Source organism: Anastrepha ludens, chromosome 4, assembly GCF_028408465.1.
Source record: "Anastrepha ludens isolate Willacy chromosome 4, idAnaLude1.1, whole genome shotgun sequence".
NCBI lineage: Eukaryota > Metazoa > Arthropoda > Insecta > Diptera > Tephritidae > Anastrepha > Anastrepha ludens.
In genome coordinates this window covers 10,183,920-10,247,375 of record NC_071500.1, presented here as the reverse complement: position 1 = coordinate 10,247,375, position 63,456 = coordinate 10,183,920, and the positions used below count along the sequence as shown (strand labels likewise).

General features: G+C 37.8%; 3 protein-coding genes across 4 annotated transcripts; 2 read left to right on the top strand and 1 right to left on the bottom strand.

Annotated features, from left to right (window-relative positions):
• The first annotated feature begins 7,126 nt into the window (after nt 1-7,126).
• Nucleotides 7,127-33,407, top strand: LOC128860410 (uncharacterized). 2 transcript variants are annotated; one of them, XM_054097935.1, is made up of 9 exons: nt 7,127-7,548; nt 19,445-19,550; nt 19,742-19,879; nt 19,943-20,130; nt 20,449-20,871; nt 24,114-24,346; nt 24,416-24,671; nt 31,113-31,247; nt 31,317-33,407. In XM_054097935.1, exons 1-9 carry the CDS (start codon nt 7,472-7,474, stop codon nt 31,546-31,548), a joined length of 1,788 nt encoding a protein of 595 aa, XP_053953910.1. In that variant the 5' UTR covers nt 7,127-7,471; the 3' UTR covers nt 31,549-33,407. The 2 variants fall into 2 exon arrangements, with proteins under 2 accessions (XP_053953910.1, XP_053953911.1); XM_054097936.1 differs by lacking the exon at nt 20,449-20,871 and having other exon boundaries at nt 7,128-7,548.
• A 4,525-nt stretch (nt 33,408-37,932) lies between these two features.
• Nucleotides 37,933-38,892, bottom strand: LOC128860150 (multifunctional methyltransferase subunit TRM112-like protein). Its single transcript, XM_054097433.1, has 3 exons — nt 38,706-38,892; nt 38,531-38,632; nt 37,933-38,470 (listed from the first exon to the last, which is right to left on the bottom strand). Exons 1-3 carry the CDS (start codon nt 38,781-38,783, stop codon nt 38,279-38,281), a joined length of 372 nt encoding a protein of 123 aa, XP_053953408.1. The 5' UTR covers nt 38,784-38,892; the 3' UTR covers nt 37,933-38,278.
• A 3,106-nt stretch (nt 38,893-41,998) lies between these two features.
• On the top strand, nt 41,999-46,046 carry LOC128861073 (integrin-linked protein kinase). Its single transcript, XM_054098961.1, has 6 exons — nt 41,999-42,288; nt 43,633-43,798; nt 43,868-44,269; nt 44,345-44,488; nt 44,607-44,774; nt 44,846-46,046. Exons 1-6 carry the CDS (start codon nt 42,200-42,202, stop codon nt 45,221-45,223), a joined length of 1,347 nt encoding a protein of 448 aa, XP_053954936.1. The 5' UTR covers nt 41,999-42,199; the 3' UTR covers nt 45,224-46,046.
• Nucleotides 46,047-63,456: the final 17,410 nt, after the last annotated feature.

The following is a 63,456-nucleotide window of genomic DNA, read 5'->3' as shown; positions in this document are numbered from 1 at the left end:
CCGGAATTGTAAAAAAAAAAATATTCATGGCTTTTGCATAATGATAATGCACCTCCTCCTCATCTTTGCTTGTGAGAGATTATTTGACCAAAATAACAGTGTTGTATCATGCCTCAGCTACCGCATTCACCAGATTTGGCTATCTGCGACTTTTTCCTGTTCCCAAGATTGAAGGGACTCATGAAAGGACGGCGTTTGGCGACGATTGAGGAGATAAAAACCGAATCGCTGAGAGAGCTCAAGGACATACCAAAAAGTGCATTTCAGAACTGCTTCTAGAACTGGCAAAAACGCTGGCACAAGCGTTATTATATCTGAGGAGGTCTACTTTGAAGGAGATAAAATAGAAATTGATGAATAAATAAATATTTTTTGAGAAAAACTAAAATTCATCATATATTTTGAACATACCTCGCATATGGATCAACAAGGTCCGAACGAAAACGTCGAATAAAAGCAAGTATGGAATATAAATTTGACATCTAGTAATTTTAATGTCTTGGAAAAGAGGCTTTAGAGTCAAATACCACACCAAGATCAATAATTTCACTCCTCCTATTTGTGGTGAGCGTCTTGAGGTTTTTTTTTTCAGAAATAGAGAGACGTGCAGTGTATGCCGCCTCCGAACAGCAAACGATTAAAGGGTGGTTAAGTTTCAAGGGCCGGTGTTGATTTTGAATAAAATACAACTTTTTAAGAAATTATTGTCATATCTCTTTATTACCATACCAATATTGGCTCAATTACGTATGGAACAAAATATCGGCCAAATGGCCGCCACGGCCTCGGTGGCACACCTCCATCCGATGGTCCAAATTTTCGATGACGCTGAGGCATAATTGAGGTTCTATGCCGTTAATGTGCTGAATTATCTCATCCTTTGGCTCTTCAATTGTTGCTGACTTATCGACGTACACCTTTTTTGTCAAATAACCCCAAAGAAAGAAGTCCAACGGTGTCGTTGACGTTTAGGTGTGGTTCACATTCAACATCGGCCCTTGAAATTTAACCACCCTTTATTATAACCTCCAAACGGCAGATGGTTCTTTTGTGACAAACTTTTTCATCGCAGAAATACTCTCGGAGGCATGTCTTTGCCTGCCGAGGGAAAGGTGTTTCATGCCCACAGCGAGTTTTCTCAATCTGGGCAGTACCAACTGATACGAGTAGTCACACCTAAACAAAATTAATTAAAATTTGTTTTCTGCGCTAGTTACAGAAATACCTTCATGAAGATGAATTAACTATCCGTTTGAAATTGGGGATGTTTCGTTAGAAAATCTCAAATCTTGCTTCAGTTATTCATTGCGCGTACGGCCGGACGGATGGACGAAAACAAAAGTTTTGCTGGGTGCTTGTGGTTTTTTATCAGATCTCAATTGTTTTCAAAATTTTGCATGACAAAGTCAATTCATTGCATATGCGTTGAGCGTTGCCTCATTCCTATTCTTACATTGAATTGCTTTGCTAATTAGTGAAAAAAGTATATTTTGCATTTTCAATACCAACAACACATTTACTAAGTCCATTTAGATATCGCAATTCAGTATCGCTATTTTCAGGGCGAAGATCAAATTAACCAATCGGCAACACGCTTTACGCTTCTCAACAAAATTTCAACACTTCAATGTATCCCAAACAATCTCACATTTACTCGTAAACTTGAAGCGACGCAAAGCATAAGCGCTTGCTGAATTATTTACTAAGTATTTTTACTTGTTTATGGGTAAGTAAGAATGATAAATACTCGTATGTACGTTGTGAGAAATTCGAAAAAACTTGTTTCTATTGACAAAAAATACAAAAGTGACTGAGTCGAAGCCTCGGCCTGTCGAAAATTGCTAATGGATGATAAACAAACACTGTAATGGAATTTTCGCTCTCTCGAATTATTCAATTGCTCGAACATCCAGCAAACTTGATTGCTATGACGCCATTTCATATGTCATATTATTGTGGGCGAACTCACATGGCCACCACTTGATTATTTAGAAATAAATTTATTTTGGAATATGTAATTGAATAATTGCCACAGATGAGAGGGATAAGTATACAGTTCCGAGTATTTATATCCGGTCACCTCGAAAATCATGATTTTTAATATCTAAGTTTTTAACGATTGCTCAACACAAACTTAAGTAATTTAGAAACTTTTTTATAATACGCTTCCAATATATTTATATTGTTTATACTCGTATTTGATGTTTTATTCTTTAGAAAAGTAATCACAATATGTAGAATGGGGGAATCATAAGGCATTTTAAAAGTAATATTAGGTGCGCAACTAAGTTCCCGCTGTTTGTCAATAGATACCGCCAGCAGTGTGTGCTAGTCGATTCTAACATAACCTAAAGGTCATAAACAAACTGCTTCGACACATTAGTGATTTTTTTTTTGGTATCATATACTTTTGGTTTTGTGAAAATGTCTGATTTTGTGCCGAATAATCGTCATTTGCGGGAAGTGTTGATTTTCCTCTTTCATTCGAAATAAAAAACGGCGACTGAAGCGCATCGAGAGCTACAAAAAGTTTATGGAGATGCTGCTTTAAGTGAAACAACGCACCAAAATTGGTTCCGTCGCTTTAAAGACGGTGATTTTAATGTTGACGACCGTCCGCGTGAAGGAAGGCCAAAAACCTTCGAAGACGCTGAATTGGAGGCATTGCTCAATGAGGATCCGTGTCAAATGCAAGAAGAGCTTGCTTTAATATTAGTAGTTACCTGCCAATCCATTTCCAAGCGGTTGTATGCTTTGGGAATGATTAAGAACCAGGGGACTTGGGTTCCTTATCAGTTAAAACCAAAGGATATTGAACGTCGTTGACGTTTTTTCGCCTGTGAACAACTGCTCCACTGGCAAAAAAGGAAGGGTTTTCTTCATCGCATTCTGACGGGTGATGAAAAATGGATTCATTCTAGCAATCCAAAGAAAAGAAAGTCATGGGGACTGCCCGGTTATGCTTCTACGTCTTCGCCTCGGCCGAATATTCACGCTGCGAAGGATACATAAGGGACTAAGTTGGTGTTTTTAACACTCTTTTATTAGCTTGGGTTGTATGTATGTATGTAACGGAATCTTTGAGCTTTATTTTCACTGGCTTATAAAAATCGGATCGACTTGGAATTTTGCACACCTATCAAGGACCGATGACAATGCAATAATTTGATAAAAGTTTTCCATTATCCTTATTAGGATTGCCAGGATTAATATTTTCTTTTTTTACCTGTGGGCAAAAAGTAAGGGGAATTTGGTTGTAAAATGAAAAATCTTTATTTATTCTTGTAAATCAGTTTCTCAGGCTCCCTCCACGAAATAAGTTCTTCATCCCGATTACTTCTTTATCACGGCCGATAACTGCATAGCTTTAGACTCACAGTCGATAAGAAAGAAATTAAATATAACACGAATATATCGAATCATTTATTCACTGACTGCAATGATAATAATAATTTTCATTCATAATGGGATGTTTGATATAGTAAATATTACAATCATTTTATTGGCAACTACCTATGTACAGAAGGTTATGAAAGTGAAGCAAAATGCATCCCACGCTTTTAACTCTAATTTGAATTATTCTATTTGTATCTTAATTTTTGTTATAATTCTGTTCTGAGGTAGTTGACTATGACTGATCGTTCGATTTGCTATTACTTCATTATAGGTCCCTTTGTCATTAAAATTTATTTTCTACTTTTTAGTTCGATTAGCAATAACAGCGTGTTTTTTAGTTTTTTTAAACTATTTTTTATTTTCTACTTTTTAGTTCGATTAGCAATAACAGCGTGTTTTTTAGTTTTTTTAAACTATTTTTTATTTTCTACTTTTTAGTTCGATTAGCAATAACAGCGTGTTTTTTAGTTTTTTTAAACTATTTTTATTTTCTACTTTTTAGTTCGATTAGCAATAACAGCGTGTTTTTTAGTTTTTTTAAACTATTTTTTATTTTCTACTTTTTAGTTCGATTAGCAAAAAAGCGTGTTTTTTAGTTTTTTTTTTTAAACTATTTTTTATTGGAACGTGAATTACCACACGCCATAGCTCAAAACGTTTAGTTGGTAGACTTTCGCATTCCAAAATTATAGGCTGTGACTACAACCATAGCCTACTTCTTTTTCGTGGAGGAGGAAAGTATCGAAAGCCTTTCTTGTCCGAACGGTTGCTCCTCCCGGAACTTTGCCGTTAAGTAATACGTCAGGAGCGTCCATAGCCTACTTAGAAAATGTAGTACCTTGGATGGTCTTCTGTTCCAGAACTTGCAAGGAGACCATAGTTGTTTTTTAAGGTGTATGCCTTTTACATAGTTCGTAGGCAATCATATAAGATTTGTTTAGGCATTTCATAAGCTAACCCCGAAACCTTCGACAAATATTATCTTACAAAGTTCTCCGGATAAGTACTAGAAATCGCGAGAGACCATCCAAAAACGAGTCATGAATGAATACAACCATCGTCTCATTTGTCGATTACCTGTCCGGACCACAGTATGCGCAGCTGTACATACATCCAAACGGTGGCAGCAATTAAGCTTAATATGAATTTCGTATATGTATGTATGTATATACATGTCAGCATGTGTATGTATATATGTATGTATGCGAATGCAAATGTACGAGGGTGGTTCAATATGTACCCGTGTTTGATGAGAGAGGGCGTTCCTGAGGGAAGTTAGTGTTGGCATCGTGTGCTGGTATCTATCAAACGACGGCAAAACAGATTTCAGACTTATTGATGGGTTAGTTTGGATTTGGCAGCTATTCGAGTAAGATGTGTTTCGTGATTTTCGCTAAGATGGAAAAAGAGCAGCATCGTTCGGTATTTCGCTTCTTTTTTTTTTTGGAAGAGGGAAAAATGCGAGCAGATAAAAGCAAAGTTGGATGCTGTCTATGGCGATGCTTCGGCATCTATGACCACAGTTAGATATTGGTTCAACGAATTTAAACGTGGCGAACATCCATTTTTTATGAGGAGCGACCGGGATGCCCGGCAGACGTGGGTACCGAGGAAATCATTCAAAAACTACACGACATGAGTACTACTCGGCAAATATCACGCAATTTTTTTTCTGATTGAAACAAAATAAATGTACATGCTTAAGATTTAATCTCAAGCGTAATCGTAGTATGATTAAGATCATTCACTAATTCGTTCGAAAGAAAATAATTTCATTCATACTTCGACGTTATACATTACTACTGTCAAACCACCATATTTGTTTTATACCAAATAGCTCAATTTAATCTGAATTTGCGGTACAGTGTAGCCCGTCGGTTGTTTTCGCGCCACTATGAGCCGAACGCCCTATCACTCAGGCTGACGTTTGACAATTCCGGACTTTAAAGAACATGACGGAAAATCATTTGCTCCATTTCTAATACGCGTACCGATTGAACCGCTGAATGCCTTCATCAGCACGCCTATTGATCTCAATTGCCCAAGTATACGTGATGATTTAGAGAAAATATGCTGCAGTACATGCGGTATTTACTTCGCATCTATCACAAGAGCTGCAGAGCACAGGCGAGCAGCTCACATTGCACCAGCTAAGCAAGCGCGTATGTTCCGCAAAGTGCGACCCTCACGGATTGTCACAAGACGAGCTAATGAGTTACTGTGCGCAAGCGTCAACGGCTTAGAGTGGCTAGATTAGAACGAAGTTGAAGGAGCACATGATTTTACTGAAAATCATATGGACATGTTGGTCCCAATAGTCTCTCTTGAAACCGCGCATGATTCTCCATGGACTGAATTAGAGTAGATATTCTTTTTTTAATCCCAGTAGTTACGATTTAAGTCTTCTATTGTTAAATTTTTATTGCACTTATAACTCTCAGCAATATTGATTACTAGTCTTAACTAGTCGTAAATAAAAGCACGAAGCAAATTTTTTTTCTTTTTACAATAACAATCCAACGCGTTTACACAAGAAACCCACATTTTGAAAAATCTCACGTGAGATTGGGGGATGGGGAAGGGGGTTGAATAAAATCTCACGACATCTCACCAGGGGGGGAGGGAGGGTTCAGAAAATTGAAAAAAACACCTCACGTAATTTATGGACGTCCCCTTTCTGTATTCAACAGATCTGGCTCCTTGAGACTTTGCCGAGACTTGTTCCCTAACATGAAAAAATGGCTCGCAGGAAAAAAATTTAGTTCAAACGAGAAAGTCCTTGCCGAGACACAGGCGTATTTTGGAGAGTTCGACAAATCCAAGTTTTTGGAGGGCTTGAAAAAAGGCCGGAGCGTTGGGAGAAGCATATCTTTTTAAAAGGGGACTATGTTGAAAAATAAAAAAAAATGTTTGAGAAAATGGTCTCTTCATTTCTAATACGGGTACTTATTGAACCACCCTCGTATATATGTAAATAAACATTATTTCAACGAAATCGTCATTTAAGCTCATCACGTATGACAATCATTAGTTAAGCGTATCGCCATGTGCATATTTAATGCAGATATGTTTGAGTGCATGTGTGCCTGTCTATTTATTTGGACAGCCGCAAAATTCAATAAAACCTCAATGCCTTATATTGGGAGTGTTCATTCATTTTCTGACTCTCCAAACCATGGATGTAACTCAATTATTTAAATGTTTATTTTTTTGTCCATCAAATACCGGCAACGTACAAACTACACAAACAATGCGAGTGTGCTTTTGGTGTGCACCGAAACGCGCTTTGTATGCGTTGAACTTGCGAACTGGCAAGCGGCCGGTGCCAGTCACCTCTGAATAAGTGAAGAAGGAATCAAAACAAAAGAAAAGAAAATCATGTGTTTACACACCGCTGCAAGGCGTGGAGCCAAGAAACTATGAAGTTGTATAGGAAATTATTCGCAGTTTGTTTTTATATGCACATTCGTATTTACACTCGTAGCGCAACGGCGAACAATGAATTCAACAAGCATGCCACCCCCCAGCTCAAATCCATTCATCCACTCCCAACCTTCTCATCCATCCACTGGTATTTTGCAGCGCGCATATCGCGCATCCCACAAGCATTCGAAGATTAAAAAGTTCGAATTTCGAAGAACACTCGCTCCACGAAACCATTGCCATTAGCTGTGCGTATCCAACAAGCACTGGACACTGCGTTTTCAAAGCATCAGCAAACACAACAGCTAGTGTAGAAGTCAGTACGTGACCGCAACTCGAAGTGAGAAGTAGTGGAAAAGTGAGAAACGCATCGCAAATACAGCTCAATGTAAAATCAGTGTTTGTGTGTGTGTTTGCATGTGAGCGCTTTTGCAACCCCAAAAACGCGCATAAAACCACTTTTGGCTCCGCTTGGTATACACAGGCTAAAATACGGGCTGACTTGGAATTCGTTGGGCAGACAAAGCAGACTTTAATTTGCAAGAAATGTATTTTAAAGCAAGCAAACACACATAACGGGCCAGACAAGTGTAAATAGGAAGTGAATATAAGGAAAAATATTTTACAAATTCTGAAAAGTATCCGCACAAAAATGGCAGATGCTAGAGGACAATATCAGAAATTGCCACCCGGTTGGGATTGTAAATATGATCAAGCAACAGGAAACTGGTAAGTAATATTGTTCTGCGTAATATCGTTAACTAAAAGTAGGTATGTATGCGTTGATGTGCGTAGTTTTACGACGAAAGTAGGTATATTTCAAATTGGGCGTGCGAAATATCTGTATATGCATTTAAACGAAATTACACTAGCAGACTAGACGGCTTGTCAGCTTGTCGGCGACAGTTACGCCAAGAATTCCGCTGCACGCGTAAGTGGGGTTTCTGTGTGGAGACTTTCAAAATGGCTGCCACAGAAATATGGCGGTGTAATTGAAACTAGTGCAATTAAAATATTTGTTAGCATACTTTTGGGTGCGTGCTACAAGTAAGCACAGCGCTAAGAAAATGTAAATAGAAAACGTGCAATTGAGGGAATTTCTAGCCGTAAAAAATGGGTCGGCACTTGAGCTCACACTTATGCAGGCATCGCCTTTTATATGTATGTGAAGACGAGATGTATGTAAATATGTAATGAAAATTTATATAGTACACACAAAACATGCAGTTGGCTATGTGCACTGCTATTTAAAAGCGAAAACCGCAGTTATGCAAATAAAACATTTCAAGATTATGCAAATCCTTTGAAAAATGTGTAGAATTGTAGAAAAATGCAAAAGTCAAGCTTACTAATTAAGCAGGTATGTAGGTATGTAGGTGCATATCTCTGCATATCTTTATGAATGCTACTGATGGTGCTACCAATAATCCAATAGACACCCTGCAGGAATAGCCGCAATGCGCGAATGCAGTGAATTTAGAGCACCATGACTTTTCGCGTTCACTTGTTCGTTTTCTTTTGCATATAAGACCCAGAAAAATTTATGTATCTATGTCTCTCGGATTTGCGACAGAGAACGTTGGTTCGAATCTCGGTGAAAGACCAAAATGCAGGAAACGTTTTTTCTAATAGCGGTCGCCCCTTGGCAGGCAATGGCAAACCTCCGAGTGTATTTCTGCCGTGAAAAAGCTCCTCATAAAAATATCTGCCGTTCGGAATCGGCTTGAAACTGTAGGTCCCTCCATTTGTGGAACAACATCAAGACGCACACCACAAATAGGAGGAGGAGCTCGGCCAAACACCCAAAAAAGGTGTACGCGCCAATTATATATGTATATATATAATACGAGGGGTGCCTTTTATATGTCGGGATTAGAGAACAAAAACAAATTTTAATCATCGAAAATCACTTTATTGTTTTTCAAAATATTCTCCATGAAGATCTATACACTTTTGCATGCGTTTGAACCAATTGTCATTCATCATCATAGACGTGTTTCGAAGCCCCGCGATCGTATTTTTTGAGCATTTCCTTCGACCAATCGACACGAGCCTTTTTTTTAGCGATTGACAAATTGTGTGGGATCCAACGCGAACAAATTTTTTGACAGTCAAATGTTTATGCAATATTGAATGTATGTTGGTCCCACAAATGCCTAAGATTGTCTCGGAACAACAACTGATTTTGGACGACCTTCACGAAATTCGTCTTGGAGTGAACTACGACCACGATTGAATTAACCATACCATCGATAAACACTGGTCCTTGATGGAGCTTCATCGCCAAAAAATGAATTAAGTCCATCCAGCAATGTTGCTGAGTTAATCCATGTCGAAAGTTGTAAAAAATAATCGCACGAAAATGTTCACGATTTAATTCCATTTTTGGACCGAGATGAATCTTTTAAGTTACTGTAAACAACACAAATAGTGCTGATATTTCAAAACGTTCTGAGTACGTAAAAGCCAGAAAATGTCAAACTTTGCGATACAGCTGTCAGTTGCCAGATTGCAACACCAGGGTTGCCAATCCCGACATATAAAAGGCACCCCTCGTATATATATGCCTTAGAAAGTGTCCACTGCAACAGTTCGGAACTAATACTAAATTTGACGGATTAGTCGCTGTTCTGAGCCCTTTTCTATAATACCAAACTACTATTAAACTCATCGTATTATATCACCATTCTATTGCCATCGATATTTAACTGCAGTTAACTCTTAACCAGAGTAATTTTAAGAAGTTCTCTGATAGTTCTCCGAACTTCGAACTGAACTTTTTATCCGCAAATTAGAGTTAAAGGGTCGAGCTAGGGCAATGTTACCAAATAGGCAGGATTGGATCCAGGGGAAAATCTGCACCGAAGCTTGCATCTCTGTCTTCACATACGGTACCAAGATGATGAAATCGGGAGTCGAAGCAGAGGGTTCTCTAAATCAGCCAATATATCTACATCCTTTAAACTGCCGAATACTGCTAGTGTTTTTTAAGCAGAAGTCATTGCGCTTAGGAAACGCGGGACCGAGGGAGATATTAACATTTTCTCCGATAGTCAAGCCCGTGCAGAATGAAACTAGTAACCTCCTGTAAGGAGGAGCTCAAATCTCTTAGGTGTGCAGGTAGCATGTCTCTCATCCTTGTTCCAGGACATAGGAACATAGAGGGAAATGAAATTGCTGATGAGCTTCCCAGGAAGGGGACTGAATTCGCCTCAGAGACTTCCTACCCGGGCATCGGCATCCCCCTGACAGTTGTTAAAAGGGAACTGCACAAATTATTTCTCAGGAAAGCGCAGAAAAGATGGAGGTCCATTTCTTCCTGTGCTATTTCGGAAACGCTTTGATCCCAGTACAATATACGGAGGACTCAGAATGTCCTTTAGACTCCTCGCCATTCAATTCCCAAACTCGTAACTCTGTTTACCGGTTACTGAATGATCGGCACTCACGCGAAAAAGCTAGGGTTACCATTTAATCCTCATTGCAGAAGCTGTGGGGAGGAGACTGTTGAGCACTTTCTCTGTAAATGTCTGGGTTTGTCAGCTAGACAATTAAATTCACTGGGTGCTGCTTTCTTCGACAGCCTGGTGCAGTGCACCAACCTAAATCTCATCAATCTTCTGCATTACATCAACAGCTCTGCCTGGCTGGAGATATCTGCCTGTTGGAGGTCTCCTAATGGTTTCAAAACGGTGCTTTAGTGCTACTTGAAGAGTGCCAGACTGGCACTTCAACCATTTCACTTACCTACTTGGTAGTAGCTATAGGCTGTAAGAAATAATTGTTATTGTATTTGTTTGCATGACGGCCAAAGTCCGATTGAAATACGCGAACAAAAGTGAAAATGGATAGGCCATACAATCTGTAAACCTGCGACTGACATCAGCAGAACGTCCCTAGACTAGAATCCGTAGGGATCTCGTCGAAGGGGACGGCCGAAAGGAACTTGGAGACGAAGCCTCTATGACGAATTTACGACATCTGATGGCTCGCTCACTTAGCCGCAGGTAAAGTCAAAAGCTGCAAATCGAACCCAATAGAGTTTATTTGTATCGGAACTTTGCACCTCCAGTCGGGCGATAGCAAATAATAATTATAATTTGTGGAAGCGCTGCCCTGCAGGTACATTTCAACGAGCCTACACACAATGGCCATGCAATGTTTGCCTGGTAGTGTAATTCTATTTTCTGGAAACATCTCTCATTAACGTGCACGCATTCGTATACATATACAAGTACAGTGTTCCCCAGATATGACGGTGATGTAATAAATTTTAAACGTATTGGTTGATCAGTAGAAAGAGTCTGAATGCCTTACTCAGAGTCCACAGTAGAATTTACTTTACTTTACTTGCGGAAATCTCATTCAGATTATCATCATCGAAAGGCCAAATACCAGTTGCCATGTTTGTGAGTCGGAAGAAGTTGATGTTTTTTTTTCTTGACCTGCTAATCAGGTCCTGTGTTCTTGGTTTGCTTGAGTGTATCTATATTTGTCAAGCGATCTTCCAAATTCATCGCCTTGATTGGCGCGATAACCGCTTACGCGGTTTTGTCCAAGTTTAACAAAGCGCACCAGTCATTCGTTTCTAGTCCTAACCGGCGCCAGTTGCACATACCAAGGGAAGCCAAGTCCTTCTCCACCTGATCTTTTTAACACAGAGGAGCTCTTCCTCTTTCCCTGCTACCACCAACTGGTACCGCATCGAAAACTTTACGAGCCGGAGCTTTTGTATACATTGAGCCAACGAAGCCGTTGGAACTTTATTCGCGATATGTTTATGTAGTCGTAAAGCTCATACAGCTCATTGTTCCATCGCCTACGATACTCGCCGTCACCAACATGCAAAGGTCCAATACTATTCCGCAGCATCTTTCTCTCAAACCCTCCGTGGACGTCTCATCGAATATTGTCATCGTCTAAGCTTCTGCGCCATACTTTAGAACGGGCATGATGAGAGCCTTGTAGAGTGTTAATTTTATTCGTCGAGAGAGGACTTTACTACTTAGAACTTCCCCATTAGTATTACATTTTATTTACCCTAAGTAACTTTCTTCCAAAACCAGTTTTTAAATACTCCGAGTTCTTTGTTTCTTATAGCGATTTCGGTCAAAGCGAGTAGGATCTTTAAAATACCACTTCTTTGAAGATCTCGACAATCTAGGTACCGTCGCATTGGGTTAGCTAGATTACGCAAAACATCAGGATGGTTTAAAAATTAGTAACCGTGATTTGGGACTCTTTCCTGGGCGCTTCAATGGATTGTGACCAAATAACTCCAAAGTCTAATCGCCCGAGTTTTTCAAATTCAGCGCATATATTTTTATGTTTTAGGAGAAAAAATCTTCAAAGTTGAACAACATTAAAAATTTCGGAGAAATGCCAAGTTTTCAGATAACAATCACTGTTAAAAAAATATTAATAATTGATGGTTCGGGCTCACAATAGTCTTCGAACTTGGATCCTCCGAATGGCAGTCCCGCACAAATGCACTTTGGACGACTTGATGGAATTACTAAATAGGTATACTTATACTTATAAATACATAAAAGCTGGCAAAACCTCACAACATGTGAACTCAGCAGACAGACATGGCCGAACTGGAACAGCGGTCGACCGAAGATATTGCTAAGATTTAACAGAGAATCTACCTATAAGAAAAATGATAGGTGTATTAACTGGTCATTATTTAATAGGCAGCCACACTAGAAGGTTAGGACTCCCGTACTTCGATTTCTGTAGAAGCTGTCTTAATACAGAAGAAGAGGAAACAGTCAGACACCTTTTAGGTATGTGAGTGTGAAAGCCTAGCTATGAGAAGGCTGCGCGCTCTTGATACAGCATTTCTAACCGATGTAGCGGACATAGCCCATCTAAAACTAACGAAGTTCTGCTCGTTTATTAAAGCTACCGGAGTACCACGTAGAGTAAGGATAAGCTCCAGTGGTATCACAATGGACCTGCGAAAGGTCTAAGTGTGTCTCTATGACAACCACCCCGCCTACCTACCTATAAATATATATAAAAACCCAGCTTAGGAAGAATTGGTGGTCGTGGTACGGAACAGAAAGCGGGAAGTGGGTGAGTAGTGTACTCTTTTTAAGAGGTTATTTTTTTAAGTTTGATATCTTTTCGAGGAATTTACCAAATTTTTGTAACATTTAGTTGTTGTTGTTGTAGCAGTATACTTAACCCTGTCAGTGTAGCGTAGCTTACCGGTCGTCTTCGTCTAGCTCATCTAAAAGTAGGCCCAGGAAACTTGCTGTTTCCACAGGTTGGGTCCAGAAGAAGAGGGGTGTTAGATGAGTAGGTTTTAAAGGGCATGTGAAAAGGTGATTAGTGTCGTGCGGGTTTCTTTCACGTGTCAGACATATGTTTAGCATGTCGGGGTCAATTCTGGATAGGTGGGAGTTTAACTTGCTCCAGTATCCAAAACGTAATTGTGCCAGTGTTACGCGAGTCTCACGGGGAAGCTGGAGTTCTTCATCTGCTGTAGGTGCTGGTTGGACTCCGATTACGGCATTCGGTGGTTGGGAGCTTAAGAAGGTGGTGATGGTCTCCCGATTAATGTCGTTTATTATCTGTCTAAACACTGTTTAGTCCAGTAAATGCCTATTAGTTTTGTCCTGGATCTCGTCGGCGTAACTGAGGCGGTGTCTCCTGACGTGCCTGGGAGGCGGCTCTGGTTCAAACAAGTGTCTGCAAGGGAAAACCTGCGGTAGGACCCTAGCAGAAATTGTTTGCTGAACAGTTTGTTGTGCTCCTTCACAGGGAGCATCTGTGCCTCATTATATAGGTGTTGTAGCGGGGACATAAGGAGGCGTCACGTTGCTGTCCGAATAGCTCTGTCTAGTGCATCGTATCTTTGAACCTTTCATCGCCTACTCTTCGTCGACTACTCCTTAAAGAGTCTTGCTCTTGGGAGTTCGGCGCTGATGCCTTTTGCGGGTCTGGTAGCGCAATGTGTTGAGGTTAACTAACATTTAACAAATTTATTAAGCTTTGCGGCTCTAAGGATTCTTGAGAATAGTCTTGCTCATAAGCCTTGTGAGAGTTATGTGCTAGGCGAGTGAAATGGATGGGAAAAAGCGAAACTTGTTGCATACTTGCAGGCGATTAACGTTTAACCATTATATATATATATATATATATATATATATATATATATAATAATAATTAATTTTGAATTCCGCATCCTTATTTTTTTCTTAGGAAAAAGTCCGAGTACAAATTGTAAAAATTATATCAAATTGCACAAAAAGCTTCCGAAATTAGAAGCCAGAAAAAAAAGAAAAATAGACTCATTCGTTGAGCTTTAGGGAACACTGTATGTGCGAATGTATGTTTTAAAATTTATTTAATGAGATGAAATATACTTTCGCATGTATCACACGTGCACACATACGCATTCACATATGTGCTCATTTGTATATTCACATGACTTTAGCTTCAATCGACAACGGAAAAATGTCAAGTGACTTACTCCCTGTCATCGCTGCTCAGTCGCAATCCTTGAAATTTTTCCTGTAAACCTACAACTGACTACACTTCATAGATAAGTGGTACTTTATCGCGTGTCACAATTTAAATAATAAAAAATGTTAATGAATTCAAATGCATTCGCCGCAAGAAAAATGTGCCACAAAGGTCTTTAACTTCTGTCGTGCAAAAAATTACACCGAACGGGCTAAATTGCTGTTTAACTCAAGGGCTTTGACTTTTCGCCGGCATAAGTACATACATATGTTTGTCTGTATTTATTTATATTAGTATGAATATATAGTATGTATGTATGTGTAAATGCTAAGTGCGCATGTAGTGAAAGGCATTTAAATCTATGTGGCGCGAATGTGGTTTTTGGGCAGAGATGCTACAAAGCTTGCCAAACGATTTATTATGCACTACAATTATATATACATACATACATACATACATACATATATACATACATACATACATATATACATGCATACATACATATATACATGCATACATACATACTTAATGCATGCACATCTATTAAACCCTAAATTTATTTAGTTATTCTTAGTAAACCAAGAAACGCATGATTTCTTACACTTTCTGGCATTAGACGCCAATATGAAACCAAATTTTCTCTGTCATGCAATAAAACGAGTTCAATGAAGAACTTATTGAGTTTGGTTTTCTTTAGTTTATGGCCTTTCTTCTTCGCACTCAATTTCAGTTAGATTTCATTACTGACGCTTGCTGAACTTGTGAGAGTAAAAGTTATATAATTGGCGCGTACACCGTTTTTGGGTCTTTGACCGAGCTCCTCCTCCTATTTGTGGTGTGCGTCTTGATGTTATTCCACAAATGGAGGGACCTACAGTTTCAAGCCGACTCCGAACGGCAGACATTTTTATGAGGAGTTTTTTTATGGTAGAAATACACCCGGATGTTTACTATTGTCTGCCGAGGGGCGATCGCTATTAGAAAAAACTTTTTCTGCATTTTGGTCTTTCGCCGAGATTCGAACCTACGTTCTCTCTGTGAATTTCGAATGCTAGTCACGCAGTAAAGTCCTCTCTCGAGGAACAAAACTAACACTCTACAAGACTCTCATCATGCCCGTCCTAACGTATGGCGCAGAAGCATGGACGATGACAACATCCGATGAAGCGACGCTTGGAGTGTTCGAGAGAAAGATTCTGCGTAAGATTTTTGGACCTTTGCACGTTGGCAATGGCGAATATCGTAGACGATGGAACGATGAGCTGTATGAGCTTTACGACGACATAGACATAGCGCAGCGAATAAAGATCCAGCGGCTTCGTTGGCTGGGTCATGTCGTCCGAATGGATACAAACGCTCCGGCTTTGAAAGTATTCGATGCGGTACCAGCTGGTGGTAGCAGAGGAAGAGGAAGGCCTCCTCTGCGTTGGAAAGATCAGGTGGAGAAGTACTTGGCTTCACTTGGTGTGTCCAATTGGCGCCGGTTAGCACGAGAGAGAAACGACTGGCGCGCTTTGTTAATCTCGGCCAAAATCGCGTAAGCGGTTATCGCGCCAATTAAGAAGAAGAAGAAGTCACGCACCAATCCATTCGGCTACGGTGGCCGTAGAAATGATCTCAACAAATTGTACCGCCTCATCTGCGTTGGTATAACAGGAGCAATGAAAACATACCCAACTGACGCATTAGGTGTGGCACTTTTGCATACCATCGCTTCCCATCTTAATTGAAAAAAAGCATGTTGAGCTCCTGAAAGCAAAAAAGCAACTCCGACCTAAAAAGTGAAGATATGAAAGAACATCTAAAGCTCTTAGAAGACTTCCGACATACTCCTATTTTTTTTGGGATGGATGCATTATCTCCCACATCCATTCTCTTCAGGAACTTCCAAGTCTCATTAATGAACGTACGGCCTGGAAAAATATTTCTATCACCTTCAAACTCGTATCCCAGATATGGCACACGGATGGAAAGAAATTAAATGATGGTAAAACAAGGGCAGGAATCAATGAGCCTAAATTCAAAAAATTAATTCCAATGGATATCCACACAACAATCTTCCAGGCAGAAATACATGGTGAAGACCAAAATGAACAAGGCTGAGCTAAAATAGAAACGGGAGCTTCGTTCTGATAACTTCGATTGTATTTATTCAAAATAGTCCCCTCTGGCCTCGATACACTGTTTTGCGCGATCTAAAAGCTTTTCGAAAAAGTGTTTCAGGTCATTGATCGGAATCCGGAATCACCTTCAGGATGTCGGTACAAGCCTTTTGGATGGCCTCTACGGACGCAAAACGTTTTCCTTTCATAGCCAAATGCAATTTTCCGAATAGGTAGAAGTAACAGGGAGCCATATGAGGAGAATAGGGTGAGTGATTGATGGTTAAAATGCGATTTCTAGTCAAAAAATCAGTTACAAGAGTGGATCAATGCAATAAGCACGAGCTTCCTCCTTTGCGGTATTCAGGGCGAATTCGACGAAAGCGATGCAACAAACGCTTCAAAACGCCAAGATAGAAAATTGCATTGACGGTTTGGTCCGTTGGCACGAACCCCTTGTGGAAAATTTCCTTGGAATCGTAAAAACAAATGAGCATCGATTTGATTTTTGACTTCTCCCAACGCTATTTTTTTGGGTGGTGGCTCATCTGGGTACTTCCATTAGGCACTTTGACGCTTAGTTTCAGGTTCATGTTGGAAACACCACGTTTCATCACCAGTTACAGTGTTGTAAAGAAAGCTTCCGTCTTTTTTCGCCTCTTTAATGAGGTCTTTCGAATGTTGAATTCTGAGCAATTTTTGGTGCTCAGTTAACTTATGCGGAATGAAACGTGCACAGACCTGTTGAGTAAGCCCAAATGATCAGTTAAAATGCGATAAATCGATGTTTTGGAGATATTCAACTCCGATTCCATGAGTTTCAACGATGATTTCCGTTCATTTTTAATAAATTTACGAACGATTTCAATGGAGCTTTCGGTGATTACTGATTTTGGGCGGCCCGTATGTTCATTGTCATTTATGTCCTCACAACCGTCTTGAAACGTGTAAATCACTCATGAACTCTGGCACGAGATAGATCATCGCCATACACTTTTTTCATCTATTCAAATGTTTCGGTAATTTTCGGTTTTACCGATTTTAAAACAAAATTTGATTAGCTGGGAGCTTTTTGCTCTTTGTTCGAAACTCATTTTTGTACCGATGACACAAACATACTGACACTTTAGACGCAATAACATCGCTTTCGCTGAACCGAATGCCCCCAAGCAAGTCAGCGAGGGATGTAACTTCCAACGCACTAACTCATTAAAAAGATGGCGCCATCAAAAATGTTTTTATGACGCCAGTCTTGTTTATTTTGGACTTCACCTTGTATGTTAGTTAATGAAATAATTTTGAATTCAAATTCAGTAAAAAGCTATGGTAACTTGCATAATAAATAAAATAATGCTTTAGCATGTCAAAATATTTTCTTGACAAACTGTATATTCCTCAACTTCATTCTGCTCAATTTTTCTTAAAATGGAAAAAAAATCATAGCTTAACTTTCCTCCTATGAAATAAAGTAACTTGCAACTGTGAAGTGCTTTAACAATTTTTACTGAATATGCAAAATCCGTATCCAAAATCGTATACAAAATCCATAGTTTCACATTTATTCACTTGAGAACCGGCGACTTGGTCAGCGCACCATTGACTGCTCAGGTCTATTCTGCCAAATAACTTTCAATGTTCCCAATAGAGTACTTCGCTCTTGTAATCTATTCTGTGTTGAAGTTCTCAGATCTAATTACCTAAATTTCGCGCCTCTTACAAGAGGTCTTGCAGAGTTTAATCGGCTTTCTAGAAGTCTTTATCTTGATTTTGCAATGCCAAGGCAACTGTTCCCGTCACTTATTGAGTCTTACTTTTTTTTGTCTAATAAACTATTTAATTTTATTTCTTAAGTTTTTGCTGTATGCCGAATGGTAGTCACGCACAAATGCACTTTGGATGACTTCATGTATACTTCAGTATACTTAACCCTGTCAGTGTAGTGTAGCTTACCGGTCGTCTTCGTCTAGCTCATCTAAAAGTAGGCCCAGGAAACTTGCTGTTTCCACAGGTTGGGTCCAGAAGGAGAGGACAGATGAGTGGGTTTGATGGGGCATGTGAAAAGGTGGTTAGTGTCGTGCGGGGTGTCTTCACATGCTGGACATATGTTTGGTATGGGGGGTCAATTCTGGATAGGTCGAAGTTTCACCTGCTCCAGTATCCAGAACGTAACCTGTAAATTTAGTCAATAAAGTTGTTACTGACCGCCTTAATCGAATGGGTTGGTGCATGAATACCATTCGGGAGTGCGTAGGTTCGAATGTCCGCGCATGAAACAGCAAATAATAGAAAAAGTTGTTTCTTATAGCAGTCGACCATCGGTAGGCAATAGCAAACGACCGAGTGTATTTCTGCCATGAAAAAGCTGCTCATAAAACCATTTACCGCTCGGGGTCGGCTTAAAATTGTAGGTCCCTTCATTTGTGGAACAACAAGAAGATGCACACCATAAATAGGTTATTTTTATTTTACGTAGCTATCTTTGACTGGAATAAAGAAAGAAAATAAAGAACGAAATTCGAGCGCCGAACTTAAAATAAACCACTCCATTTTCCTTTGAAAAGTTTTTTTAACACCAAATTGTTTTTGTAACTTACGTTTGGCAACTCTGCCTGTTGAGCTTACACACACACACAGGCATGTATATACGTAGTTTTCAAAGTTTGTACGTTTGTACACAAATACAGATGCGTCCGCAACTTTGCTTTCATAAACACATACAAGCACACAAAACAATTTTCCAAGGCAACGCAATGTCCTTGTCCTTTTACGTGAATCTCTTCCGCTATATGAATGTATGTACGTGCGGATGAGTATAGAAAGCCTTCAACTTTTGATGTGCGTAGAGTCGATATCAAGGAGAGGAATATGCCAGTTCTAGGCCAGTTGTAGGCCAGTTCTAGGCCACTTCCATTGCCGAATGCATGCAGCCGTATAATATAATACATACACACACAGTGATTTAATTGCCCATAATAGTTGTTGTTATGCACAAGAAGTAGAGGCATTTTTATTTGTACTTAATTGTTGTTAATTTTCTATCTCCGCAGTTACTACGTAAATTATTTTACCAAGGCAATGCAGTTGGAGGATCCGCGTGCGCGTTACAAACAGTTGCAGAATGAGCGCTGCTCCACCGAATCCATAGCAATGCAGGTAAATTATGTGATGTTATGTGCATGCGTATGCAAATATGTGTGCAAGTGCATATACATACGAGTGCATATCCTTATGAGTGGGCACTTTTATAACGAGTTTGCTTCTCTCCTATTCATTTGCTTGATTTTGCATTTCGCCTTTTCGCCGCCTCCTGTTCACCCTGTGTATGCGCGCATTTGTTTGTACAGCCAGTGCATGGCTCACCCTATCATGTGTATCCAAGCAACAATTTGCCAGCAATGCGTGCTTTTCAGGCCGGCCCTGGCACCAACACAAGTTTGCATAATATGTCCTCCAGTCCTTTGCTGTCTTCGCGTGGAAATTTGGTGAGTGCCACTTATCGTTTACTACTCTTGCGCGTATTTATGGACATTTTTTTCACATTACAGGAGATATCACCGCTGCCATTGCCGCGCTCATTATTGACGCAGACGCCGCGCTTAAGTAATATGTCACGTCGTTCAACCATACAGGAGACTTCCTTTACAAATCCCATTGACACGGATGCGGTTGTAAATAAAATACAAAACATGTTTCCCACCGCTAGCGAGGATCATATACGGCTGTTACTTAAAAAGTAAGTGCCCCGATTCGACTTGAAAGTGCACTCAAAACTTTTGAAAATGTCTTCCATTGTACTAATCACAAGAAATCTTTCGCTTTTACACGCTTACCGTCCCGTTTGCAAATCAAATGTGTTATTAACCAAACCAACAAATACTTTTAACATTTAACTACTCAAACACACAATACACACATACACACATACATTCATCCTTACATATTTATTCATTAAAAATCTAACACCGCCAACTAACCTCCATTTGTGTTGTTGTAACACTTACAAATACACTTACACACTTTCATATACTACACTCGACCATGTGACGCACAGGTATTACAATCGCGAGGCAGTCGTCATAAGCGCTTTGCAAGTGGAGAAGCATCCGGTCACCATGCCTGGCCCCTATGTAACACCGCCGGCCCAACGCCATCTATACCATAGCAATTCAGCTTTTCATATGACACCACCAGCGCGCCGCCTGGATAAGGGCATGTCTTCACGAAATGTTGCACATTTTGGCGGTGTAAATGGTAGTGTCACTGCTGCTAGTTGCACCACGCGCACAGGTACTCCCACTCCGGGCGGACGTTTTGGTAGTGTCACGAGCGTACATGGTGGCGTTGGTGGCGGTGGAGGGGGAGGTTATATGGCTGCAGCTGCTGCAGCGGCTATGCCGTTCCATCAGGGTTCACCGCGATTCGAACAGTGGCGTAGTTCACCAAAACCGCATTCGTCACCGAAAATGAAATTGAGGTCCGGCAATGAATTTATTTATATACTATGCTTGTACATATGTGCTATATACTTATACATACATACATATGTATAACACAAGGTTTTGCTTTTGAATGTGTTTTTGGGTTTTGTGCTTAACGTTTTTTTGTTGTGCTTATTCATTGGTTTTTATTTTGTTCAATACCTGTAGTAATAGCGGCCAATGCTTACCTTAAAGGTCTTTCAAAATACGCGCCTAGATGTTATTTTGAAATAAAATATGTAAAAATTTAGATTCTTTCAGGTTTCACTATTTTTATTCAAAACACGTCTTTGAACAATTTTATGTAAAAAATCACATCATTTAAATGCCCACTATGAGTACATCTGCCGATTAAATCCGCCAAACAGTCGAACAACCGATTCATGAATGCCCGATTGCTGCTGAGAACGTCGAGATATCGATGTTGAGCGTTGTTCAGCTACACTTCGCGCTACAGGCAGGAATATTCTCAACAGAACGTCCAGTTATTGGTCTGCCAGTCCTTTTTCTATGCTGACTCATTCGAAGGATTATCTTCACCCAAAAAATCACGAATTTTGCGATATGTTGCTTTTAAGGGGTTATATACAGTTAGAAGGCCGAATTTTCCAGAATTTTTTCTGAGAAAACTTTTAAATTTATTGATCTAAAAGCTTGTACACATATTATTTTATCTTTTAACTGTATTTTTGAGACTTAGTTTTAGTAAAAATATTTATTTGCAAAGGAGCTACAGCTGATCTCCGGGAGTTCCTCTCAAAAGAGAAGTTTTGCGGTGACCACTAAATCTCTAAACTGGTTCCTCTGAAATGAAAAAAACCAAATAGATTTCGTTAAAGTAATGTTAAATCTAGCAATTAATCGAAGGAATAAGCAAAATATATTTTGTTGACAAAATGGCGGTTTCTCAAAAACAAAAAGGATTTTTGACCAAAATTGTTTAATAATAAAAATTATGTTTTAATAAATTGTTTATAAAAAAATTGGATCGGTGCGAAAAAATCTTCGAATACTAAAAATATATATTGAAGAAGCTCTTGTTAAAATTTGAGACTAATCGGTTTAGCCGTTTTCGAGTAATGTTGGTCACCGACTTTGAAAACACCATTTTGAGAAAAACGCGTTTAAAGCTCCGACCTTGTACAGGGTGGGCCAAATAAGACCTACTAATGTTAAACACAAATAACTTTTGCAATAATCATTTATTTTGGTTAATAGTTTTTATACATTGAATATATTTTATGGAAATTGTGTATAAAATATTACATCAGACAAATGTCCACCATTTTTCTCGATCAAAGATTGGCTCTTTTTAACGCGTTTTCCATTACAGCACATAGTGTTGCTGCCTGAAGGCTCAGTATCTCGTTTCGAATATTTTGCTTCAGCTGTCTAATAGTCTCTGGTTTATTAAGATGCACTTTGTCTTTTAAATATCGCCATAAAATGAATTCGGGCGCAGTCAAATCTGGCGAACGAGGTGGCCAAGGGAAATCTGAATTTTGGAAATCAGACGTTCGCCAAGAATTTCACGCAGCAGGTCCATAGTTTGCCTAGCAGTATGCGCAGTTGCCCCATCTTATTGAAACCACCAATTAGGATACTGCTCCGTATGTTCTCAATGTTCTGTAAGAAGCTCCTGAAATCGATTCCGGCGTTTCGTCCTCATTTTCGAAGAAATATGGACCGATAACTCTAGTGGCCATAACACACCGCACCAAACAGTACATTTAGATGGGTGCAACTGATGTTGGTGTGTTGTCCTTGGATTTTCAGAGCCCCACAATCTACAGTTTTGTTTGTTGACATAACCATTTAAACGGAAATGCGCTTCATCCGACATCAAAACATTTAATTTTAAAACAATTTAAAAAATCAATTTGTGTGGCTAATTGTGTAAGAATAGAAAAACTCGATAATTTTAACGCATTGCGTTGTACTGTAGGGATCCATAATAAATTTCCAACAATTCAATTATAACCTACAAAAAGAGAAAAATAAATATGTCAAAAACTAAAAAAGTTATTTGTGCTTAACATTAGTAGGTCTTATTTGGCCCACCCTGTATTTTCAAGCGCTCTGAAATGCCTTTTCCAATTTGCGTGTAACTTCGAAAATATTCACCAGGAACCATCTTAAATTTTCTGTGTGTATTCTTAAATATATGTAGATTAAGAAAATAAAATAAAAAATTCGATTGTTTAAAAATTCTAGCTGTATATAACCCCTTAAAGATCCACAATTTTTTAATAAGTTTCAATAATTTTAACGTGTTTTAACGTTCTACATCTGTCTACTTGACAATTAATGAAAGATGACATTAAAAAAGTTACCCTCTAGGAATTATTCACTACCGACATCTAGACGTCTTGAAAGACCACTATGACCAAAAAAAATAAACCCCTATATTTTTTTATTTTATATTCTTTTTTTATTTACCCGTATCGCCAGCGCTTTGAATATATTCCTTGAATTTGCATAGGATAAAATGCACGATTCCGTAAATTTGGTAGAAATTTAAGCAATTTGATATTATTTAATTATTATTAATTTGATATTATTAAAATGTACCGAATTTTCTCTTTGTTGACGTGCATTGTTAACACCCTGTAACTCGCAACTGAATGGAACAAACAAAAAAAAAGAAAGAAAATAATTTTTTTAGTGTGAAATGTCACCCTGACAACGAGCATAAACTTTAATTTGTTTGATTGATACTTTACGAGATATCGATCACTACAGCCATCTACCGATAAAATAATAGGTTTCTTTTTCCCCAAAGGGGGTTCATACACTTTTTATATATTCGATAAAATATATGATTAATTAACGATTCTTTTGATTTAAAATAAAAAAATGCCCAAATAAAAATTAGGCCAACTTAGCTTGATATGTAGCGAAAAGGTTATATTTTGACGATATGATTTTTACCCTAAACAATTTTAGTTCATATTATTTTCTGTTTCATTTAGAGCACATTTATACATAAGCAATTAAATTTAGTATTTAATTAATAATTTTAGCATAACATGTCTTTGGCGCCCTAACTTCATAAAATATTATTTTAGTTTTAGCACAGTAATTTTTTCAATTAATACTTTCTTTTTTTCTTCAATTGATTAGTAGTATTGTTTATCGAAACTTCCTAGATGTTACAAAAAAAAATCCTTCAAATTTTTGCATACATTTCTGCTAACTCAGCCCATATCAAAATAGTTTACTCCCTCCCATTCCACAGATACATGAAAACCATTTTCCCCAAAGCCGATGAAATGGTACTGCTAGACATACTAGCCAGCTCCGATAACAATGTACAAACCGCATCTGAGAAACTTATTTCTATGGGTTATACCAAACGTGATTTTATACCACCAAAAACCACACATCGCTTCGATGCGGCTAAGAAACCCGGCAATGAGACAATCATACCGTTACGCCCGAAGGAGTACACGACCGAGGAAAAGGCAACTAGTGAGTATTTAAGCTGTTTACACACAAACTCGAAATTATTTAATTAAAAACAATAACATTTGATTGCAGTACACGCCCAGCTGAAGGAGAAATATCCACAGATCGCTGAACGCATAATCCTCATGGCATTAGAGTCGGTCAACTATGCTGAAGATCGTGCCGTGCAAATTCTCCATATTGTGCAGGAAGAGGATGAGTTGCAGGCCAAGAAACATTCTGCTGAGGCCGCTGCGTTTACTACTGCTGACGCAGCAGGAGAACCTGAGCTGGTTTTAGGCACGAGTGAGATGCGTGCATTGGTTGATGACGGCGTAGCTGAGGATGGGTGAGTTTGATTTGCATTGTGTGCATTGGTGAGTGTTAATGTGAAGGCAACATTTGGTTTAAAGCCTTTATTTTTTCTTAATTTGTTAATATATTCGGAGTGCGCAAAAGTGTTTCACCCATTGCCTCCTCTCATCTTTCACAATCAATTTCCTGATGTGTCTGTTTTCTTTTCTTGATGAAATTTAAAATTGGATTTCTTGTAATAATGTGAAAATTTATACAAAAAAAAAAAATCCGATTGAAAACTGTTTATTAAAAATGTACAAATTTTGAATATGCGCCAGATTAGTGCTTATTTCTTAATTTTTAGCTATTGAAATTCGCAAATAAAAAGTATAGGTAATATTTTCTTATGCCAAGATTTACGTACATTATAGATTTTGGAAAGTGAAAAAGTTTTAAAAAAGTTTGAAAAAAATGCTTTTTAGGAAAAAAAACTCTTTTTTTAATTTACAAAAAATATAATAAAAATATAATATAAATAAGTACAATTAAGCCTGGACAAGTCAACGGCAATAGCAAAACCAAAACTAAAATTATTTCCCTATCGGGTTAGCAAAAAAAAATTATTCTTTTGATGTTTTTTCTTAATTTAGTATAAATATAATACGTTGGTCTACAGCAATAACAAAACAAAAAAAAATCGTTGTCCATCGTTTTAACAAAAAACAGAATTATTCTTCTGAAAAAAAAAAAAAATATTCTTTTGATTTTTTTTTTCTTAATTTAGTATAACAAAACAAAAAAATTTTTTGTTTATCGGTTTAGCGAAAAAAAAAAATATTTTTTTTGATTTTAATGAAAAAATTTTTTTATTTTTTTTTTACTTTTCTTTATTTAGTATAAATATAATATAAATAAGTATAATTAAGCGTGGACAAGTCAACAGCAATAGCAAAACAAAAAAATTATTTGTTTGTCGGTTTAGCGAAAAAAAATTATTTTTTTGATTTTTTTGAAAAAAAAAATTTTTTCTTTGATTTTATTTTTCTTAATTTAGTATAAATATAATAAAAATAAGTACAACTAAGAGTTGACAAGTCAACCGCAATAATAAAACAAAAAAAATTATTTGTTTGTCGGTTTAGCGAAAAAAAATAGTTTTTTTGATTCAAAAACAAAAAAATTTTTTTTTTGATTTGATTTTTTTGATTTGTTTTAAATTTAGTATAAATATAATATAAATAAGTGCAATTAAGCGTGGACGAGTCAACAGCAATAGCAAAACAAAAAAAAATTATTTATTTGTCGGTGTAGCGAAAAAAAATATTTTTTTTGATCTTTTGAAAAAAAAAAATTAATATTATTTCTCTTAATTTAGTATAAATATAATACGTTGACCAGCCAACAGCAATAACAAAACCAAAAAAAATTCGTTGTCTATCGTTTTAACAAAAAAAAAAATATTCTTCTGAAAAAAAAGAAAAAAATATTCTTTTGATTTTTTTTCTTAGTTTAGTATAAATATAATAAAAATAAGTGCAATTAAGAGTTGACAAATCAACCGCAATAATAAAACAAAAAAAAATTATTTGTTTATCGGTTTAGCGAAAAAAAAAAATATTTTTAATTTTTTTGAAAAAAATTTTTCTTGATTTTTTTTCTTAACTTAGTATAAATATAATAAAAATAAGTGCAATTAGGAGTTGACACGTCAACCGCAATAATAAAACAAAAAAAAATTATTTGTTTGTCGGTTTAGCGAAAAAAAAATATTTTTTTTGATTTTTTTGAAAAAAAATTTTTTTTATATTTTTCTTTCTTAACTTAGTATAAATATAATATAATTAAGTTCAATTCAGCGTGGACGAGCCAACAGCAATAGCAAAACAAAAAAAAATATATTTCTTTGTCGGTTTACGAAAAAAAATAAATTTTTTTTTATAAAAAAAAACAATTTTTTTTATTTCACTTTTTTAATTTAGTAATAAATATAATGTAAATAAGTACAATTAAGCGTTGACAAGTCAATAAGAACAAAAAATAATTAATCTTTCGTTACGCTCGCACAATGTGAGTACCAAAGAGTGATCTTCCAACTCTTTGTTGCGTGACTAATCGCTGTTACTGGAAATTAAAAAGATTTCTAGGCTTACATTAATTAGCATCAAACGGCAAAAAATTTATTCACTTTCCAATATTTTTAGTTTTAAAAATTATATCTTATTTTATTTGACCTGCGTCTTCACTTTTTCGCTTCCAAGTATTGTTTTTTTTTTTTTTTTGTTATATTTTTTTTGTGTTACTTCAATTAATATCTACCTTATTTGCGCTAATAACCCCGCAATTGTTCTTCCTATCTCAAAAATTCTAAACTTCATAAGCAGCATCATCACTGTTGTCCTCAAAACACCATTAAACAACTACAACGAGGACATCAAAAATCGTCATAGTGCTTGCGCAAAAGATATCCCACAAACAGCCATATCATCAACAACATCACCATTAACTTCATCATCAACAACGTCATCGCCATCGTCATCGTCATCATCACCACCATCAACATCAGTACCGCAAACTTCACTTACATCCAGTACCTTGAAATCCTCTACAAAAATCAATTCAGCCCGAAACATGCGCAAAAAAATTGCGTTTCCTTCCATAAATCTCACCACGCCCACTGCGGCCTCCACTCAGGTTATACTTTCCAATTCACCCATTTGCAATGAACGCAGCGCGCAAGAACAGGCCCCGGCAAGCGATACTGTTGATGCAGACACAGCTTCCAAATCGGCTCCTTCCATGTCACCGTCCAAAGCACTCAAAGAGCTTCACATATCACACGATTTCTCATCAGCATCGTCATCTGTGCCATCATCGTTGACGCCAAGCTCTGGAAAATATCAAGCAATAACCACAAAGAGTATTCTGTCACGTAGCAATCGGTATGCCACTGACATCCAAGGATATCTGCATGGCAAACCATGTTGCACCGCAACCTCAACCTCAACCACAGCCACAGCCTCCGCCTTCACCTCGAAAACTTCAGCTTCTATTTTGGAAAACTTGAAATTGACGCGCTTACGCGAAAAACACGACTCACTAAAGTACGCTGAGCTTAAGTGTGAAGTGCTTGCAGAGAAGATTGCATTTTTTTAAATAATTTTTTTTGCACCTAACTTTTTAATATTAATTTTTTTGTTTGTGTGTAATCCCGATTTTGATATGGTATGACTTTTACATGTCTGTCCTTTGGTTATGTACAGAAATATTGAATTTTGCATTTTTAGTGCATAGTCGTTTGTGTGAAATCTTGATTGAGTTTTAAGTTGCTTAATTTTTTTATTATCATATATATATATATATATATATATATATATATTAGTGTCTTACTGTAGATTGAATTATAAGGATTTATTGAAATATTCGTATGAGGTAAAAATATTTGTTTAATTTCAATTCATTACTTATTTTTGAGTTACAATTAGGTAGGTGCAGTATTTGAGCTTGAAAAGTGTTTTTAAAAATTTGGTACATCTACTTCTTTCCTACACCTTTCCTACAATTGAAAAACACACAAAATTAAAGTACTTTTTATGCTCAATCGACATCTGTATGTTTGTATGTATGTAAGTATTTATAACGATATCCATTCAGTTATGGATATTTCCAGATTCTTTAATATATATTATTATATAGGGCATAGGAATAAGTTTCCGCCCTTTCTCAGCCAAAGTTACGAATTATTTTAACAATTAACTAAAAAATGATATTATGTGAAGTATGTGCCATTGGAAGCTACAACTTTCCTCCATCTTTCAGACAGCATACGAAAAATTCGACTTCTTTTGACTTGATCCATTCATTGAGCCAGTTTGCGATGCTCTCGTAAGAAGTGAACCGCTCTCCAATAAGGGCTGACTGCCTTGATCGGAACAGATGGTAATCCGAAGCTGTAATGTCAGGGGAATACGGCGGCTTGGGCAAGATTTCCCCATTCAGTCCCTCTAAATATTTCTGTACCGATTTAGCAACCTATGGCCTGGCGTTGTCATACAGCAAAATCAGTTTGCCATGTCTACCGTCCCATTCTGCCTTTTGGCCGCTTTTTTTCAGAGCTCGTTTCAAACGCATTAACTGCAGTCGGTAACAATCGCCAGTGATGGTATCAAATGGTTTAAGGAGTTCATAATAGATGGCACCCTTCTGACCCCACCAGATGCACAACCTAACCTTTAAAGCATGCATTTTTTTTTCGCTGTCTATGGGCCTGGTTCACATGGTAGGCTCCAACACTTTCGACGCTTAGGGTTTTTATAATAGATTCATTTTTCATCGCCAGTGACGATGCAATGCAGAAAACCTTTTCTTTTCTGCCGTTCAAGAAGCATCTCACACGTCACCAAACGTCTCCCGATATCCCAGTGGAACCCAGTTACCTACTTTCTGAATCATTCCCAGCGCATGCAAACGTTTACCGACAGTTGATCTGTCGGGGTTCGACATGAGTCTTCATCCAATAATTGTTGTAGTTGAGTATCTTCGAATGTTGCACCCATCGCCTCTGCATTGCGTGCGTTGATGTCAGTCAGAAACACCAAGAGCGGTCAGGTCGTCATGGACTTGGTCTTTCCAACGTAGTTGAGAACCTCTTTTTTTTGCGAGTTGCACCAGCGCATTTCGAAAAGAGCACCTTCTTTGCTGAAGCGTTATTGGCCATTCGCTCAACGTGACCTAGTCAGCGCAGCCGCTGAATTTTGATGCGTTTCACTACGTCGATGTCGGCGTACAGCTCGTGGTTCCATCTTATTTGACATGCATCATTCAAGCAAATCGAATCATAGATCTTACGAAGAGATTTTCTCTCGAAACCTCCTAATAACCGTCCATGTTTGTCAATGTCCAGAACTTAGCACCATACAGTAAGACCAGGAGGATGAGTGACTAATAGAGCTTTTTTTCGTACATTGAGAGAGACCTCTGCTTTTCAATGCTGGATCCTAGATAGACAATGTCCTTGACTACGCTGAACTCGTAATGAACTCAATCGCAACGTGCTGTCCAATACCCGCAAACTTTTTGGTTGTTGACACAAGGTACTTTGTCTCGCCCTCGTTTAAAGCCAACAAAGTGGATATCATCAGCGTAAGCGAGCAGCATAAGACTTTTATAGAAAATAGTGCCGGAGATGTCGATATTGGCGACGCGCGAATAATTTTTTCCATTATGAAATTGAAAAAGTCGCATGATAAGAGATAACCCCGCTTCGTTTCAAATGGCGCAGAAAGTTCTTTGCCAATTCTCACTGCGATGGTGGTCCTTCAAAGCCGGATTCAGCCAAATTAAGACATGGCGACATTCAAACGATCCCTAATCGTGCTGTCGCAGGCAGCTTTATAATCGATGAAAAGGCTCTTTTCCAGGATTTGGCGTAATGTGAAAATCTGGTCGATGGTAAATTTACCAGGCCTGAAACCACACTTATAAGGTCCAATCAGTTTGTTGACGTGAGGCTTAAGCCTTTTCCAACATACACTTGATAGGACCTTATATGCGTTACTGAGAAGACTTTTCGCATGGTAATTGGCGCAGTTTGTGGCCTCATCTTTCTTGTGGGTTGAATTGAGCACGTAGGGAGATGCCAGCCGCTGGGCAAGCTTTCATCCAATGCTTTATGTACGAGTACTTGCATACTTTTCGTTAGCTCATCACCTCCGGCCTTGAACAGCTCTGCCGGCAGGCCAACTACAACCGCAGCTTTGTTGTTCTCAAGCCGGGCAATAGGTCTTAAGACCGACCTCGTCATGGTCAGGCGGTAGAACGTCGACACTGTCATCAAATGAAACTGCACTACTCGGGTCAATTTCGCCATTCGTGGAGGTGTTCACGTCATCACCATTTAGTAGCTTTGAAAAGCTTTCGTAGATTTAAAGAATTTGTTGCTCCAAGTTGGAATGCGGATTGAAGAAGCTTTTACAAATTTAATAGTGCTTACATTTGAAAAAGAGGCATGGAAATTTTAATTATATTTATACATTTCAGTTTCTTTAAACCACACTTGTATAAACATACATACATACATACGCGATTATTAATTAGTACGAAGTTTGCTCAGAAAGTATTTGTAGTTTTTAAATCACTTTCGTAATTCCAAATTAAATATTCTATAACTTTCTTTGTTGCATAACTTTTATAGACTTATAGAATTTACTTGCATGCTTTCATTCTTTCTTTCTTCCTGAATCCACTCATCTACTCGTTAATCATTGACTCGTATTTGTCTATATGTGTTGCATCTGTATGTGTTTATTCACACGCGTATCGAGCAGATTTTGTAATTCACTTCCGCGTGAATTTCAGTTCAATTGTCTGAAAATTTCCACGAAACTCACTCGGAAGGGAATTGCAGATCAACTTTTAAGTTTTTTTTCTATTCATCGGCAACTACTTTATAATATAAAAAATTATTGTTTACTCTCTAATTTTCATACAAAAATAGAGCTTTGCAACAAGCTTCCGCCGATGATGGGGCCAATTTCAAGCAGCGTCAGGAGTTTAAGTCGATTATAGGACGTATTGCCACAACCGGACATTGCGCAGATTTGGCCAAAGGCGCGGATGAGAGTTTATTGCTGTGAGTTACGCACTAAATTTGCCTTTTTTTTTAATTTTCAAATTGTTCACTTCTTTTTCACACAATCAGCGCTGACTATGTGACTTGGAATGGTGCTAATCCAGACATGCCGCAGGGCAACAATCAAAGGCAGTTGGTGCATGGTCCAGATGTCGGCAAGTTGAATGAGTGCAAGTATAAGGCGGTTGGACGTAATACGGAGCTTTGCAAAGGTGCACAAAAGGGTTTGGCTAAAGGCAGCATCTACGCACAACTCGCTGCAACTGGCAATACGAATACAGCGAACATTAAATGCAATTAGAAGGGCATGAGAAAGCCACGCACTCGAATAGCGAAGCAAGGATAAGGATATTTATTATATGTATGTCTCTGATAACACCCTACAAGACAGTGCTAAGCACTTTCGACAAAAATTCCAACACATTTACAAGTATTTTATTAGTCTCTAATGCATGCGCATTATCAGAATTGCCATTCTGCTACACATTTACATTTATACAATATTTTTTAATGGGGAAATCAAATATTTCATTTGATATTCCTTTCCCCTTGTCGGCGTGAATTCTATCTCTTTTACCAATAGCAATTTCATATAAGTGAAAAAAAGAGGTTGTCTGTAAAGTCGGTTTACTGACGATAGTTTAACGTGACAACGTCATAAGAAAATACTGATGGAATGGTTGCATTTTTCAAAAGAAAATTTTAATTTTATTCAAGACACATTACACACGAAACCCCCCTTTCATTTCCTACTTTTCCTATCATCGTCCTATTCTCAACAGAGAAATGGTTCATTACCATGCGCACAGGAAGAAGGCATATGCAAATACAAATATGTGAATTTATATACATACGCGCGTATACATACATATACATACATATATATGCTCACTCAAGTAGGAGAGCGCCAGATGTCGAACGTTGCCGAATGCGGGGGCCGATTGTGCTCTTTGTCGTTCATTCCACGCTTTCGCTTGCAGTTCAAGCAAGGTAACGGCGATTGAGCAAGATAACGACACATTTTTTCGTGCGTGCAGCCGGCTAAATCGAATTATAAGACGTTATCACGTCAAAAAATATCGACTGTACTTTAAATGGCAAGGCAACTCATTTGTATGCTTATAATATGGCTGCTCTGAAAAAAGTACTAGTGTGAAATTTGGCTATGCTTGTTGTATGGTCGCCATAGCCGAATGCTTGGCTAACAATTGAAAATGCGTGAGTTCGAAACACCGAATTGAAATGTAAGAGTTTTCTAATGAATACAAAAAAATATTGATTTTATATATTTCTAAATAAAACATTTTATGATAACGAAAATGAAGAGTTTTTGTCATCAGTGCTGATTACTTTTTGATAACGAAAATAAGAAGTTTGATTATTCGTGCTGAGAAGCTTGTGATGACAACAATGAGGAGTTTAGTTGTCAACAGTTATTACGTTGTAAGAATAAAAATGATTAGTTGTCTTGCCTTTTAGAGCATAGTAGATATATTTCTCACTTATAAGAAATTGCTATTGGTAAATGAGAGGTAGAGGGGAACTTTCCCATGGCTAGAACGAAAATGTGTAGTTTAATGAGGACAGTGATGATTATATGTAATATGAGTGCTTATATGATAGTCAGCTGTCTTGTAGGACACTTACTTGTTTACTTCTACTGTTTAATTGTGGTTGTGTGCCAAATGTAGTTAAAACATTGTACGAATATTTACATGCGCACGGCGTAAATATACCTACATGCGTGCATATGTATAATTTTTATTATTTTGAAATGTGTTGTATGTATTGTAACTTATTAAGTGTGAGTTGCGCTTTTCGTCCACAAAGTAGTAGTTATACCCTCTTTTATTAATTCTAAATATATTGTGTGTAGTAATACAAATAGTTTTAAACCAAAATTAAACATCCAACAGTCTCTCTAAGCACCAATAAACACAAAAATGATGACACGTCAAATGTAATTTTTAACTAAACATTCAAAGCATAGAAATAACGCGTAAACGCATTAAAATTATTAAAAAAAACGTTTGTGAAATATTTTGAAAGATGTTGTAATTGAAATTTGTAGCTCTTTAGCACTTACGATGTACACATTAAGAGAATCCAAATGGTGTATATTTTTTCGAATAAAATGGTATTTTTAATAAGGACCTGGAATGCATTGATGTGTTACTTTATCCATTTGTTTTATTATATGGACAAACGTTTTGAAATTGTATTTCTACCCAGCAGCTGGTCCCATGTCATTTCCACAACAGTCCAGGGTATATGTTCCCTGAACGATCGAGATGTATAAGGTCAAATTATTAGATTTTGTCGGTCATGTATCCAAAAGCACTTGCAAAGTAGGGGAAAGTGATAGGGCAAAATGACATTCCATTTTGAGGGGAAGCTGCAAGTTTTTATTGTACAAATTTTTACTTGTAAGAATTTGCAAGTGAGAAAAACAGCTGATCGCATGGTAAAAATAAACACGAATTAAAATTTCCGAATTGCAATTGCTAATGGAATATTTTTTATCTGACAACGTTGATGAAATGGAATCAATTATTGTGGACAAAATGAAATCATATGATTCGGAAGCTCGTTATTTTGTATTTTATTTCCTTTATTTTTTTTTTATTTAATGCGAGGCAGCTCAAGTAATGTTTATGATTTTTCTTACCAACAATTTAATCAGCTGCTTTTAAAACTTGCGAATTGTTACTGGTTTTGCGAGCATGTACTTTTTTTGATATTTTTCTCTATGAAAGAGAAATTAAGTTACTCGATAATTTTTACATGAACAAAAAATCTATAAATATCCAAGGACAGTCTTCTTCTTCTTAATTTGCTCTTTACGCAAATTTGGCTGAGTTTAACAAAGCGCGCCAGTCGTTTCTTTCTCATGCTAACCGGCGCCAGTTGGACACACCAAGTGAAGTCAAGTCCTTCTCCACCTAATCTTTCCAGCGCAAAGGTGGTCTTCCTTTTCCTTATAATACTTTCCGAGCCGGAGCGTTTGTATCCATTGAGCCAACGAGACCGCTGAATCTTTATTCGCTGCGCTATGTCTATGTCGGTGTAAAGCTCATACAGCTTATCGTTCCATCGCCTGCGATATTCGCCGTTGCCAACGAGCAAAGGTCCGAACATCTTCCGCAGAATCTTTCTCTCCAACACTGCAAGCGTCGCTTTATCGGATATTGTCATCGTCCACGCTTCTGCGCTATACGTTAGGACGGGCATGATGAGAGTCTTGTAGAGTGTTAGTTTTGTTCGTCGAGAGAGGACTTTACTACTCATTTGCCTACTTAGTCCAAAGTAGCACTTCTTGGCAAGAGAGATTCTACGTTGGATTTCAAGGCTGACATTGTTATCGGTGTTTATGCTGGTTCCTAATAAACGAAGTCTTTTAAAACCTCGAAATTATAACTGTATACAGTGACGTGGGTGCCGATACGCGAGTACGCCGACTGTTTGTTTGATGACAGGAGGTACTTCATATTGTCCTCGTTTACCACCAGACCCATTCGCTTTGCCTCTTTATCCAGTTTGGAGAAACATGATGTCAATATCATCAGCATACGCCAACAATTGTACGCTTTTAAAAAAAATGTACCTGAGCGATTAAGTTCGGCGGCTCGTAAGAGGCTCTCCAACATCAGGGTAAAGAAGTCACACGACAGCTGATCACCCTGTCTGAAACCTCGTTTGGTATCAAACGGCTCGGAGAGGTCCTTCCCAATTCTGACGGCGCTGCTGGTGTTGAGCAACGTCATCTTGCAAAGCCGTATTAGTTTTGTGGGGATACCAAATTCAGACATCGCGGCATACAAGTAACACCTTTCTGTACTGTCGAATGCAGCTTTGAAATCGATGAAAAGATGGTGTGTGTCGATTCTCCTTTCATGGGTCTTTTCCAAGATTTGGCGTATTGTGAATATTTGGTCGATGGTAGACTTTCCAGGTCTAAAGCCACACTGATAAGGTCCAATCAGTTGGTTGACGGAGGGCTTCAGCCTTTCACACAATACGCTCGCTAGGACCTTATAGGCGATATTTAGCAGACTAATCCCGCGGTAATTGGCACAGATTGCAGGATCGCCCTTCTTATGGATTGGGCAGAGCACACTAAAATTCCAATCGGTAGGCATGCTTCCATCCGACCATATTTTGGGGATACCAAATTCAGACATCGCGGCATACAAGTAACACCTTTCTGTACTGTCGAATGCAGCTTTGAAATCGACGAAAAGATGGTGTGTGTCGATTCTCCTTTCATGGGTCTTTTCCAAGATTTGGCGTATTGGGAATATTTGGTCGATGGTAGACTTTCCAGGTCTAAAGCCACACTGATAAGGTCCAATCAGTTGGTTGACGGAGGGCTTCAGCCTTTCACACAATACGCTCGCTAGGACCTTATAGGCGATATTTAGAAGACTAATCCCGCGGTAATTGGCACATATGGCAGAATCACCCTCCTTATGGATTGGGCAGAGCACACTTAAATTCCGATCAGCAGGCATGCTTTCATCCGACCATATTTTGCATAGAAGCTGATGCATGCACCTTACCAGCTCCTCGCCATGTTTGAATAGCTCAGCCGGCAGTCCGTCGGCGCCCGCGGCTTTGTTGTTCTTTAGCCGCGTTATCGCTATTCTCACCTCGTCATGGTCGGGCAGCGGAACGACAATTCGGTCGTCAACGATTGGAGTATCGTGATCCTCACATTCTCTGTGACATGCGCAGCTGTCACTGTTTAACAGGTTCGAGAAGTGTTCCCTTCATAATTTAAGATTGCTCTGGATGTCAGTCACCAGTTTTCCGTCTTTGTTCTTACAGGAAAACGACCCGGTCTTATAAACTTTTGTAAGCCGCCGAACTTTCTGGTAGAATTTTCGGTCGTTGTTCCTGTTGGCCAGCATCTCAAGATCCTCGCACTCACGTATTTCGGCCTCTCGTTTCTTCTTTCGTATAATACGTCTCTCTTCCTTTCTGGGCTCTCGATAGCGATCCCACATGGCTCGCGTTGCGCCCGATCGCAGCGTGGCTCTATAGGCAGCATCTTTCATGACATTCCTCGTTGTACCAACTGTGTTTTCGGGCTCGCCGGAATCCGATTTCTTCTTCGGCGGCGGTACGTAGGGAACGAGAAATGTTGCTCCATTGCTCGTGCATGCCGGTTTGTTGGGCAGTACTCTTTGAGAGCAGGAGTGAGAGTCGAGTGGCGAATCTTCGGGTTGTCTGTTGCGATTGCAGCGTTTTGATGTCGAACATTCTTGGCGTAGGTAGATGTACGTTTTTTGCTGCACAGAGGCGTATGCGCAGTTTGGCTGCAACAAGGGAGTGATCCGAGTCGATGTTGGGTCCTCGGATCGTACGTACATCTAATACACTAGAAGCGTGTCTTCCATCTATCACAACATGATCGATCTGGTTTCGTGTTTTTCGATCAGGAGACAGCCAGGTGGCTTGGTATATCTTCTTATGCTGGAATCTGGTGCTGCAGACTACCATGTTTCGGGCCCCGGCGAAGTCGATCAGCCTCTGTCCGTTACCGGATGTTTCGTTGAGGAGGGTGAATTTTCCGACTGTGGGACAAAATTCCCTCCTTGCCCATCCAGGCGTTGAAGTCGCCAAGCACGATTTTTATGTCGTGGTTGGGGCAGCGCTCATAGGAACGCTCCAAGCGCTCATAGAAGGAATCTTTGGTCGCATCGTCCTTCTCTTCCGTCGGGGAAGAGACATATAAGACATAAATTGAATGTCTGCTCTGCCCAAATATGTATGTATGTATGTACAGTCAGCCTAATGAAAATGGATCGGCAAAATTCAAACTTAGAGTTCAATAATAAAAATTTGTTTAAAGATATTTGAAGAAATCGGAGACATTCCTAAAGAAATGGGTGCAGCGGTATACTGAAGCCAAAAATGTTGACGATTTCCTTGGAAGTAGAGAAAAAAAAACCTCTTCAAAGTATGATCACCAGATCATTGATTCGTTTGTGACAAAGCCGCACTTATCATTGCGTGCAGCTGAAGCAGTTTTCAGGAAAGACACAATTCGGGGACGTTTGCCTGCAGAGCACATTGGAAAAAGCGCTGCTCTCGTTATCACAAATTAGAAAAAGACTTGCATGGGCTAAGGCAAATTCAGAAGGGAATCGGGCGAACGAAATATTAACGGATGAATCTAGCCTTATGGCGAATTGTTGCATACGTCGCTCCTGGTGTACTGCTGATAATCGCCAACTTCAACGAACTGTTAAGCATCCAGTTAAGGTTCATGCTTGAGGCTGCTTCTTCGTAAAAGGATTCGCCCGTTTATTTGTGTTTACCGTCAATTTGAATGCAGTTTTGATGAATAAAATTTACCAAAAAGCATTGGCGTCAGCTGGATAGATGTTTGCTAGCCAAATTATCGGTTGTAGTTGGCAGGTAAAGTACTTATACAAAAATAACAAATGGCAGGTTCTTCTTTTGAATGCCATGATTGCAGTATTTCTTTTTCAACCCCACCACTTTAATACGTTCCGAACTATTTCTCCTGCTTTACTGGGCTATATTTTGCTTAAGAAGAAGGGGTAAACTGTTTTTAAATTTAAAAGTATTTGGAATGATGTGTATTGTCTCGGTTTCAGAAACATGGAAATTTGCATTAACTATACTTTGCGTTATGATAAATAGGAAGTCAATCATATCTTTTTTCACGAGCCACAGTTTTGACCAGTCATTTATATTTTTTTTTTAAATTTGACTTAAAGGAAAAAAACTACTCTTTGACCGACAAGTCTGCGTACTGAAAATGAGCATCATTGTTACCTGGCACACTTCGTATCATTACATGTCATTACACTGTGTTTTTAACAAGCCACATTTCTGGCCAATCATTGAAATCTATGATTTTTTGTGACAGCATTTTACTACCATACCTACAAAAAAGCCAAATAATAGACTATTATAAGCATCAAAACTTGCTTTGATTTAGAAATTCTAAAAAATAACTTAATATGTACATTTGCGTATTACTAGCATTTAAGTATGTCTTAAACTTCATCTTCATTTAGCAGCATGTTCGGTATGCCATCCGTAATGGGGAAAACACGTCCCGTTTCAGGACATTCCAACTGCCCTTCTAGCACATCGATTTCTAGCAACAAATGATGCAGTTTTTTTAATAATTCTTCATCTTCAGCTATGTTTGCTGGTTGCTTCGGGGGAATGTCACTTAATTCAAGCTAATAAAAAAAAAAAGCATATAAATGTGTGCATTTGCGATAGGTAAGCAAACAACTTACTATTTCCGCAGCTAAACGTATTCCCAGCCAGTCAAGTCGGGGTAGTAAACGTCCTATGAATGTTGGATTGAATTCACTTTCAACAATATCCTTTTTAACTATCTGTTGGCATGAAATTAGTAACGAAAATTATTAATCATTGCATAAATAAAAGAAGTGAATCATTTTTGCTTACCGTCAATTTTAATGGATATCCATCCTTTACTCCTTTTATCGCCTTGGATGTTAAGAAGTTGTAGGTACTGAGTCTCATGTTGATACTTTAATCCAAAATTCGTTCCAACAAATTATTAGAAAGAAAACAAATTCGTCTTTACCACGTTCTTAAACAAATGGTTTCATAGTGCTGCCATGTCCTCAAAAATTGAGGAATATTTGTTTGAAAATGTATTGCTCACTAAACACAGCTAATACAGGGTTGCACTTGGTGCAGAGGACAATGTGCACAATTTGCCATGTTAAAGTACGTTCACATATGCAGTGATTACCAATAAATCCACAAAATTAATCTACCCGTTTACATATGGCAGATTACCTACAAAATTCCCATCAGCTGTCAATACTGTTGTGAAAGGTTTTCCTTCATACAAACTATTTTAATGCAATATTTCGGTGTTTTTAGATTGTTTAATTATTATTAACGATATGGAGAAAAGACAAGGAGAAGGAATAGCTAATGTATTTGCGCATTTGGCTGCTAATAACAAACAGTTGGAAGAAATCCATAAATGAGGTTTACTGAGGTTTCAAAAAATTATGGCAGGAATACGCATTCGAAACTCGATATCACATTTTATAATAAGTAATATAAGGACACAGTTATGATTTCGAGGTTGTAAAGGACTTCCTACACTTAGGAACCAGCATTAGCACCGATAACCATGTTAGCCTTGAAATTCAACGTAGAATCTCTCTTGCCAACAAGTGCTACTTTGGACTAAGTAGGCAACTGAGCAGTAAAGTCCTCTCTCGACGAACAAAACTAACACTCTACGAAACTCTCATCATGCCCGTCCTAACGCATGGCGCAGAAGCGTGGACGATGACAACATCCGATGAAGCGGCGCTTGGAGTGTTTGAGAGAAAGATTCTGCGGAAGATTTTTGGACCTTTGCACGTTGGCAACGGCGAATATCGCAGGCGATGGAACGATGAGCTGTATGAGCTTTACGACGACATAGACATAGCGCAGCGAATAAAGATCCAGCGGCTACGTTGGCTGGGTCATGTCGTCAAATGGTTACAAACGCTCCGGCTCTGAAAGTATTCGATGCGATACCAGCTGGTGGTAGTAGAGGAAGAGGAAGGCCTCCTCTGCGTTGGAAAGATCAGGTGGAGAAGTACTTGGCTTCACTTGGTATGTTCAATTGGCGCCGGTTAGCACGAGAAAGAAACGACTGGCGCGCTTTGTTAAACTCGGCCAAAATCGCGTAAACGGTTATCGCGCCAATTAAGAAGAAGAACACAAATTTTGTTAGAAATTTGTCTGCAAACCAATTTTCTTTGCCGGCATTTTATTTAGTTTTTAATTTGACGTTTTTCTTTACACGCGTAAAAATAATGATCTATTACACAGAAAACATAGGGTTGTATGTCAAAAAGTAAGGTTATTACCTAGGATTATTTTATAATCTCAGATTTTGGAAGATAAATTTTGTATGGGAAACCTCAGTTTTTAATTACGGATTGCGAGTTAAGCACGGAAAAGTAGATCACCTACATATATATATTGAATGTATTATTAGGCGAGTTTTCATAAGAAGTTAGGTGTAGTCAGTGGCCCGAAAAAAATTACCATTTTCAATAATTTTTTTTTATTAGTCAATTGCTTTATTTTACATTTTCAAAAACATAGCATTAATACATTACGATTCGACTTGACTTTAGCACAATTTCAAAAAAAAAAAAATCAATAATTGTAGAAGTTATCGTTGTTTGTGTGGAGTCCTTTTCTCCAGAAGTCCCTTGCGATGTCATCACAAGTCCTTGGAGACACATACACTTAACTCAACTCAGCTCCAGCCTAGGTAAATTGAGCTAGCTGTGTTGGTATGAGGTACTGTGATGTGGTAGTGTAGTGCATACCTAGTACTCTTAAGAAAGTAATACTCTTTTTTGACAGATGTGAGTGTCACTTGTCATAAAAGTATTTACAGCTACTTTGCTAGTTTGTGACCCCACATCTACACCTTCTATAGATTTTGTTAAAATATAAATGTCAGATGGACACTCTATATATCATGAGCGAAATTATTTATTACTATGGAAATATTAATTTTACAATTGATTTTTAAAATGTGATTTTGAATATATGTTTAAGTTTCGTGTTTACGTTCTCTTCCAGTTAGAATAATCAAGTAACTTGCCAGCAGCTAATTTTCTAGGAGTGTGAAATGTTTCACTCTCAGAGAGCAAAGCGTGTGAAAAGTAGTATTGAATTGTTTATATTTTTTACTACAGACTTTGAAGAATTCAACTTTTTATTTATACATTGCATAAGCAATGTCATAAAAAAGCTCCTCAAAAAAATATCTGCCGTTCGGAGTCGGCTTGAAACTGCAGGACCCTCCATTTGTGGAACAAAGCCAAGACGCACACCATAAATAGGAGGAGGAGCTTGGCCAAACACCCAAAAAGGGTCTACGCGCCAATTATTTATATATATAAGCACATACTTGTATACAGTTGTTTTTCTTACTGAAAATATTTACAAATTTTTACAAATAAAAATGCATTATTTAAAATCTTGCGACTTTCCTCCAATCAACTGTCAGTTTGCTCTCTCAATTTCCGCTTTGTAAATTTTAGCGAACGAGAACACTGACAAAAATAGTTTCCGCTCACACTCACCAACGTGAACGGACGCTCATACTCGTATCAGCTGTTACGATGAAACTAATGAGAGCTCCATGTAAATGAAAAATTGCCACCCTTCCGTTCCGTAGTATCGTAGATTTTATCGTAGGGTTTTGGATAGATCCGTAGAATCGTGTCAGCTGGTTGCTCTCTCGCCCCACAGTATAGCCAAACAGTACATTTCGAAATCGTTTACAAAATATAGTTAGAAAAATTTTAGTTTTTATTAAAATAACTTAAAAACAGTGTGGAATAATGTTAATTATAGATAAATGAACTATTTGCATTTGGTAGTCTTTGGCTTTGGTTTATTAAACAATGAAAATTATAACTGATACCACGGATGTGTGTGAAAGTATGTCAGAAAAAATATCAATGGCAACATTGTGTCAATAGAACCAAACACAAATACGCACAAACCTATGTATTGTGTAAATATTATATGTCATGTTGTCTAAACGAAAGCAGTTGTTTTCTATGGGCTCAAGTTTTGTGTATCTTACGGGCAACAGACAGGCCTACGATAACGTCGGTGAGCGTGGGCCCCATTATCGTGTACTTGAACAGAACTATTGTTAATCAACACTTCTTAGCAGATACTCAAACCATCAATAATAACAGAGCACACAACACAATTGACAGTTTCTTGCTGAAGAAATTTTTCGAGTTCTGCATTCAATCTGCTGATTTTCTTTTGGAATTTACTGCAAAATTAATGTTTTAGCTTAAATTTAATATCAAATTAGCATTTTGTGCAGTTAAATTACGCAATACACTCGAAATTTAGTTGCTTAAGTCAGAAAAAGCACGAATATGGAGGATATATTTCATTGGTGCCGTGAGGGAAACTCGATACAAGTGCGCCTTTGGCTGGAAGATACGGGCAATGATATGAATTTAGGGTAAGAAAACAATTACGGGTTAAAAATGTCGTAAGTGGTTGTACAATTACCTTCACAAAGAGTCCATCATTTGTGCATTTGGCGTGCGTAGTACAAGGGTGTGTACGAAATTATGAGTGACGTCATTGTGAATTCTTAATTGCTTTGAAAATTTGTATCAGCATTTGCATATGAAACAGCACAACTACATAAATAATAATCTGATAGAAACAAGAGCAACAAGTCAGATGCAGGGACAGATCGATGTTCAAATGTGATTTAATATATCGCAACTGATCAATGTGTTGGTAATTTTTTAAAAATGAATATATTTCTAAAAAAACTCTAGGTGAGTTAGTGAGGGCAGCATTAATTGTAAATTCCTGAAATTTTCGCATATTCTTTTCTCATTTGACAGTTCGGCCTGCAAATTTATTTTGCACGGTATTACAAACGTTTAGAAAAACATTTGTAATAATAGAATTTTAATAAAATTCGTAGTATTATTGAGTAAAAATAGCTTTAATTCAAATCTTGAATTAATAAGGAGTGTTTATAAATGAATGTTGTTACTTTTCTGTGCTTCTATTTAAGTAAAATATGCGTCTGTAATAGGACATTTTGAAGCTTATGCAAAAATGAAGCATTTTTAACGATAAATATTTATATTAAATCTTAATGGTAGTTTATAAAAAGTACGATAAATCAAAAGGTTTATATAGTGACTACATTTGTGTGTGCCATAATTCGATCCACGCACTTAGACATTATTGGAAAATTTAAAGTGGTAGCAATAGAAAGCGAACCCATTTATGTTTATAAAAATAATAAATAAGAATTGGATTTTACAGTGATTATTTAATACTCGTAGTTGAGTAATTTTATTTTGTAATGTAAAAACATTAGCTTGCCATAGTTGTTGTAGCAGTATAAAAATTCCTCTTAAATGTTTGGGGAATGCTGCTAACGACAGTCTTTGGCCGAATATAAATCCGCGTCGTTCCGGTTACGTAGAACCGATCGTCGTGGAAACGATTTGTTTGTGGAGCTGATTAGCAGCGTATAGAACTGCCTTGCAACACTGAATATTTGCTCACTAACGACACTCGATGGAGAAGTAGAAGATATTTAAATGCAATACAAAAAAAAAAAATATTTTGGTTCTGATACCAGTATTGAAAAAATGTATCAAAAACTAAACATAGATACAATTTTTGATAAAAAACAAAAATGCAAAAATCTTCTGCCAAAGTTTGGCTTTTTTTGGTCACGCTGAATTGAAATTTTGTATATCAACATGGCCGAAGTCGAAGCTCGGTCGTTCTCTGGTAATATTGATTAAAAAGCTATGCTCTTCTTTTCTAGTGACGATCATGGCTTTAGCCCTCTGCACTGGTGTGCCAAAGAAGGTCACACAAAATTGGTGGAAACTCTAATACAACGTGGTGCGCGCGTTAATGCTACCAACATGGGTGACGATATTCCTCTACATCTAGCCGCTGCTCATGGCCATCGCGATATAGTCCAACTGGTGAGTTTTGCGTGCATGCACATGAGCTACATCAGCAAAATTACAATCGCATTATTTTTCACCGTTTAGCTAATACGTGAGCGATCGGATGTGAATGCTGTCAATGAACATGGCAATACACCACTCCACTATGCCTGCTTTTGGGGTTACGATTTGATTTGTGAGGATTTGGTGAATGCCGGAGCTATAGTCTCCATCGCCAACAAGGACAACGATACACCATTGGATAAAGCAAAGCCTGGTTTGTCAAAGCGTCTGCATGATTTGGCAGAACGCAACGGTCATGACATCAAGAAAATAAGCTTTAAAGAGCAAAGTTGGTTGGGCACCAAGACCCGGTCACGCGATGCCACACTCTCCCGCTTTAAGGGCATAAATTTGGGCGAACTAGATTTGCAATCGAAAATAGCTGTAACACCATCCGGCGAGACATGGCGTGGGCGTTGGCAAAAGAATGATGTTATTGCAAAGGTGTGTGTGTGTGTGGCAGTTCGTGTGCATTAATCTAAACTTTATTTGATGTAAGATATTTGGTTTTCATATTAGATTCTAGCGGTGCGTCATTGTACAGCGCGCATATCGCGTGATTTTAACGAGGAGTTTCCGAAATTACGTATCTTCTCACATCCGAATATATTGCCAATAATTGGGGCTTGCAATCAGCCGCCAAATCTAATTACAATTAGCCAAGTAAGTGAAGTAGTGCTGAATTATTCAAATCACTACCAAATGCATATTTGCTGTTGCGAAGTAATGGAAAATTTAAAAATCTTTTATTTTCTCAATTGTATTCAACAAACTTGCGCAGTTTATGACCCGTGGCTCGCTCTTTAATTTGCTGCACCGCGCCACTGGTATTGTTGTGGATACAGCGCAAGCAGTGCGTTGCGCCTTGGACATAGCGCGCGGTATGGCATATCTGCATTCGTTGGAACGCATTATTCCCACATATCATCTAAACAGTCACCACGTCATGGTAAGTCACTTGCTTTGTTATATATAAGTTGCAATTTTTGTTTTTTACGCCAATTTAATTTTCCAACACAGATCGATGATGACCTTACAGCACGTATTAATATGGGCGATGCGAAATTTTCGTTCCAAGAGAAAGGACGCATTTATCAGCCGGCTTGGATGTCGCCCGAGGCATTGCAACGTAAGCCGTCCGATCGGAATTGGGAAGCGTGTGATATGTGGAGTTTTGCAATCATTTTATGGGAATTAACTACACGTGAAGTGCCTTTTGCCGAATGGTCGCCCATGGAATGTGGCATGAAGATTGCCCTGGAAGGTCTGCGTGTTAAAATACCACCCGGCACTTCGTCGCATATGGCTAAGCTGATTACAATTTGCATGAATGAGGATGCCGGGAAGCGACCGAAATTCGATATGGTTATACCGATTTTGGATAAGATGAAACGTTAATGAGAATTGCGTTGAACTGCCTTTGAAAGAACTAGCGCTGCACAATTTTGCCTTAATGCAGCAAACAAAAAAAAAAATATTAACGCACGTTTTTCTACAATATAAATGCCAAGCTAATTTTTTAAGTGCTGAAAGAATATTTTTCCATGCAGTAAAGGTATATCGATTTTTGAATACTCGGCATGTAGTCCTCTTTGAAAACCACGAAAGTGCCTAAAATCATCGGAATTTTATATTAACGAAAAAATTAATTTAACATTTACTATAACTGCGTATACAAATAACTAATATAATCGCACAAAGGATATTTAATAACTCACAAGAATTTTTAGTAATTTACGTATATACAAATACGTATGGAAATGCTCTATATGTACACAATAAGTATTTTTGATAAGCTTAGCCAACGCGTAAATGTGGCGTTGCAAGTTTAGGTCGTTTAAATAAAATCCCATTGTTTCAACTGTTCAACTTCACTGTCCACTACCCACCTACTTAAGATTAACAAGTTTGTTTTATGAATGCTAACATATGATACTAATGTGCTATTTCTAACGGCAAATTTAATAACTTTTTAAAAATAATTAACTTCGAGGTATTTAGTCGGTGCTCTGTAACTATTTTTACTACCACAGTTGTATTTCGTTAAACTGAACTATTTTAAATACTTTTTAATGTTGTGCTCCTCTGTTTTATTTGTAGGTATTTATCTTGACAAACATGTTTTTTTTTAATATCGATGTTATATTTTTGATATTTTTTATACATTAATTTTATATATTACGTAATAGCGAAAATAACAAATAAAATATTTAATGTAGTTTTTAGGCATAAAATTAGATTTTCATTTTATAACGAACTATTTGGACGGTGACGGGCCAAGGTAAAGGAGGCAAATGAAGAGATGGTTAGTATCATGCGGAGTTCGTGCGCAAGAGAAAAGTGTGTTACTGTTGTTGTTGTTGTCCTTGTAGCAGCATAAACATTCCCATACATGCTCGGGGAATGCTGCTGGAGTGACAGTCTTTGGGCGCCAATAAATCCGGGTCGTTCCCGTAACACAGGACCAACTCTCGTGGGAACGAATTTGAGTTGCTCTCAGCTTAAGGGGGGAGCCTGGTTTATGAGGTCTAAAAATTGCATCTCTTTGCGATATTTTTTTTAAGGAAAAAATTAATTTAGCACTGCAAAGCTTTTTCTATCTTTTAATGAACATTTAAAAAGTATAAAAAATTTGTGTACTGGTTAAAATAAGTTGAAAAAAATGTTTAACATAGAAATTAGTAGAGCACTGCAACGCTGGAGTTTCCAACTGGCGTACAAGATACGGCTCGTAATTATTATCTAAAGCAAAAAATTCAAATGGATTTCTAATTATGATTTTTTAATCTAGATGAACTAAGAAAACTGGGAGAAATTCCAAAATTTCAACTTTTTGGAGGTTTTAAAGAAAAAAATGCCTTTCTATAAAAAAAAAATTCACTTCAACTTGATATAAAAATCTTGAAATTTTTTTTTTTATATATTTTGTTAGTTCAAATAGAAGAGAATTTAATACTGAAGGGAACAAGCTATGATTCATTTCAAAAGGTTCATTCGTTTTTTTTTTTCATTCATGTACGCAAATTCAAAGAAATCATAAAAATGAAAAGTCGAGAAAAGAAGATAAAGTTTGTACTATAGCTGTCCGGGCACAGCGTAACTACCTAAGGCTCGTCTGCCTTTGGCTTTGTATCTACGGAAATATTGAGAATTAGGCTCTGTAACTTTGTGTGAATATTCTGAAATATATTAGGAATCGCTTAAAACGAAAAAAAAAAATGTTTTTTTTTGACCTTATAAACCAGGCTCTCCCCTTAACTTTCGCTGCGCCGCTTCATCTGCGCTTCATCTTCGGCAGACTATTTGGGAAAATTCACCCGCAAAGGTAACGACACTTTATGACCTGCTATGTCGTTATTCACGCACTATCAGTGCCCAAACGTACAGCAGCACATCTCGAAACTCGCCTAAAGTTCCTTTATCGCTTAACCTGATTACTTTTCGATATTGGCGTCCGGCCATCATATTGACAACTCGTGAACGAACATAAATGGTTACTTCAAAGAACATTTTCACCAGTTCACTGCTTTACAAGCTCCTTCACTGCCACGCCACTCATAAGTGGACCGAGGCGGTTAAGATAAATATAGGTATTTGTGACGATGACACTTCAAAACCGGTGGTAAATAGTCCGCACAAATTAGAGATTACCCCCGAAAACTTGCTTCCGCCCCATTGCGATTACTGCAATCCCAAAGTATAAAGTCGCCATAAAGTTTTCAAATCGCTAGTCAAACAAATGTCGTTCGCAACCTACACTACGATTTTAGTTTGTTGCTCCCCAAATAGCCAGTAACTCTGGCCAACCAATTTCGTCATTCCTGATTTACTGAAAATCATTACTCAGCGAAGACAACCGGCGTCTTTGCAATAGCAAAAACATTTTCAATAATATACCGGTCACGTGTTTCCACCAGCATAACTTCACCAAATTACAGGTACAACTTCAGCGTGGCTGAAAAAAATTTGCGTTAATCGGTAAACTCTGCATTCTATTAAATTTGCAGCTAAATCTGTATTTATTCATACGGCACTCTCAGTGCGCTCTCCGTGCAGCGCCAACTCAAAGCTTTTTCAGATTTTCTGCTTGTCTCTGCTCTTCGCTCTCTCAGCTAATGATGCCGGAAGTACAGACCATACCAAACATTTGTGTGTGTGTGAGCGGGTATTGAGTTTGAAAGACGCTGCAATGAGCACAACGGCCCTGACCTACTTAACAGCATCAGCAACAACAAAACGCAGCAAACATGTGAAAAAGAGTTATTTGGAGCAAATTCACTTTTTATTATGTTGCAGCGTCGGTGTGCGGTACTTTGTATCCTTTATAGGGTGGGAACCAAACATTATGTTTGTATTTGAGTACGACGTAGGTGTTTGAATGTGTGTGTGCAGTTTATGTGAGTACTGAGTGAGTACATTTTTAAGTGTTCGCCGAAAGCCTTTTAAAAACGATGCGAAGAGACAGTTTTAAATGTTGGAATTAGCAATGGACATTGAAAGGCAAAGTGGAGGGATTATAGGCACGGCTATGGACAGAGAAATAGTAAATTTCGCCACAATAACATATTAAGATGATTATTTTTATTGGACGACCAAGTAAAACAGTTACTTTTGCAAAAATCGGTGCTTTTATTACAGATTATTGAAAAAAAAGAAGATAAATAAATAATAATTCAATAAAATAGTTTCGAAACATCGGAATTTAGGCCGGCGGGCCAATTAAAAGGTCAAAAAAATCGATTTTTTTTTTTCCTGAAATCAATAGCTTGATATTCAAGAACATGAGACACAAATTTTCAGAGTTAAATTCCAAGTATTTGCAGAGCTACAGAGCCGAGCGTAGTGCGGCGTCGAGCAACCGTGCGCTTATTGTTGTACTTTGAAGCGCGTTTTCTCGGCTTTTCATTTTCACGATTTTACCTAATTTATGTACACGATTGCAAAAAAACTAAACGAGCTATCCATTTTATTCAAAATGCGTTATCTTCAGTATTGTTTTCTCTTCTATGTGAACTAAAAAAAACATCCAAAAACTTTTTTTAAGCGACTTTTTTACCCAGTTGAAGAGTTTTTTTTCCCTTGAAAAACCACTTTTTTTTCTACCTTCCCCAAAAATTCGAATTTTACGTGTTTTTCCCAATTTTCTTAGTTCACATCGAAGATAATTACATCAAAATTAATAATCTTTTTTTTTTGTTTTCAGATGAAAATTGCAAGTTGTATCTTGTACAGAAGTTGGATACTTCAGTGGCAAGGCGCTCTGGGAATCTATTGATAACTCGGCTTACAATATATTGTTGGAGATTGTACAAATTTTTTTTTTTTAGTTCAAATATATATTAAACTATCCCCAAAATTTCATTTGGCTAATTGTTTTTTTTCTCATCCTACAACGCTTCGCGAAAACTACTGAATTTAGGACATCTAATTGGCCCGCCGGCCTTTATCACATTTTCATGTGAACACTGAAATTGCGCACTTTTAGCAATCAGCAAAAAAAAACAGAAATTAGTTATTTCAAATTGGCAATTTTTTTTTACTAATTACTTACCTGATTAGTATTTTTTTGAGTATTCATTACTTTTTGTAACTGCTGACATCTTTCCAAAGGATTCCAGGGGGGGCGGCAGCTCCTCCAGACAACGAGTTTTTCAATCATATTTTTTTAAAGGTAGTAGCCCGGTGGGACGGGTTCAAAAACTCGATTTGTTTTTACATTTTTCTGAAGATAAACATCTTAAAAATATACTATAAAAATTTCAGACAAAAATTTTAATTATTTTTAAAGTTATAGCTAAAATAAGAGAGCGCGCCGTAGTGTGTATGAAAGCGTGTGACACGCCAGCAGCAGCTGTTGTCGAAACTTTAAACGCGTTTTTCTCAAAACCATGTTTTCGAAATTTCGGGGAATCACTGACTCAAAACTATTCAATCGATTTGGCTAAAAATTTAACCCGACATACATATCTAGATCCCGGACTTTTAAAACATTTAATTTTTTAATAATAAACTATTTAATTTAAACAATTTATGAAGAAAAAAAATTAGATTTTGAGAACTTTTTTCACAAGTCCTCCATTTTGTTTTTGTTTTTTTATTTTTATGTATATTTTAGGTTCGGGACCTAAAATAAAGTCTACAGAATTTATTTGAATTATATTTTTCCCCAAACCAACTCATCTTTTTTTTTTTAAATTTTAAACAAATTAATATAAAATTAATTAAAAAAAAATTTTTTTTACATACTTCAAAACACCAATAAAAACATGTAAAAGCTTTAAAACGACCGCATTTTATTTTCTTTTTAAAAAAGATTCATGAAAAAACGTCGAAATTTCGGTCATTACACCAGACTACTACCTTGAACAGAGTACCTATTTGTTATCTTAAAATAAATTACATATTAATATTTGGGCTTAAATGGATATACAAAATTTTTTTTGTAGTAAAAACAAAAACTAAATAAATGGCTGCGTTACAGCTGCTCAAACTTGGCACATTTAATTTGCCCCGTGGAATGTACAACCTTTTGTAATCAACTGAAATCAACCGGACAAAAATTGTTCATTAAAATAAGTTATGCCGCTTGGCACTTACCTATTTTTAACGAAAAAAAGAAGAAAAATGAAAATTTGAAGTGAAAAAGAAAAAAGAAATATAAACAAATTAACAAATCAAATCAAAACAAATTTTAAGTCATAGTTAATATAAAATTTGAGTTGCATACAAAGGCCAATATGTTAGAAAATATTCCTGTAAAATTTCAAGTAGATATCTTTATTGCTTTTTGAGTTATATTCGACAGCGCGGTAAAAATGTATTTCAAGAAAAACGCGTTTAAAGTTTTGGTTCTTATAGAGTTAAAAGCAAAATATAGTTACCCAAGCTTAATCTGCCATACCAGCACAATAAAACAAACCTTCTTCTTCGAAGAAATCATGCATAGTATCTGTATTTTGTTTTTGTTCTGTTCCCTCAACAGAGGCCTTCTTGTTGAATCAATGAACGCCGCTCTTGTCTCTTCACTCGATATCCATCGTACGTGTCTGCGAAAGTTATACCTTCTGAGCCTAGTGTTACACTATTCAGACTTCCAATTAAGCTAAAAACATTGAAAAGATATTCTTTAGATTGTAAATTCATTAAAAAAAAAAAATGGAAAATTTGAAAGTGCTGGAAGAGTTCTTTGGCATTTTTAAATTTTTTTGCCCAACCTAAGCCTTAACATTAATATCGTTCCACAGATTTTCAATGGAATTAAGGTCGGTTCTTTGTGCTCGCCAATTCAGTATTGCCATTTTGTCTTTGGAAAGCCAATTTTTCACAACTTTCGCTGTATGTTTGGGGTAGTTATCATGCGTAAATAACCTATTTCGTCGTATGGACTCGAAGGAATATGACTCCCTTGTTTTAGTATTATCCATATTATCATTTATTCTCACTATTAGGCCCACCCCATTCCAAGAAAATGATCTCCAAACTTTCAAGTTACCCCCGCCGTGCTTTAAGGCCTTTGTTGTATACGGGTGATTGAACTCTTGGCTTTTTTTTCATGATGATAAAAAGCTTTCCTTCAGGACCAACTAGTTTAGTATTCTTTTCCACGAATTTTTCGTATTTGCTTTTATGGGCGATTGCGAAAAAGAAACGCATGACACGCCCAATTTATTTTTATAGCGGCGTCTTCGCACAAGTCTGTTTGTTATATTCAGGCTACATTCCTTAGACAATGGAAAACTGTGTTAATATTTCTGTTCAGTAAGGTTTGGCAAGCCATCACGAATCGGTTAGGCCCAGATCAACGCTTCAGATTTTTGGAAATATATTTTGAAAAAAAATAAAAATAAATCTCATAAAAATGTCTGCCATGGTTTTCACAATGTGGAACGGTAGGATATGTTCGCCTCCTTCAGTCGTCGTTCGATGTGTTGATACTCACATCTATTCCCTTTTTAGGAAAAACTGATTGTGCTTGGCGTAGTCGCAAAGAAGGGTCTCGCTTAAAAAGTTGGACGATCCCTTTATCCTGCTTTTTTGTCGTCACTCGCTTTAAGCCGCGCTCGGAAAAGTCATCAACATTTTTGTACACCTTCTACCGCTGATTCCACATCACAACAAACTTTTATAAATTTTTAATCACTTTTGCAGCCGCGGCGTAAGATAATTTCACCCTTTCGAATGCGTGCATAAAAATACCGCCTCAAAACGCTTCGCGTACTTCTCACTAATTTTTGTTTGGTTGCGTTTACGAGAAAGTTTCGAAGGACACCAACCTGAGTTGGCACTGGCGTTATAGCCCTTAAGTGGGACTATTATGCAGCAAAAACCAAACCGAAATATATATATCTTGAAATTACAAGAAAAAAACCGGTTCTTTTCTTCTCACACAGACGTATTTTTGTGCTATTAGAAGCTACAACTTTAATCCACAATTTAGGCAGCATGTGGATTCCTCTGACGAAAAATTCGAAATCAAATCAAGAGTTCCAATTTCCAAGTTTTCCCAATTCAGCCCCTCTAAATATTTGTGGACCGATTTAACAACGTGTGGCCCTTCCGCCATTTGGCCCCTTTGCTTTGAGAGCTCGATTCAAACGCATTAGCTGGATTTGGTAACGATCGCCAGTTGGTTTCAGTTGGTTTAAGAAGTTTATAATATATGACACCCTTCTGATCCCACCAGATGCAAAACGTAACCTTTGACGTAACCTCTTTACAAGTGATTAACATAAATATTGATTAATATACGATACGTTTCAGCTGCACTTTTCTTAAAAAGGTATTAATGAAGCATGACTTTCCGCAAATGCTTATTTTTCGGGACGAACGTAGGACATCCCAAAATCGCCGTTCTTAGCAGTTGGGAATTCCTCGGACCACTTTACAACGAATTATACACATTGATTTTCATTTATTCCCGTATAAGATTCAATTGACGCAAAGATTGTTGCCTGCGGACAAGCCCCGTCGATTGGAATGGGCCCAAAAAACACATGAGTCCGTCGAATATGGGCAAAAGGACCTTTACGCTTCAAGTGAATGCCAACTACGGCGACCGAGACCTCACATATACACCTTCAAATCACCTGTATATTACTAGAGCGAACACAAAAATAGTATCAGCAGCGACACCTCGCGTGATCTGTCAAAAATCCCTATTGGAAAAAGCACCTCCAATCTGATCACACGTTATATACTTATGTACCCAAATCGGTATTAAAAAAGGTCTTCGGCGTTAAGCTATGGCAATATTTTCCCCATTTTGATAAGGTTGTGTATATTTGAACTTGAATACATGAGAAAGATATTTGTGAAACGGGCATAGCTGCTCACAATGGACCCTGAGGTGGTCTAAGTGGCATCGCTGTCTCTATGTGCGGCTGCTAAATCTAACCTAAAGGGCATAGCTAAGAAACCTTGGATTAGGGAATAACCTTTTATACACCCGAATCATATTGAGCACTCTAATTTATTTTAATTAGTAGCATCGCTTTGAATACTGGACAATGCTGGTTATTATATGTATTTAACAATTTTATTCAGGTTCTTCAGGGGGTTGTATTTGTAGCTTTCAAAATTAATCAAAAAAATGTTATCCCTTATTACTACTCCCACTATACTTCAGTATGTTACTATTACTACTTTTTTATATAATTTTTTTCTTCATTTAGAAAATCTGGAATACAAGGTTTCTAACCGACCTCATAGAACTAGGTTAGGTTAGGTTTTTGTGACAGTCGACTTAGAGTAGCCTAACTCACTTAGACCACGTAGGTTCATTGTAGGAGCACTGTTTAATACGGGAACCTTATTATTAGTTTTCATGGAGCCAGTTAGATTCCCTTATGAAGCGTAAAATAGGTTTTATCCCATCAGCCGGAACTATTCGGAGAGTCAAAATGGCATTTCCCAACAACCTTGCTCTACTCCTAGCTAAGCCTGGACAATTACAAAGGAAGTGCTCTACTGTTTTCAACCCTTCCTCGTCTCTACAACTTCTGCAGTATTTGTGCGAAATTACTCCTACCCTAGAAGAGTGCTTTCTAACAACCAATGACCGCTGACCACGACCTTCGCGATGTTCTTTCTTGAGAAGTTAAGCAATTCTCCTGATATTTTCTTAACTATTTGTGGCCAAATTAGCCTGGTTGTAACACAAGTACTTTCTTCTCTCCATGATCTATTGGCCTCCTGGAAAATATTAATTTTTATCCTTAATTTGCAAGTTGCCATAGAGATTCCAATGTTGCCTTCGTTTTCAAGAGGTGGAAGATTAGTACTCTTTGTGGGTAGCTCATCGGCCTTCCAATTTCCTTCAATATCTCTACGTCCCGGAACCCATATAAGGCTGACCCTGAAGGCAGTGCTAATATCATTCAATTAGTTCGAAGATTAAGGTCGAGTGGCAGACTTCATCGAAACCTTTGGAAAAATTCGTGCAAGCCGCATCACCTTGAAGAATATTATTGAAAGGCCACGTACAAAAATCCACGAACACCATAGCATAAAAAATATATATTTACGTTTACAAAATATATACTCACACTAACTTAGAAAGTCACCAATCTCCTCCACTGCTTCTAAATAAGCCCTTTCATCAACAAGGAGTGAATTTTTCTAATTTAATTGATTAATTAACTAATACAACCAAAAAAATATTCACAGATCATTTTGTGTTTTATACAAAAATACATCAAAATCAAAACACATCCACGATAATTATGTTTCTAGTGAAAACAGAATATGCATTTATAAGCATTGCGAATTATAAATTTCGAATGTGTCAAAATCTCGTTCACACAATCCCGCTCTACCAGACGTATGAGTGATCTTTAAGAACACTGTTGGGAACATTTCATATTACTCATACGCCCCAGCCACAAACGGAGTAACAGCAGCGCGACTGCCGTCTAAGCTGATAAGTGTTTTTTTTTATTGATTAATGCAATGTAATAATCTCAAATGTATTTCCTTAAACTATTATGTTTGGAATACAAAGCAGAATGAAGAGAAGTGGTGGGAACTTGCTGCAACTGTTGCCCACTTGACTCGTAGAGCGCATTTTGCCCGCACTCTCTATATTTCTCAACTTATTCGCGAGCTCTCTTCTTCACTTACGCTGTCTGTTTATTTTGCCGCTCTGTTTATGTTTTGCATTTTCATTTGCACTGCGCATTGTCCTGCCGTCGGTTCACATTGCATTCATTCCAGTTGTTTTTATTTAGCGCGCACATGTGACCGCTATCCTTTTACCAAGCCAACAACTTCGGCATTGCTTGGAGGCTGACGATGCGCATGTTTGCAACTGCTGCCCGACTACCGACTACTACTGGCCGACTGCCCATATTGCGGCTGAAACGTGCTTGCCACTGCCACTTCCGCTACCACAGTTGCTTTTGCTATCTCTTCTTCGTGCTAAAGCTGGTGCCTTCAAGTTTATTGGCCCACTGTTGGAGTGAAGTGCCGTACAGTGCATTACAGTGCAGCGCGGTGAGGAGCTGCGAAGCGCACGTGAAGATACGGTCAACGGCTATTGCAGTTTTACATATCCGAATTGTAGTCAACAAAATTCACAGTTTTTTAGTGATGGCAGCCGCGCAACGTTTGAGGCCTTCAATGTAATGTGGAAAATTTCCAATTCAAGATGAAATTTTCGCGAGCAATGAAAGCGTCTGTGAAGGTGCGATTGTGTGCTTAGCCAGGCAAAAACTAATGCAAATTTAAATCGTTAGTTTCACGGTTGGCGTTGAACGTGTTTTTATCGACTTGTGAAAATTTAACGCAACAAAAACGTTAATTTAAAGTATTTTTTTATCAATAATGCATACAACTGAAATTTATTGATTTGCAAAGAAAATGCAATATTGTGAATATTAAGTGCCGCATATGAAAATAAATCATTTAGTATATAACAACAGCAACAAAAATAATGTGCGCTGCAAGTCCTGCATAAAACCAAAAGCTGCAATTTATCCTCAAACAACAACAACAATAACGTCAATTTGCATTGCCCATGCACAGTAGGCAGGCGCAGGCTGCAATACAAATACACAACCACAAACCGTTAGAACTAGCGAGTGCTTGAGTGCCGGAATGACTGTCTGAATGCAGAAAAAGCTTTCGCGGCATGCAGCCAAGAAACCAAAACTAAAACAAAACAGGAGCGGCAACGGCGATGGCGACAAAAAGCCGATCGGCCAAGCAACCTACCGACCGGGTTTTTAGCGCACACACTTAAACACACAAACACAGTAGCAAGCAAATGCTGCGCCTTGCAGCGTCTGATTGCAGATGCATATTCGTATTGCGGCAAAACGTTTGTGGGCGGGGAGTAGTCGGTAGTTAATTTGATAGAAAATCCAATATAAAGCAATTCAAGCAAAAGTACTCAAGTGAAAAACGGAAAAAAGTGATGGATTATTGTTGTTAAAAAAAAGTGGTGTGAAAACAGAAAAAATTTTAGTCGCAAGAATTAAGTGGAGAAATATACAAAAAATAAAACAAAAAAATTGAAATAAGAGCAAGCACTCAAAATTTATTTAAAGTGTGTATTTTACCAATTTAAAGTGACAAATTTGAAGCGTGTAAAACTAATTACAAATTTTTAAATTAAATTAAAAATTGTGCTTAAAAAGAAAAACAAATTGCTGACTTTGTAAAACCGACAAGCAGGAAAAAAAACCTAAAGCAACTTCGATTGTAGTTTATTTGAATTGCGTGGCCGAGTAAATTTACACATTAATAAATTGTGAATTTCGCTTAAATACGGTTAAAAAAAATTCAAGTCCATACGTTTATCTCCATCAAGTCTCGTTCCGTGGCCCGGCAACAGCTTAAATGTATTTTAGTGTTTTTCAGTATATAGGCCAGCCCCATCGAGGGCCGGCGACACATGGAGTTTCCAACCAAGTCTAGTTTAAGCGTCACTGACACTAACAGGTACGAACATAGATATGTGTGCGCTCATAATTGATTTTATTTCCTACTTACATACAAAGTATGGACCCGCTAAGTAGCACCAGATAATTGAGATGGATTAAGTAAAGGCTCATTCTGCAAGTAAAGGTTTATTCTAATACGATATTGTGAAGTAGGTAGAAACAGAATATGAAGAGTTTCCATGGGAATGTATAACTTCTTGCCACATATCTACTAATTTATGGATACTTTACCAAAAAATACTTCATTCCTTTAGATGAAGGAAGCATTATTTTTTTTTTTTGTTTTGCTTCCAAAAAATATTACACCTGTCTATATTAACAATAAGTAATTTGAAAGATATTTGGATAGTTAAGTGATACTATAAGGCCATTGCACTTCAGGATCACTTAGAAATATATAATTAATTTGCAAAATATTTACTTTAATAATTTAGCTAATTACATAAACATAGTTCTTATTATTATATTACAAGCGGTCAGTTGGGGTTTTTCGATTTAGTCTCTTCTTATTGAATTTTTCTTCAGCAGGAAGCTTCCTCATCGTCGGATTTGTGTGCGTCAGAAGTCTGCTTATCTGCCTTCTGCTCGCAATTTGTATGGCTTCGTCAACTGTTTCGATGTTTAAGTCGCGGTGAATGTCAGTCTTTGGTATATATGTACCATGGTGCATTTGTTATTGTCCTAAGTATCTTCGACTGGGCACGTTGCAGTATTCTCAAATTGGATTTAGAAGCTGTGCCCCAAACTTCTATACCTTACTACCCAATTGGTGCAATTGTCGTTTTGTAAATTAAAGTTTTGTTTTGCAGCGAGAGCTTTGACTGAGGTCCTAGCAGCCAAGACAGTTGTCGAAAACGATTTTTAATTTCGTTTCCTTTTTTTATTATATGGTTCTTCCAGTTTGGTTTAGAGTCAATTGTAATGCCTAAGTATTTAGCTTTCCTATCAGTAATCGCGTCAGAGTTTCCAATCTTTAATGAGTCAATGGTTACCTTTCTGTTCGTGTAATTGACTTGAATTGTTTTGTCGCCTTTAATTTCTATGTTCCATTGTTTGAACCCGTCCAGTGTTTTGTTGAGGTCGTTTTGTAAATTTGTTTGTGCTATTTTCGGGTTTCTATGAGATACCATTAGTACGTGTCATCTGCAAACGTCGCAATCATGCTATTTCCTGAAGACGGTTCCAGTAAATCTGCGGTGTACATAAGATACAGAGTGGTACCTAATACACTGCCTTGGGGAATTCCTGCGTTCATAGGCTCAATGTGGGAACATTTGTCGTTATATTTAATATAAAATTTTCTCTCTTGGATGTAACTTTTTAGCATTAGAAAGTAGTCGTATGGCAACCAAGATTGAAGTTTGTGGAGTAAATCAGGATGTCATACTTTGTCAAAGGCTTTAGCTACGTCGATATACTCGTATACAGCCACGCATACTTGTTTATTGTTGAAGTCTTTATTGATTTTATGAGTGACTCTGTGCACTTGTTGGATTGTCGAATGTTTTCGCCTAAATCCGAACTGATGTTGGGGAATTAAATTTATTTTTGTTATAATCGGCTCCATGCGATCAAAGAGTAGCTTCTCTAATATTTTTGATATTGTCGGCAGTAGACTTATTGGTCGGTACGACGATGCAAACGTCGCGTCTTTATTGGGCTTTGGGATCGCAATGATTTCGGCAATTTTCCATGTCTTTGGGAAGTATTTGAACTTGATAGTAGCATTAAAAACGTTCCTGAGATAAGTTATTGCTCTGTCGGGCATTTGCTTTAAAACTTTTCCCGAGATGAGGTCATATCCAGGGGATTTGTTGTGTTTTAATGTCGAAGTTAATTGCTTTATCTCTATTAGTGAGGTTTTTTTTTGATGATTTGCTCGTCTTTATTGCTCGTTGTATGAGTCAAATCGAATTTGGAAGCATAAAACCTATTTTGGATGCCTTCAGTTGAACTTCATCGTATACCTGAAAAGATATTCCGCTTGGTCCAGTAAATAAGAAGTATGCGATACGAGGGCTGGGTATGGGAATAAGTTTCCGTGCTTTCTTAGCCAAAGTAACGAATTATTTAAACAATTAAATAAAAAACGATATTATGGGAAGTTGTGCCATTTAAAGCTACAACTTTATTAAATTTTTAAGGCAGCAGACGGATTCCTCTGACCAAAAATTCGACTTGTTTTGACTTCATCCATTCATTGAGCCAGTTTGCGATGCTCTCGTAAGAAGTGAACCGCTCTGCAGTAAGGACTTACGGCATTGATCGGAACAGATGGTAATCCGAAGGTGCGATGTCTGGGAAATACGGCGGGTGGGGTAAGACTTCCCAATTCAGTCCTCTAAACATTTCTGGACCGACTTAGCAACGTGTGGCCTGCCGTTGTCAGGCAACAAAATCAGTTTGTCATGTTTACCGTCCCATTCTGCCATTTGGCCACTTTTGTTCAGAGCTCGACTCAAACGCATTAACTGCAGTCGGTAACGATCGCCAGTGATGGTTTCAGTTGGTTTAAGGAATTCATAATAGATGGCATCCTTCTGATCCCACCAGATGCACAACATAACCTTTGAAGCATGAATATTTTTATTTGCCGTCGATGGTCCTAGTTCCCCTGGCAGGCTCCAAATTTTTCGACGCTTAGAGTTATTATAATAGATCCATTTTTCATCGCCAGTGATGATGCGATGCAGAAAACCTTTTCTTTTTTGCCGTTCAAGAAGCATCTCACACGTTACCCAACGTCTCTCGATATCCCTCATCTTCAATTGATGTGGTACCCAGGTACTTGTTTTCTGGACCATTTCCATCGCATGCACACGTTTGCTGACGGTTGATCTGTCAACATCCAACTCTTTAGACATATCATCAAGGGCTCGACATGCGTCTTCATCCAGTAATTTTTGTAGTTCAAGAGCTTCTAATTTTTTCGGTGCCCCTTCGCGATATATATCACTCACGTCGAAATTGTCACTTTGGAAGCGTCGAAACCACGATTGTATTTGATAGAGCGTGATTAACGTAAGTATTGATCAATATACGACACGTTTCAGCTGCACTTTTCGTTGAAAGGTAAAAATGAAGCATGACTTCCCGCAAATACTGTTTTTTCGAGACGAACGTAGACATTTTTGACATCAGATAAAAGAGAATCTTTACGCTTCAAACGAATGTCAACTACTGCGGTTGAGACCTCACATATACACCTTCAAATCACCAGTATATTACTAGAGCGAACATAAAAATAGTATCTCTTTTACGAGGGCGGTAACTTATTCCCATACTCAATGTATTTTTTACCTTGGCTACTTCTGGTGTTTCCAGCCGTCATCTGATGTTGTTTTTGGAAAGTTTGACACATTTTACCATAAACGCATTCGAAACATTTTGATGTGTGAGTCATATTAGTGTTGTTTGCAGTGGCTTTAAAAATCATCATCAAACAAATAAATGGAATTCAGCTTTAAACATTTCGTGCGATTATTTTTAACACAAGACAAGAATGCATCGATGAACTGAAATCATTATGTGGTGAGCAGGCACCATTTTTTCGTACCGTAGAAACTTGTACAATGAATTTTGTCGTGGTCGCTGCTCAGCCACATGAACGAATTCCGAGAGGGTCGGCTAAACTGAGTTGTTCTGCCAGAAAATATCGAAGGTGTGCACGGAATGAGTTAGAAAGACCGTTCCACAACATGCCTTGAGATTGAGTTATCTTTTGAAATGATCCTTTAGTATGATGAACATATCTCAGATTTTACATAATCTCGCTGTGGTGAAAAAGGCGTATTTGCATTTGAACGCGCTGAAAATGCGACTAAAAAAATTGCTTCCAAAATTGAAAAAAAGTGAATTAATCATTGGGGAGAATATTTTGAAGAAAAAAAAATAAAACCGTTTTGAATCACCAACTCTAATTTTTCCATTGTTGGGTCAGAGATATAAACGGCAATCCCCGTAAGACATTTTTATACAGGAACTACAGGGTGCGCCATCTTTTATGCCTTTATGTAAACGCTGAAGAACTTTGTCCATTTACCAACCGATCGACTTCAACATACATGTTTTCGATACGTCAATTCAATACAATTTCAACCATGGATCGCTTATTATATTGTCGCAATTTATATTGTTGTTATTTATTGTATACCCTGCTTAACGTCATCTACAGAATTCTAGCCACAATCGTACAAGGCAGACTCCTATGTATCGAACGCTTTCTTTTTAAGGACAAGCAAGCTGATTATGCACTCACCGAAGCTGTGTTGACCAAGCCAACACTCTTCGCATCAGAGTAGAATAATCAGTTGAGTGGCTCACCCTGCTTTACACGCTGTCCATTGACTATAATAAGGCATTCGGCACATTCAAACGAGACGGCTGGCATTGAGTAGAAAGGGAGTTCCCGCTAAGATAATCTGCCTCATCAGAGCCCTTTATGAGAACTTCTAACTGGCAGTGCTTCATAACGGCAATATCAGCGATCCATTCACCACCAACGCAGGCGTAAGGCAAGATTGTCCTCTTTCGCCCCTTCTCTTCGCCATCGTCCTAGACGAAGTTATGAGCCAATTGACTCTGAACAAAAGAGGCATCGTGTGGAGTTTCACCAGACATTTTGAGAACTTGGACTTCGCCAATAACATCTGCTTCCTTTCGCACAAACTCACTGACATGCAAACGAAGGTGAACACGCTGACACGCATTGCCGGAGTGGAGGTCAAGACCAAACCGATTAGAGTCAACCACAATAAAGCAAGACATATAATGGTTGCCGGGGTGCCCGGTGAAATTTGCCGAAAGCTTCTGCTACCTCGGCTGCACTATCATGGCAGACGACGAAGCAAATGAAGATGTCAACTGCAGGTTAAGCAAAGCAAGAGCGACGCTCTCCAGGCGCACTAAACTGCGAACATTCAGCTCATCTGTGAAGCCAGTATTTTGTAGTACAAAAGTGAAACCTTGCTGGTCTCCAACACCATTACACAAAGGCTACTATCCTTCGTCAACAAATGCATCTGCATCAACTGTAGAATATTCTGGCCAAACACCATCAGCAACGACGCGCTGTAGAGATCAACGAATGAGAAGCCCATCCTATGGCAAATCAAACACAGAAAGTGCCGATGGATGGTCACACGCTTCGAAAACCACCAGATAGCATTACGAGAATGTCGCAGGACTGGAATTGGCAAGAGAACAGAGGTCGCGATCGACCAAAGTCTACTTGGCGTAGGTCGATGTTGCGCGTGCTATCAGATGCCGACATCTCATGGGACGGTGCAAAAATAACAGCCCGGCATCGTGTACGATGGAAAAGTCTTGTCGACGTCTTATACTCTCGAGCGGAGTGATCAAAAATATAGAAAAACCGTGTTATATGCTAAGTACGAAGTGTCGATTGAATCCACTGCTTGCTGTTGTCGATAGTTCGGAACAAGTCCGATCTCAACTTGATTTAACACATTAATGAACACTTTTCAACATATTTACAACGTGCCACAAATTTAATTTTGTAATTTTTCTTTAATAACTTTTAAGCGATATAAAAAAAAAGAATTTGAATGTTGGAAATCCTTATTTCAACCTTTGCTTTTAACCTTTGCTCGCTCCATTGCTTTTTTGTTTGTATACTGCAGCTGTCTAGAGGTGAATATTTTTGCACCACCTTGTATGATTAGTTTAACTACCTTTTCTATTCCACATAAACATTGTATAAAAAGTCATGGCCATAATTCAAAAAGAGCGATTGTCTTTCGTCTTTCACACGCAGAAGACAGACACTCCGCTACCAACGACTTGTGCGGCTAAGTCGTACGCGTGTGACAGAATCGTACTAGTTCTAGAACATAAATATCTTTGAACGCTAGTTTAAGGCTTCTCTGCAGGGTACTTGCGAACGCACAAACACGTTGATATACACACACACACATTTACTTATTTACATACTCGTGGTTCCATTTTCTACTGCGACACCAGTACTGTGTCATTCTATTGCCTCGGGATGCTGCTGTGCGGTTTAATGTTTCTGCAACTAGGCCGACTGCATGAGTTTGTGGCACAGAAAAAAAAAAACTATAAAAACACAATTTATAACTGTTCTTCATTTGTGTGCATGTATTAATGTACATTGTGTTTGTTTTGCATTGATTTTACTGGAATTTATGCGCAAAGAATTTGCAGTTTTTCTTTTTTCGATGAAAAAATTTTCAAATCGAGTTTGCAATCCTTCGAAATATTGCAAGGAACTTTTATGTATGTAGCTGCTTGGCAACTGATTCATTTGCATGTTAACTTTGAAGCTTTCTATTATCTCTCTGTTTCAATTAATTTCAATTAACTATTAACTATTCTTAACTAAAATTGGATTTAAGTCGTTTCAAAATATCAGGTCAGTCGACAAGTTCGTGCGTTTTTTAAAGGTGGTTTTAAAATGAATAAAAAAGATGTGTAAAGTATTTATTAATCAACAATATATTTTCCTTCATTATTTACAATGTCTTCCCAACGTTTAGGCAAATTTTTAATTCCCTGCTCAAAAAAGTGTTTGTCCTGGGAGCCAAAATACGCTTCGATATCCCTTTTTATAGCTTCTTTTGCGGAGTACTTCTTGTTACTCATATCGGATTGAAGTCCACGGAAAAGGTGATAATCACAAGGTGCAATATCCGGAAAGTATGGTCGATG

Coding starts and splice junctions, on each gene's coding strand:
- LOC128860410 (XM_054097935.1), top strand. CDS start 7,472: ATGGCAGATGCTAGAGGACAATATCAGAAATTGCCACCCGGTTGGGAT. Junction 19,880..19,942: donor TGTCTTCGCGTGGAAATTTG/GTGAGTGCCACT, acceptor TTCACATTACAG/GAGATATCACCGCTGCCATT. Junction 31,248..31,316: donor GCGGATGAGAGTTTATTGCT/GTGAGTTACGCA, acceptor TCACACAATCAG/CGCTGACTATGTGACTTGGA.
- LOC128860150 (XM_054097433.1), bottom strand. CDS start 38,783: ATGAGACTCAGTACCTACAACTTCTTAACATCCAAGGCGATAAAAGGA. Junction 38,633..38,705: donor GATATCCATTAAAATTGACG/GTAAGCAAAAAT, acceptor TCATGCCAACAG/ATAGTTAAAAAGGATATTGT. Junction 38,471..38,530: donor TACGTTTAGCTGCGGAAATA/GTAAGTTGTTTG, acceptor TTTTTTTATTAG/CTTGAATTAAGTGACATTCC.
- LOC128861073 (XM_054098961.1), top strand. CDS start 42,200: ATGGAGGATATATTTCATTGGTGCCGTGAGGGAAACTCGATACAAGTG. Junction 44,489..44,606: donor ATCTAATTACAATTAGCCAA/GTAAGTGAAGTA, acceptor AAACTTGCGCAG/TTTATGACCCGTGGCTCGCT. Junction 44,775..44,845: donor TAAACAGTCACCACGTCATG/GTAAGTCACTTG, acceptor TTTCCAACACAG/ATCGATGATGACCTTACAGC.